Source organism: Borostomias antarcticus, assembly GCF_949987555.1.
Source record: "Borostomias antarcticus genome assembly, chromosome: 1".
In the NCBI taxonomy this organism is placed as follows: domain Eukaryota; kingdom Metazoa; phylum Chordata; class Actinopteri; order Stomiiformes; family Stomiidae; genus Borostomias; species Borostomias antarcticus.
This window is the reverse complement of record NC_140234.1, coordinates 42050710-42121980: the sequence shown is the minus strand read 5'-3', so window position 1 is coordinate 42121980 and position 71271 is coordinate 42050710. Positions and strand designations below refer to the sequence as shown.

At 47.6% G+C, this 71271-nt stretch overlaps 4 protein-coding genes across 8 annotated transcripts in view; 1 reads left to right on the top strand and 3 right to left on the bottom strand.

Moving 5' to 3' along the window:
• Positions 1–763: 763 nt before the first annotated feature.
• On the top strand, positions 764–11511 carry LOC311310301 (protein FAM124A-like; the record flags this gene model as incomplete). Its single annotated transcript, XM_084439734.1, has 4 exons — positions 764–834; positions 1745–1776; positions 2812–3575; positions 9622–11511. 4 exons carry the CDS (start codon positions 764–766, stop codon positions 10297–10299), a joined length of 1545 nt encoding a protein of 514 aa, XP_084295860.1. The 3' UTR covers positions 10300–11511.
• A 1568-nt stretch (positions 11512–13079) lies between these two features.
• Positions 13080–50745, bottom strand: mmp28 (matrix metallopeptidase 28; the record flags this gene model as incomplete). The annotated part of the gene is made up of 8 exons (XM_084462042.1): positions 13080–13483; positions 15736–15903; positions 16201–16344; positions 33408–33653; positions 34218–34439; positions 48952–49151; positions 49910–49986; positions 50713–50745. 8 exons carry the CDS (start codon positions 50743–50745, stop codon positions 13080–13082), a joined length of 1494 nt encoding a protein of 497 aa, XP_084318168.1.
• A 1580-nt stretch (positions 50746–52325) lies between these two features.
• Positions 52326–64049, bottom strand: taf15 (TAF15 RNA polymerase II, TATA box binding protein (TBP)-associated factor). Of its 4 annotated transcripts, none has more exons than XM_084447556.1 (16): positions 63927–64049; positions 62997–63030; positions 62692–62725; positions 62515–62584; positions 62240–62339; positions 62005–62099; positions 60646–60829; positions 57470–57504; positions 56900–56932; positions 56330–56439; positions 55901–56030; positions 55678–55812; positions 54756–54837; positions 54584–54663; positions 53496–53649; positions 52326–52404 (listed from the first exon to the last, which is right to left on the bottom strand). In XM_084447556.1, exons 1-16 carry the CDS (start codon positions 63934–63936, stop codon positions 52365–52367), a joined length of 1326 nt encoding a protein of 441 aa, XP_084303682.1. In that variant the 5' UTR covers positions 63937–64049; the 3' UTR covers positions 52326–52364. The 4 variants fall into 4 exon arrangements, with proteins under 4 accessions (XP_084303682.1, XP_084303683.1, XP_084303684.1 ...); XM_084447557.1 differs by having other exon boundaries at positions 62035–62099; XM_084447558.1 differs by lacking the exon at positions 57470–57504.
• Positions 64050–65891: 1842 nt separating this feature from the next.
• Positions 65892–71271, bottom strand: part of tyw1 (tRNA-yW synthesizing protein 1 homolog) — a 31275-nt gene continuing 25895 nt past the window's right edge. For both annotated transcript variants that reach the window (XM_084447533.1, XM_084447534.1), the window contains exons 12-16: positions 71053–71202; positions 70474–70741; positions 69255–69400; positions 69031–69116; positions 65892–67475 (exon numbers count right to left, since the gene is read on the bottom strand). In XM_084447533.1, coding sequence (XP_084303659.1) covers positions 67331–67475; positions 69031–69116; positions 69255–69400; positions 70474–70741; positions 71053–71202 — 795 coding nt within the window. In that variant the 3' untranslated portion in view covers positions 65892–67330. The remainder of the gene's footprint in view (positions 67476–69030; positions 69117–69254; positions 69401–70473; positions 70742–71052; positions 71203–71271) is intronic.

The following is a 71271-nucleotide window of genomic DNA, read 5'->3' as shown; positions in this document are numbered from 1 at the left end:
GCGAGAGCAATAACTTGCCAGAACTAATTTTAAAGGAGCAACAGAAGTGAACGTCTGAAATGTGTATCACCATTCTTTCTCATATCTTGGGCTAAATAGTACATAAGACCAAATATACTGACTTTATTAATTGTCAGTGTGAGTCAAGTATACTTCAGTGTACAGTAAAAGTACAGGCAAGTATAGGCCAAATATACTTGCACTTTTCTAAAGTATACTTTTGTTTAGTATATCTCTGATTAGTACATAAAAAGTAAACTGAAAATATACTTGGCTCATTTCAAGTATTAAGAAGTATACTAACAGTATACTTGAATAAACTTATTTTTGGTAAGGGAAGTTAACAGTTCCACCTAAAGTGAAGTTTATTCATTATTCTTAATAAAATGATTACCACATGAGAGTAATACAAATGTATTGATGTAATACAGTATAAAAAATATACTACAGTCTCCTACGTCTGAGACGATAGGAGTGCCATCTGCTGTTATTGTCTATCCGTCCTTATCTTCTAGCTGACTTTCAAAAGTTTTAACTGTCAGAAATAGAGAGTAGTTTTATTATGGATTTCAGGACATAACGGTACCCGTTTGCCAATGACGTCACTGTCCCGGAAGAAAAGTTCTCTAGCTAACGTTTGTTGGCAGAAAGGAGCTTTTCTCTTTAGCCAGGGATCGGTGCAATAAAATGGAAATATCTGCCTGACTGCCTAACTAACTGATGTCGATGGGACTCAAGTAAAGTCTGGTTATATTATCCGACAATGCTACGAAGATCGACTCTGCTCAACGGAACGAATGATGAAAACGTGGATTCGGGAGCTGAGACTGCCGAGTAAGTTTAGCTAGTGCTTGGACTAGCTAGCTAGCTAACGTTAGAGCGAAAACATTGCTGGAGTATCGTCTTGTGTTGGCTAGCCATTGGCTAACGTTATCACAACATTTCAGGGGCAAGCTATAACGTCAGCTTGCACTAACTAAAGTTTCCATGTCTGGTGAGTGTAGCGTTAGCTAGCTAACATGAGTTTGCTAAATGCGTCTAGGCAACTTGTTCTGCCCAGACTTATAATTGTTAGCTAGCATAGCTGAACTGACGTTAAGCCAAAGCTAGCCAGCTAGCCGAGCTCCAACCAAGGGGTAACGTTATTGCTAACGGTAGGTCAGCTAACGTAGTTATTCTGGGGGTGAGCTGTCTTGGCTGTTAGCTTCAAAACCAAGAACTTTGTGTCTGTATTAATCAATTATGATCTGAAACACATTTTAAGTATAGCTTTATTGTATCAGTTTATTCGGTTATTCATGGCATAGCCTTAGCTAGCCAGGTATTAAGTAGTGCTAGCTAAATTAGCCGATTCGTTGTTGTTGCTGACACACAGCTTTCTGGATAGCCGTTGTCATGGTAACCGGGGGAAGGGGGCGGGGGGACGCTCTCACCGCGGGACGCAGCTGCTCGTCCGCACACTGCCCCGACCGGCACCGGCATTGGACTGGTGTGCCACGTTTACTGGTGACTGTGTTGGCATTGGTTGTATGGAATTTTTGTTGTTGGTGAATAAACAGAATTTTAAACTTCCAAACATTCTAACAACAACAACAATGTTATAATGTTGAGGGCGTTGGTTTGGGCAGTGGGCAGCAGCTTGGAGGACTATGTTCAGTGGTCACTATGGACAGCTTGGAGGACTATGTTCAGGGTGTAGAATCATGCCATACCCCTTTCTTCCATTGTTTTTCTTCCATTCCAGATCTGATTGCAGCAAAATGTCTTCACCAAGCAGTAAGTCTTATATTTCACCCCAACATGTTTACATGTACATCTTTATTTTGGTGTCTCTTATTTTGGTACTCCTCTAAAATCTATCCAGTGCAGTGCCACCTCCCTAAACGTCTGTCTGTGTGGTGTGTAATAGGCCTCCCTCTATCCTTGTGGTGTGTTCTAGTGTAGTAGGGCTCCCTAGCCATCTGTGTGGTGTTTGTATGTTTTTTGACCTCCCTAAGTGTGTGTGTTTTTGTCAGGTGAAGTTGTGACCTACCTGTAGGCCAATTCATAGTCCATAAGTACAGGGAGCATCCGTTATCCTTTTAGACAGACAGTCTGTAGTCGTTTATCTTTTCCGGTGCTGTCATGCCAAAACAAACGTTGGCCAGGTGGAAGCTTGTCTAACCGGTAGCCGGCTAACTAGTTACCAGCTCCCAACTAGCTAATGTTCGTGGATGGTAGACGCATTTTTCATTCAAATTAATTACAGACATCAATATTATATATTTACTGACATCAGTGACAAGTTAGCTAGTGAGCTAGCAACAAAAAAAAGGTAAAGAAATAGACAATTAGACTTCTTACCCGGACACATCTTGCCATGACAGTGCCATACGCACGGGTCACTAAATTGGAGCTTCGTGCAGACATGCCAGATTGGACCCCATTTTAGCATGCGCGGACCCCAGTGGAGTCCGGTCCGTGTACGCTACGTCTGGACTATGAACTGGCCTTAACTAAGCATGTAACGTGACCTCGCTAAGCGTCTGTGTTGTTAGGTGAGGTCGTGACCTCGCTAAGCGTCTGTGTTGTTAGGTGAGGTCGTGACCTCGCTAAGCGTCTGTGTTTTTGTCAGGTCAGGTCGTGACCTCGCTAAGCGTCTGTGTTTTTTTCAGGTGAGGTCGTGACTTCGCTAAGCGTCTGTTTTTGTCAGGTGAGGTCGTGACCTCCCTAAGCGTCTGTGTTTTGTCAGGTGAGGTCGTGACCTCGCTAAGCGTCTGTGTTTTTGTCAGGTGAGGTCGTGACCTCGCTAAGCGTCTGTGTTGTTGTCAGGTGAGGTCGTGACCTCGCGCCTCCAGCAGCCCCTGCTGATCAACATGCACCTGCTGGCCAACCCCGGAGACTCGCTGCTGCTGCAGCACACCCTGGACCGGCTGCTCCGCTGGCTCTGCCCCAGCCTGCACATCTTCCACGTGTCGGAGCGGGCCTGCCCACTCCGGGACCACGCCCGCCCGGGCCCCGCGGTCTCGGTGTGCCCCTCCCTGGCCGTCAGCATCTTCCTGCACGAGGCCTACGGGGAGGAGCGCATCCTGCGCGCGCTGGACTTCCTGCAGCGCCCGCCGTGGCGCTACCACCACACCGAGGGGCCGGCGGGCGTCCACATCACCTCCGGCGCCCTGCTGCGGCCCTACCTGCTGCCCAGCCGCGACTTCTACAGCCTGGGCGCCGGCATGCCGCTGTGGGCCGTGCGCCCGGTGCACTGCGGGGGCGAGGCGCTGCGGGTGACCCTCTACAGCTGCCACCACAACTTCGAGGATGCGGTGCGCCTGTACGAGACGGTGCTGCAGAGGCACGCCGAGGAGCAGAAGGCGGGGTTCTGCTGGTTCACCCTCCACGCCGAGCCCGGCCTGAGCCTGCAGCTGGCGCTGAAGCAGCTGGCGCCCGGCGTGAGGGCGGAGCCCTGCGGCTCGGCCGTGCTGCAGTTCAGGGTGGAGGAGATCGGACAGCTGGTCCCGCTGCTGCCCAACCCCTGCACGCCCATCAGCGCCACCCGCTGGCAGACCGAGGACCTGGACGGCAACAAGATCCTCTTCCAGGTACGTACAGTATACTCTCGCTGCTGGGGCGAGTACCCCCCCACACTTTTTATATGAGAAGTAACATTATAAAAAGCACATTTCGACCCATATCCACTCAGCTATCATGGTATCCACTACCCTGGCTTCACGACCCGAATTATGTGATCTCACAGGCTGTCTATTGTGGAGAGATCACATGATCAGGGTCGCGAAGCCAGGCTAGTGGACATCGGTGGATATGTGCTATTTAAGTGCAACCAGGCCAGGTCCAGCCTGGCTTAGGTGCGAGGCTGACTTGTTTCGGTTCAGGACTGGTAGGACGGAAGCTAGTCATGCCACTGAAATAGCTGTGAATTGAAATGACATGAAATAATGTCTGATAAATTAAGATAGGTCTTGTTGCTTGGACACATCAGTTCCAATGCTTCCAATGCTAATCCAGCACAATAAGAGCGGAATAGCCAGTTAGCGCATGGGCTCACAACAACTAGCAGCAGCTTCCATAACATTAATGGTAGCGGTCAGTGGCTAAAGCAGTTACACTGATGATAACATAAAGTCATCCCCACCGGGAACCCTGGTCTCCTGGGTGGGAGTCCAATGCTCTCACCACTAGGGATGTGCACGGTTAACCGATTTCTCGAGTACCCGAGTAGGCAATCTGCTAGTCGGAAAATAAATACTACTCGGTTAATCTAAAGGCTATACAATATGGCATGTTTGGCCGTGAAAGCGCGCATTTCTGAGCGCCTGTGCCCTTTTTCAATTGTTACCAAAGAGGATAGAGCATTGGCGGCTGCCTGGAGAAAAGCGCTGTATACAGAGTCTTATATAATATGTACTTATATACTATACTATATAATATACTTAATATTTTCTTTTTGAAAACATTGCCATCTCAACTTTTCAGAAAGGTGCTGCCAACGTCACTGCGGCTCTTTCAGGCAACCAATGATCAGATATTAGATAGGGCATGACTTGTCAGCTGTCTGGGGATCCCGGGGGAACCCCCTGATCAGATATTAGGTAGGGCATGACTGGTCAGCTGTCTGGGAATCCCGGGGGAACCCCTGCCTGGCTATTAAACGGAATATCTGAAAGTGCACCGATCGTAAAAATAATAAATGCAGCCAGTTGTCAGGGGCAGTGATGACTGATTACTAGTTGATTACTGTCTAGCCAGCTAACTGGTTACGTTTTAAAAGCTATATTTATTTACATGGACACAGTTCTTGGGTGCAAAGTTACGTGGTCACAAAAACTAGCAATAATTAGCCCATGGGCTTGCTAATGCTCGCTCTCCATGGTTCGGTTTTCCATACTGTTAAGCATTTTCGGATCAAACTACACCGTGGTTTTGCATAGTGTTAAAGCATTTTATGGATCGAGCCTCGGACTTTCAAACCTGTTACAGCGTAGGTAGCCTATGAGAGAACTATAGACTTAAGCCTATATACAGTATATGCCACTTCATTTGTTTTGTTTTGACAATTAAACGCTGGTACCGGGTCTCTGGTTTTGTTTATCTGCATACTGTGCATAGTAGGCAGTGGTGTGAGTGAACTTTGTACTCTGGCTCCAGGCAGCACTCCCATCATTTAGTGGTAGGCTAATCATGTTGGTAATGAGCCCTGAGGTGGTGCTGAAAAAGACAGCGAGTACCAGCACAGGTCCATGTGCGTATAGCCTACTCCTATAGTTTTCCAGCCTGCTATACATACATATTGAATGAATAGGCCTGTTGTTCAATAAATCTATTTAGTTTTGCATGGACATTTCTCTAATGAAGGCTTGACGCCAAAACATCCATTATTGTCCAATAAATTGGAAATAGGCAGTGAGTGCCGCGGTGCTTTTTAGATAACGCTAAAAATGAATTCACTTGTTATCCGGCATCGGCAGTAAAGGCTTGGTTTAATACTTAATTTATATTAGTAAATTGGTTGCATATTGTAGGCTTAGAGTTTTCAGAGTAGCCTAACGATAGGCTTAATAGGCTATGAGCTGGGCAGTGCATCCACATTAAAAGGCTGCGTTTTTCGATTCCGATAGCTTCATGAAAACCTATGGGTTATTCAATCTGATGATAAGTAGGCTAATGCATCCAACCACACATCAGCTTTTAAATATGTTTATTTGCAAGGGCATGGACGAGACATGAAAGCACCGCCACGGTAATAACGGCGGAAAAAAGCCTATTCCCCTCCGAGGGGGCCGGGGTTAAATGCGCTCTGTCTGGACGGTATCTTTTTTTGAGTAATCTTTTTTTTGAGTAATCGGTTACTCGAGTAGGATCAGGTTAGGTTACTTGGTTTTAAAATTAGTCGAAATTCCCATCCCTACTCACCACTACTCTACTTGTGCAGTGGAGATCGGCGGGTGGGTTTTGGTGTCCTTCTTCCAGTCCCTAGTGTGGGTTGGGGTTAGAATATGGGTTGGGGTTTGGGACTGGATCTGATCTATAAGGCAAGGGGTAAAGGTTGGAGTGAAAGGATGAACATGTGGAGGTTTGGGGTATAGTCCCATAAAGTCATCCCCACCGGGTCTTCAACCCCAGTCTCCAGGGTGGGAGTCCAATGCTCTCACCACTACTCTACTTGTGCAGTGGAGATCGGTGGGTTGATTTTGGTGTCCATCTTGATTTTGGTGTGCTGGGACTACTGCCTCTTGTAGTGCCAACAGAGAAATGCAGGCCAACATTGTCCGCAGTAACGGAGGGAGGGAGTGATAACCGGACGAACGCTATACTAGGTGCCCTGGCTTACAGCCATGCACAAAAAAGCATCAATACTTTAAGCTCATTCCTCCATCACCAACTAAAGCTGTGCCAGTCAACAGTCAGTCTAATCACCGAAAATAAACCACATGTAGGCGTAGAGCGACTGGTGTATCACATCCCATACAAAAATGAATTACTATAGGATTTGAAGTGTCCTACTCCTATTGTAATGAGGACTGTCTGCCTATAATGCAGTAGCGTACCGCTGGGTCTTGCACAGGGTCTTCTCTGACATTGTTATTACTCCCAATGCCTCCCAACCCCCCCCCCCCCCAGCGCGCACAATTTTTTGGGGGGTGCGCTTTCAAAGCATGCCCTGATGGGTTTCACAGCACCAGAAGGGCGCTGAGCATTGGCATTTATATGTAAAAACATACAGGAAAACTATAGTAGCCTAGGCTACTGATGTTTTTTTATTTTTATTTTTTTTACACATCAACAAAGGCCAATAATTTGAGAGCGAGCAAATAAGAGGGCAATATTTAGGCCGAAACAACCAAGCTTTAGGGAGACACTAAATAAACTACAGAGCCATTATATAAACACAATGGCCAAGCACCACTAAGAGGAATGACAGGACGATAAAATACACCCCCTTAGGGCACAGCACTCAATAGCCTACTCCCCTACTTCACTAATCAGTGTTTAGGCTACTAGGCATATTAGCCCACCGCTCCAGGTCTTGATTTGGTCTTGATTTGATTTGGTCTTGACTTCCGTAAGCTAGAATCATTTTACCTGGCCTACAATGTTAAGTGAATAACGAGCTAGTAAGACCGGTGTCAACTGACCGTAACGTGGACTGTATTTTCATGAGGACTGTAGGGGGCGACGGAGCACTACCAAAATGCTAAACACGGATGAAAATGAAGCGATATGGCAGAATACAAGACGCATTTACGTCAAAAACGAAAGTCGATTTTTGTGCCTGCTTTCACTGAAAGAAGGCGCAAAAATCAAGTTTTATTTGGATTTGTATGGGTAAGCCAGGCTTACCCTGGCTTATAGGAGCAATCGCCACTGGTAGGGGTACCAATAATTTGCAACATTTGGGACAATATAATTGTTCCTACCAAAACATAAACAACTATAATTCCACACCAAAACAAAGTCCATCACAAGAGTACGACAACTCGTGCTCAAACACCACAATGCCTTTTATCAAACTGAAAATAGCCCTGCCAGTGCTAACCATCTCTGGGCTACTTAAGCAATTGACCACGAGAGGCAGTGGGTTACAGGGGATTTTACCACGGCAGAATCAAGTATCCAAACTCTCCGTTGTAGAATGTATAACATTGCATTCATAAGCCATCGTTCTGACACCACAAGGGGAAGCTTTTGTCAACGACATGCAAGAACAGATCCTTATCTCTCACATTGCAGCAAATTCACACACATTGCCAAAATGATCAATCTGAAATGCATAAAGCTGCAAAGCAGGACTCACCATTTCATTAGGTTTTGCTAGCCGTTAGCCATCTCCGACTCCCCGGGCCTTGAGTTAACTAGCTAACACTAGCTAGCATGTTAGCTAGCACTAGCTATCATTAGGCTTCAATTCCTGAACTTAACTTTAGCTTAGCGTGCAGCCAGGTTATGGGTTACTGTTTAATTCAGATATTACTCTACATTTCAACCAGACATTCCAGTGAAACCAGGTAGTCAAAAGCTAGCGTGTTAGCACCGCAAACGCGTGCATTTCTGATGATGTCCTCAGTCCAGTCTGAATCCACTAGAGTGCCAATTTTTACACCCGTAGATGCAACAGCCAGACATCTTGATGGTATATACAATACTAGTCTTTGCACTAAAAGCTCCTTGCTCTGAATTCATCTGTCTCCCCCTGCTACTGTTTCAAGAATGCGCGCACATATTTGGGCTGACAAAGGCTGTAAAAGGGTCTAAACAAATATGACCCACGCTCATTTATTTATGGGCGGTGGCTCTACCACATAAATTCAATAACTGACATGGCACCATCCATCTATCCATCCATCCATTGATGGACCTGGTGGCATCCGTAGTTCATTCTTTTGTTGCCAAAATGCACACTTAATTGTGTACCAACAGTAAAAGGGTCTATATATAATGGATAATTACTGAGACACATATTGTAGGTATAATTTCAAAACAGGAGTATTTCAAATGTTCAATTACTGCACATAAATTCAATAACTGACATACAACCAACAGGTAACCGCATTTTTACGGTTTTTTTGAGCCCACGAGTTTTGTGGTTTTGTGGGAATTGAACTCGCAAGTTCAGCATGGGAGACGAGCTCCTTAACCACTAGAGCTCTTGAAAATCAATGGTGTAATAATCTTTTGTTTTGATGTTCTGGGACCACTGCCTCTTGTGGTAGCAACATAGAACTGCAGGTCAACAACAGAAGGGACGGAGAGGGACAACCCGGCATTCCCTTTTCATGGTGCGACGGCTTACGCCTTGCACAAAAAGTGCTTTTTATATAAAAGGTAGGGGGCAATGGTAGCCTCCTCGGAGAAAAGGCTTCCATCTTTCTAAACCTGTCTTCACTTTGGTGAGTAACTAAATAATATTGTCTGTAGATGCGGTAATGTAGACCGAGTGGAAAAAGTCTGGTGCAGTGATTGGTCCCTAGCAGGGCGGTGTACCGGGGTAGAGCCCCGAATAGTATGCCGACCTGGTCCAGGGCTAGGAATGACCACGTTGCAGCTGGACTTCATTGTCTCTCCTTCTACTGCTCATCCATACCAGCAAACGCCAGCTGCTGAGTTGGAGGAATTCAGTCTCATCTGATTGGGGTTTTTGTGGTAAATAATGATGGGAAATGATGTGAAACCTCCGTGGTTTGTACCTCCCAGAACGAGGCCACAGGCAGTCCTCCTCCTCCTCCTCCCGCGACGATAAAAACACATCTCTCTGTGATTATCTCCCTGCCACAGCCTCGTACACATCTGAGGCTCACGCCACGCTCTCTCAGAAGCAGCTGGCTCGTCACCCACGGTGGAACCTCAACGCTGTAGTCTGGGCCAGCACTGAAAGATATACAGCTCACTGCACATGTGCAGGTTTCCCCATCCTGTAAATGCTTTGTCATTCAGCTTCGCCTCAGGGTGTCTCAGGCTAAATACAGAGTGAGGCACTCGTAAACCTTTTCCTTGTTGAGAAGGAAATATCGTCCAATAAAAGAGAAATCCCCCACATATTATGATAAGGTATGTGCTTGTTGCTGTCCTATATAGTTACACGAACTTCCTTTTCCTATGATAAAGTACTGGTCTGTGTCCCTGTATGTCTAGGTGAAAGCTCCAGTCCAGCCCCCGCGCCCCCTGACCTGCGCGTTTCCGCTGGCCGGCCCCGGGGCCTCCCCCAGGGGACCGCTGAGGAGCCCGGGCGTCTCCCCCAGGGGACCGCTGAGGAGCGCCGGGTCCGGGCCGGGGGACAGGCTGCCCGGGGGCCGGAGGGGGGGCGGGGCGGAGAGCGCCGGCTCCGACAGCTGCTGCAGCACGCCCCCCGGCAGCTCCTGCTACTCCTCCCAGCGCAGTAGCCCCGCCCTTCCACTGCCGCCGCCGCCCCCCCAGGCCCCCACACGGACGCCCCCCGCCCCCCCCTTGTCCCGCCGCTCTCTGCCGGGCCACGAGCCCGAGACCAACGTGGACACGGGCGCGCCGGTGGCGCCTCTCCCACGGACGGACGCCGTCACGGCCAACGGCTCGGACGCGCGGGTCTCGGCGACCCCCCGCTGTGAGAGGCCGGCGGCTGTGGGGGCCTCGGCCCTGGAGACCCTGACCAGAGAACTGAGCCACTGCCTACCAGGAACAGCGCCCACTGGGGGCCCCAGTACGAGGGGCAGCCCTGGGCACCAGGCCGGAGGGACCGGGGGTAAAGGCCTCCTCACAGGGCCGGGGGACAGGACTACTGCTGACCCCACAGCACAAACACACCACACAGAGCCGCTAGAGGAGTTCTTCATCTGACCCCACAGCACAAAAACACCACACAGAGCCGCTAGAGGAGTTCTTCATCTGACCTCCCCAGGCAGCGCGCTGTTACATTCTACTGGACACAGTCAAAATCATACGAGTCCCTTCGATAGAAAAGCAAGTGCCCTTAAAGGTCCCCTGTTATGCTCCTTTTCAACAAGTTAGTAGATCTCTGGGTTTCCCAGAACCTGTCTGTGAATATTTTTGCTGAAGATACCACTCAGATTAATAATTCTTCTCATCTTTTGTTTTCAGATGAGAGGGCGGTTTGAATCTCCTGTTCTGACTTCAGAACAGGAGGCAAATCTGAACGGCTTGTTGAATGGCATGTTTTCTGAATTTGGCTGTCCACAAAAAAACTGACTGGGTCTTCTTATTTCAGTGTGTGTTAGTGGGCCCGTCAGAGACCCACATATATGTGCACAAGCACCGAAAAAGTGACTTCATAATAGGGGACCTTTAAGGCACAGAGACAATGGACCTGACCTTGTGGTGGTTTTGTGACTTATGCTTGGCTAGAACAATAAGATAGGGCTGTATGAGAAGACAGTCCCTGTGACATACTAGCGTCATGTCCAGGGGGTGTACTTGTACATCAAGCTGCCTCACGCTACAGAAACAGGAGAGATGCCCTATGGGCCACTAGGCCCGAGAAACATTGTTTCTCAACAAAAAAAAAAGTATGAGAAGACATGCAGCTCTAAATATATGTAGGAATGCTAACTTGCTAAGCCCCATCCTTTTATACACAGTGTGTAATTACAGTGGAAGAAATGGAAGTGTGTGTGGTTGTTTTGTGGGCAGCTCAGTGAAAGCTGGTCTGTGTTGTGTAAACCCCTCACCCCGGCCATGAGTGAATGAGGTGTGACTGTGTACAGCTAGCCTGGCAGCTAGCCTGCTTCTCAATCCACACTGGGGATCCCAACAACAGTGACTGATAATGGAGTTTACCTCACATTTGATACAAAAAATTGTTCTGTTGACTAGACCATGCCAAAATGAGCATATTACGTATTGATTTAACTCCACATTTCTGATGGCATAAAAGACAAATGCTACGGGGTATGGGAACTCATGTATTTTTTCTCCGTTAACGATTTCTATAGGTTTGTTGTTTTATTAACTGTGCTGTACGTGTTGTAATCAGTGTTTTTCTATGGAGTATCTAAATTAAAACCTTGAATGTATTCGTTGGACTAGAATAAGAAAAGGGATCACAGAGCTGCACTTAGACTGTTTGAAATGTTGCTCTATTAATAATATAAGTATTAACTGGAGTTAGTATTGTCTTCCATGTGTATTGGGTGGGGTGTGAACTCATCCTCTCCCAGGTCCCTGTCACTGATAGCTAGAATAGGAACTGACATTTTGAGTTTGGCCTTTTCTTTAAGTCATGTGTTGTCTAAAATGAAAGGAAACTTGTATGTAACATTAGAAACATGTATTTGTATAATAAATAAATTATTTTCATGACTATTTTGATCTACAATTTACTACAATGGCAATTTTATGCATGCCTGATAACCAGCAGCTAACACATTACTTATTTATTCATTATTATATTACATTAGTCCTTAAGCAGACACTTTTATTAAGTTAAGTATCTTAGTTATTAAGACGCTTAAGTTAACAGTCACAGATGTTGGAATCATTTCCAACAGCTGTCCAACTTTGACAACATGAGACTAATTTTACCACTAGGGGGCAGCAATGCATCCATTCAACACGCAAGGAACATTCACCATGATATAAAATCACCGTTTATATCAGTCTTTATACAGTCTAAACAGAGAATGGATTACACACCCCTGTTTACAGTTTGTAACACGTGCTCATCCATCTGACAGTAACAGGCAGGACGTACTCATCCATCTGACAGTAACAGGCAGGACGTACTCATCCATCTGACAGTAACAGGCAGGACGTACTCATCCATCTGTGCAAAAATCAGAAGACAAAGCCTAAACACTCCATAGAGTTTTCCTGACGTCTCCATGTGCTTAGTTGAATCATATAACATTTCTACAAAATATATACTCTTAATATTGTAAATGAAGCAATGTTTCGAAGAGTTACGCATCATACATAAACACAGGCATCAGCCCGTTATAATATCTGAACAATGACATGTTCACGTGCTTTATTGACACCGTAGTCCTGACTAGCCGAGAGCAGGTCCTACTGCAGCTGTGTGGACCGCAGTGTGAGCGCCTCGTTCCAGGCCAAGGCTGCGTTCCGAATCGCATACTACCCTACTATATAGTATGCCAAAACAGGATGTAGTATGTCCCAATACATAGTGTGTCCCAATACATAGTATGCCACATGCAGTATGGCAAAAATACCAGGATGTCCTACTACTTCCGGTCGTATTTTGCAGTATGCAAGCCAGCAGGCTTTTCTGGCTATTCTGACCCACAATTCTGTGCGCAGCAGAAATGTGCGTCACATGTGCGAGTCGTGACAGCTGTAGACGAATGTCGCATTATGGACAGCGACGGATGTGGGCAAATTTCAAGGCGCAATGTTATGACAAGGTAGTATGTCCCAATTGGACGCCTACGTACGTACTTTCTAAGGGCAGCTGTAGTAGGTACTGGTAGTAACAAGTAGAAGTATGCGATTTGGAACGCAGCCCAGCTCTGTTGTTGAGAGCGCACGGTCGGTGGGATACCGCGACTTCTCAAGACCTCCACCTCCAGGCCAGGTTGAGCGCAGTGTTCAGAGACTGACTGGCGAGTCCAGCGGTGCCTCAGTCCGGCTCCCCCTGCTGGTCAGAGGATGTCGTTGCCCTGCGGAGCCGCCTGAGTCCTCCTGCAGCCGGTCCAGGCTAGGTCCTGAGCCCACTGGCCCTCCCTGGACACCCGCACCTTCACCGGGTCAAACCTCCAGTATCGCTGCTCTCTGAACAGGTAGAGGCGTCCGTCGGGCCGGGTTAGGGCGCCGTTGGTTCCCTGGGGGACGCCGGTCCAGTCGGTCAGCCTGCGCGGGTAGTAGGGCTCAGAGCGCAGCGTGCGTAGGTTGAGGACGGAGTAGCGGGAGCCCTTGAGCAGAACCAGGTGGCCAAGGGGGCCGTAGTAGAAGGCGGAGTCAGGGTGGTGGGGCAGGCCCAGGTCACTGCTCCGCCTGGGGAACCCGGGGTCCAGCGTCTGGCCGGAGTAGCGCCACACACGCTTCCCTGGGAGAGAGGGAGGTCACACACCAGCAGGGTTCACACACACACACCCACACAGACATATACACACACACCCACACAGACACACACACACACACACATTCACACACACACACTCACACACACTCACACACATCATCATCGGCGATCACTCCAGACGAGTATGACTGTCCTGTCGTGGGTCTGGTGGTTTGTGGGTCTTCAGGCTGTAGAGGCCGATCCTTGATCCACAGGTTCTGCTGCAGCAGGGTCATGTGTGAATGGTGGTCCTGGTAGTGGTGCTTTGAGGAGACATTTTGTTGGTGGATCTCTCCTCTCTTTTCTTCAGCGGCATGGTGGAGGTTTTCTAGTTGTTCTGTCATGGTTCTCCTGGTCCCCACGTCTCTATCGAGAGCAGCCTCCTCCCAGTAGTTGAGGTTGAAGCAGCACTTTCTCAGGTGTCTTCATGTCGTCTTTGTGCCGCTTTTTCTGCCCCCCCCCCCCCCCCCCTGGGTGAGTTGCCCTCCCTTCAGCCATAAAGTGTTTGTTTTGGAAGGCAGTTGTTTGGCAGACTGTACGTACGAATGTGGCCTGTCCATCACAGCTGGTGTTGAGTGATGGTTGTGGTGATGCTGGAGATGTCGGCTTCCTTCAAGACACTGATGTCAGTTCGCCCGTCTTCACAGCTGATCTGAAGGATCTTGGGAGGACAGGGCTGCTGGTTCTGATAGGGACACAGGGCTGGTGGTTCTGGTTCTGGTGGGAGGACAGGGCTGCTGGTTCTGATAGGGACACAGGGCTGGTGGTTCTGGTGGGAGGACAGGGCTGCTGGTTCTGATAGGGAGACAGGGCTGCTGGTTCTGATAGGGAGACAGGGCTGGTGGTTCTGGTGGGAGGACAGGGCTGGTGGTTCTGATAGGGACACAGGGCTGGTAGTTCTGGGAGGACAGGGCTGGTGGTTCTGATAGGGATACAGGGCTGGTGGTTCTGGTTCTGGTGGGAGGACAGGGCTGGTGGTTCTGATAGGGAGACAGGGCTGGTGGTTCTGGGAGGACAGGGCTGGTGGTTCTGATAGGGACACAGGGCTGGTGGTTCTGGTTCTGGTGGGGGGACAGGGCTGGTGGTTCTGGTGGGAGGACAGGGCTGGTGGTTCTGGTGGGGAGACAGGGCTGGTGGTTCTGGTGGGGAGACAGGGCTGGTGGTTCTGATGGGGAGACAGGGCTGGTGGTTCTGATAGGGAGACAGGGCTGGTGGTTCTGATGGGAGGACAGGGCTGGTGGTTCTGATAGGGACACAGGGCTGGTGGTTCTGGTTCTGGTGGGAGGACAGGGCTAGTGGTTCTGATAGTGACACAGGGTTGTTGGTTCTGGGAGGACAGGGCTGGTGGTTCTGCTTTAGGGCTCTCAGATGTCTGCTGTGGGTTCTCCAGCTATCGGCCCCATAGAGCAGGGAGGGCAGAAGTTGGTTCTTGATCTGGATCTCCCGGTTCTCAAACCCTCTTTCTCAGCCTGATGAAAGCCCCACTGGCACCCCCCCCCCCCCCACATAGATTGTGGGGGCTTGGAAGGTGTGTCAGGTGCTGGCTGGTAAAGGATCTGGGTTTTTCTGATGTGAATATCAAGTCCCAGGAGTCAGGAAGCTCTGGAGGTCTAGGGCCTTGTCATCTGCACACTGGAGCTCCATGATGGAGGAGGAGAGATACTTGCTTTTTGCCGTAAACCTGTTGAGGTTGAAGATCCGCTGTTGATCCTGTATATGAGCTTGACTCCCTCAGGTGGGGTTGGGCTGGTGAGGTGGAGGATTACACACACACACACACACACACACACACACACACAGTATATAGACACACACACACAGTACATAGACACACACACACAGTACATACACACACACAGTACATACACACACGCACACACACAGTACATAGACACACACACACACACACACACACAGTATATAGACACACACACACAGTACATACACACACACGTGCACACACACACACACACAGTACAAACACACACACACAGTACATACACACACACGCACACACACACACGCACACACACAGTACATAAACACACACACACACACACACACACGCACGCACACACAGTACATACACACACGTGCACACACACACACACACACATACAGTACATACACACACACAGACGCTTTCCTGCAGCCAGACACAGTCACACACCTGCAGGGTTCCATCTGAAGCGTTAGTGTGGTTAGCGGTGTGTTTGATGGGACTCGCCGGACCGTACCTTTGAAGAAGAACCACTTGCTGTCGGGCGGGGAGAAGGCGGCGGCCTGGATGGCGAGCGGGAGGCGGGGCCAGCGCTGTTGTAGCGGGATGGGAGCGCTCACCTCCCCCTCAGGAGACACGGTCCAGAACACACCCCCCTGGAACACCAGCACCATGTTGCTCTGATCTGGACACACACGCGCACGCAGAAACGCACGTATACACACACACGCACACGCAGAAACGCACGTATACACACACGCACGCAGAAACGCACGTATACACACACGCACACGCAGAAACGCACGTATACACACACGCACGCACGCACGAACGCACGTATACACACACACGCACGCACGCACACACATACACGCACAAACGCACATATTATACTGTATATTGCAATAGTGTCTACCATATATCGCTGAATAAGGTGTTTTGTTGTGAAGGGTATTTGAAGGCGTCATGAGTTCAGACGTACCCATGGTGATGGCGTCAAAGACCCCCTGGCAGTAGAGGGGCTGGACAGGAGAGCCCCTGGCCGCCTCCGCCAGCTTCCAGCCCAGCAGTGCCGAGCTGACCGCCTGGCCGGGGAACCGGACCACCCGGCCCTGCGCCGGCTCACCTGGGGACACACACGGTCAACGTGGGAACACACACACCACCGCGGTCACCGTGGGAACACACACACCACCACGGTCATCGCCTCACACCGACGACGGCCAGACTGAAAACACGCACAGCTGTAATGTTTCTTTCTTGAAACAAAGAAGCTTGGGTTCTGGTATAATACTTTCAGTTTATTGTGACACTGGGCAGAGGTTCACATGCAGTCTAGGCATCTCCAGGTGACACTCATTAGCAGGTAAATATACACACCCATGTAATCACTGTTACGGCCACTAGGTAGTGCCATGTGGAAAGTGCACGCATTAATAGCTATCACCACATCCCCCTATCATTAAATGTGAACTATACCAGTGGTAAAACACATACACACAAAGGACAAGTCAGTGACATTATTTTTCTTCTTCTTTTGCAGCAGGCATGTGTGCCCATATTGTGCATGTCTGTGTGTCTATCATGTATGTGTGTATGTCAATCTGTCAGGGGGCTTGCTCACACGTGTGGATCTTCTCAACATGGGTGAGTGTACAGGTAGGTGTATAGGCACGTGTGTAGGTGAGTGTATAGGCGAGTGTGCCCCCTCTGTTGGTGGTTCAGTTGACGGCTCAACTGATGGTTCAGCTGACGGTTCAGCTGATGCAGTGCAGGCCGGTGAGGCGGTGCAGGATGGAACTGATGAAACTGATGTTTTCAGCAAGCTCTTCCTATTCCTTCTCAGCAGCTGGCCATCTTCCGTCCTGACCCTGTAGGATCTTGGACCTACTTCCTCAAGGACTGTGGCCCTCCTGTTCCAACCATAGGAACCTTCCAGCCGCACCTTCCAGCCACACATCGAATTTACCCACTCGGTGGGCTCTTCCACCTTCTTTATAACTCCCAGTGACGACATCCTCTCAAGTTCCTTTTTCAGCTTGTCTCTGAGTGGCGTCGGGTCCCGCCTGGGAGCGTGGATTACTGGCTGTGCATCCTCTCTGAGCTGTATCTTGTAGGTGAATGGGAGGACCCCAAATCCCTTGAAGACATCTGGAAACTGATTCACTATAGACTCTGTGCTACTCTGTACACTGACATTAATGCGGTATACTCTCTGCACTAGGTCTAGGTTCTCACATGCCTGTGCCCCTAACAATGAATCATGTCCCTCTGGAACTATCACAAACAAAAGGCTATGTTCTTTATCCTTGACACTAACCTTGAGTCTGCATGTGCCGCTAGTGTCTATGCGCTGACCATTGTAGGCTCTTAGTGGAATAGAGTGGGAGTGTATGCGTGGCTTTGTCTTCATACTCTTAAGATCTAGCTCACTTATCAAGTTAGCCTTGGCACCCGTGTCCAGCTTAACTGAAATGACAGCTCCGTTTATGTGTAATGGCACTGTCCACTTGTCCTGCTCCACTCTATTCACACTAGACTGCTCAGTCCCTGTAGACTTATTAGTAATATCCTCTCCCTGCAATACCATGCCTACAAACCACGGATCACTGCAATCAGTCTCGTCTACTGTACACGCTCACTGCGCTCTCTCTGCCCCTTTGCAAAACATTGTTTAAAGAAGTGGTTCTGTCCCTTACACTTATGACATACCTTTCCGTAGGCTGGACATTGTCTGGCTGCATGACGTGTTCCACATCTCTTGCACTCATATGCCTCTGCACCTTTCTTATGCCCAGCCCGCCAGGTGGATACCTGTTTCTGGGGGCGGCTAGTTGGCACAGCGGCTACGGCTGCAATGTCCTTGTCATTACTTGACTTTTCGCCAAATGTTCTGGCGTGTTGAAGAGCCACTTCGCTTGCTTGGCATATCCTCACAGGTCACAGCCCCAGCCAAGGTGAGTTCAGTCTCTCGAAGAAGCCGCTCCCTCACTCTTTTGTCATTGACGCCGTACACCAGCTGATCCCGGATCATCGAATCACAAAGTTCCCCGAAATTACAGGTCTTCGATTTAAGCTTCAAGTCCGTTAAATAGCCTAAACATCCACGCCTTCTCTCGGCTGCTGAGTGCGCGTACGGAACACGTACCGTTCAAAGGTTTCATTCTTCTTTGGCGAACAATGTCCATCAAACTTCCCCACAACGTCATCAAACTTTTCTGCGTCCTCATCTCCACCAAAAACAAACGTGTTGAATACCTCCACAGCTTGCGGTCCAGCAATCGTCAGAAGCAGTGCAATCTTCCGGGCATCCGGCTTGTCATCCAGTCCGAGGGCTTGCATATACAACATGAAACGCTGCTTGAATGTCCTCCATTCGTAGTCAACGTTCCCAGTCCAGTTGACTGCATCGGATGGCTTCACCCCCTTCATCAGCGCAAAAACGCAAAAAAGCTCCCTCCGCCCGGACCACTCCTGGTAGGCTACCATGTAATGTTTCTTTCTTGAAACAAAGAAGCTTGGGTTCTGGTATAATACTTTAAGTTTATTGTGACACTGGGCAGAGGTTCACATCTCAAGTTGCAGTCTAGGCATCCCCAGGTGACACTCATTAGCAGGTAAATATACACACCCATGTAATCACTGTTACGGCCACTAGGTAGTGCCATGTGGAAAGTGCACGCATTAATAGCTATCACCACACACAGCAAGGCCCACACCGCTGACTGGATTAAATTTGAATCAGGGAAATCGTTATAAACTACAGTGTCTCCTCAATGGGAGACAACCAAGCTGGTGAGGAAAGCTGGCTCTGTTGTGGGGCAACAGCTGGACAGTCTGGAGACTGTGGTGGAGAGGAGGATGAGGGACAAACTGAAGTCTATCCTAGACAACCCCTCCCATCTCCTCTATGGCGAGCTGTGGCAGATGGGGAGCACCTTCAACCACAGGCTCATCCCACCCAGGTGCACTACGGAGCAGTTCAGACGGTCCTTTGAGCCAGCAGCCATCAGACTGTCCTACAGTGCCTCAGTGTTCCTGTGTATTCCTGAGTGTTGTGGATGTATGTATATTTGAGTACTATTATACATATTATACAGACTGTAGGCTATGTATGTATGTATGTATGTATGTATTCTATATTTAATGCATACTATATTTATTTATTGTAATTTAATTTAATCTATTATGTATATTTTCTATGTATATTCTTTATTCTGCTGTACTTTTCCACTGCTGAAACACCCAATATCCTCCACAGGGATTATTTTATTGATTGATTGATTTACTTACTTACTTACTTACTTACTTATATAAGTAAGTAAGTAAGTAGGTATCAGCCTCCAGAGTGCAAAGACAAATGGGACGTTTCTCCTACTGTACAGAAGTGATGTCAACATTCAAGTGGCCCTAAAAAAGAAATGGCTGACTTGCTCGATGCCAGACAAGAAACCCCTACAGTACTGAGAGTAAGCCAGGGAATAGGGGGAAGTACAGTATATCTGAGCAGATATTTGTCTAGGAGTGGATAACATCAGCATCCGCAAGCTGTGCTATCTATGTATACACAAACACAGGCCCCTCACTTCACACACAGCAGCCCTGTTCATAACATATAACTGGATAAGAATATTCAATAAAACCAATATCCAACATCAAAACTATAACATCAAGACTATAAAACAATACAAGTATGTATAAGAATTACAGCAGTCATAAGGCTCCCACACACTGCATCCTGGGGAGAGAACTGTCTGTGGTCATTGGTCAGATCTAGTGGTGTTCTAGAGACCAGGTCAGTGCTAGTGGTGTTCTAGAGACCAGGTCAGATCTAGTGGTGTTCTAGAGACCAGGTCAGATCTAGTGTTCTAGAGACCAGATCAGATCTAGTGGTGTTCTAGAGACCAGGTCAGTTCTAGTGGTGTTCTAGAGACCAGGTCAGTTCTAGTGGTGTTCTAGAGACCAGGTCAGATCTAGTGATGTTCTAGAGACCAGGTCAGATCTAGTGATGTTCTAGAGACCAGGTCAGATCTAGTGGTGTTCTAGAGACCAGGTCAGTTCTAGTGGTGTTCTAGAGACCAGGTCAGATCTAGTGATGTTCTAGAGACCAGGTCAGATCTAGTGCTTCTAGAGACCAGGTCAGATCTAGTAGTGTTCTAGAGACCAGGTCAGATCTAGTGTTCTAGAGACCAGGTCAGATCTAGTGGTGTTCTAGAGACCAGGTCAGATCTAGTGTTCTAGAGACCAGGTCAGATCTAGTGGTGTTCTAGAGACCAGGTCAGATCTAGTGTTCTAGAGACCAGGTCAGATCTAGTGTTATAGAGACCAGGTCAGATCTAGTGGTGTTCTAGAGACCAGGTCAGATCTAGTGGTGTTCTAGAGACCAGGTCAGATCTAGTGTTCTAGAGACCAGGTCAGATCTAGTGGTGTTCTAGAGACCAGGTCAGATCTATTGATGTTCTAGAGACCAGGTCAGATCTAGTGGTGTTCTAGAGACCAGGTCAGATCTAGTGGTGTTCTAGAGACCAGGTCAGATCTAGTGGTGTTCTAGAGACCAGGTCAGTTCTAGTGGTGTTCTAGAGACCAGGTCAGATCTAGTGCTTCTAGAGACCAGGTCAGATCTAGTGGTGTTCTAGAGACCAGGTCAGATCTAGTGGTGTTCTAGAGACCAGGTCAGACCTAATGATGTTCTAGAGACCAGGTCAGATCTAGTTTTCTAGAGACCAGGTCAGATCTAGTGTTATAGAGACCAGGTCAGATCTAGTGGTGTTCTAGAGACCAGGTCAGATCTAGTGGTGTTCTAGAGACCAGGTCAGATCTAGTGTTCTAGAGACCAGGTCAGATCTAGTGGTGTTCTAGAGACCAGGTCAGATCTATTGATGTTCTAGAGACCAGGTCAGATCTAGTGTTCTAGAGACCAGGTCAGATCTAGTGGTGTTCTAGAGACCAGGTCAGATCTAGTGGTGTTCTAGAGACCAGATCAGATCTAGTGGTGTTCTAGATACCAGGTCAGATCTAGTGTTCTAGAGACCAGGTCAGATATAGTGGTGTTCTAGAGACCAGGTCAGATCTGGTGGTGTTCTAGAGACCAGGTCAGATCTATTGATGTTCTAGAGACCAGGTCAGATCTAGTGTTCTAGAGACCAGGTCAGATCTAGTGGTGTTCTAGAGATCAGGTCAGATCTAGTGGTGTTCTAGAGACCAGGTCAGATCTAGTGTTCTAGAGACCAGGTCAGATCTAGTGGTGTTCTAGAGACCAGGTCAGATCTATTGATGTTCTAGAGACCAGGTCAGATCTAGTGTTCTAGAGACCAGGTCAGATCTAGTAGTATTCTAGAGACCAGGTCAGATCTAGTGTTCTAGAGACCAGGTCAGATCTAGTGGTGTTCTAGAGACCAGGTCAGATCTAGTGGTGTTCTAGAGACCAGGTCAGATCTAGTGGTGTTCTAGAGACCAGGTCAGATCTAGTGGTGTTCTAGAGACCAGGTCAGTTCTAGTGGTGTTCTAGAGACCAGGTCAGATCTAGTGATGTTCTAGAGACCAGGTCAGATCTAGTGCTTCTAGAGACCAGGTCAGATCTAGTGGTGTTCTAGAGACCAGGTCAGTTCTAGTGGTGTTCTAGAGACCAGGTCAGTTCTAGTGGTGTTCTAGAGACCAGGTCAGATCTAGTGATGTTCTAGAGACCAGGTCAGATCTAGTGTTCTAGAGACCAGGTCAGATCTAGTGTTCTAGAGACCAGGTCAGATCTAGTGGTGTTCTAGAGACCAGGTCAGATCTAGTGGTGTTCTAGAGACCAGGTCAGATCTAGTGGTGTTCTAGAGACCAGGTCAGATCTAGTGGTGTTCTAGAGACCAGGTCAGTTCTAGTGGTGTTCTAGAGACCAGGTCAGTTCTAGTGGTGTTCTAGAGACCAGGTCAGATCTAGTGATGTTCTAGAGACCAGGTCAGATCTAGTGCTTCTAGAGACCAGGTCAGATCTAGTGGTGTTCTAGAGACCAGGTCAGATCTAGTGGTGTTCTAGAGACCAGGTCAGACCTAATGATGTTCTAGAGACCAGGTCAGATCTAGTTTTCTAGAGACCAGGTCAGATCTAGTGTTATAGAGACCAGGTCAGATCTAGTGGTGTTCTAGAGACCAGGTCAGATCTAGTGGTGTTCCAGAGACCAGGTCAGATCTAGTGTTCTAGAAACCAGGTCAGATCTAGTGGTGTTCTAGAGACCAGGTCAGATCTATTGATGTTCTAGAGACCAGGTCAGATCTAGTGGTGTTCTAGAGACCAGGTCAGATCTAGTGGTGTTCTAGAGACCAGGTCAGATCTAGTGGTGTTCTAGAGACCAGATCAGATCTAGAGGTGTTCTAGAGACCAGGTCAGATCTAGTGTTCTAGAGACCAGGTCAGATCTAGTGGTGTTCTAGAGACCAGGTCAGATCTAGTGGTGTTCTAGAGACCAGGTCAGATCTATTGATGTTCTAGAGACCAGGTCAGATCTAGTGTTCTAGAGACCAGGTCAGATCTAGTGGTGTTCTAGAGACCAGGTCAGATCTAGTGGTGTTCTAGAGACCAGGTCAGATCTAGTGTTCTAGAGACCAGGTCAGATCTAGTGGTGTTCTAGAGACCAGGTCAGATCTATTGATGTTCTAGAGACCAGGTCAGATCTAGTGTTCTAGAGACCAGGTCAGATATAGTGGTGTTCTAGAGACCAGGTCAGATCTAGTGGTGTTCTAGAGACCAGGTCAGATCTAGTGTTCTAGAGACCAGGTCGGATCTAGTGTTCTATAGACCAGGTCAGTTCTAATGCTTCTAGAGACCAGGTCAGATCTAGTAGTGTTCTAGAGACCAGGTCAGATCTAGTGTTCTAGAGACAAGGTCAGATCTAGTGGTGTTCTAGAGACCAGGTCAGATCTAGTGTTCTATAGACCAGGTCAGTTCTAATGCTTCTATAGACCAGGTCAGATCTAGTGGTGTTCTAGAGACCAGGTCAGTTCTAGTGGTGTTCTAGAGACCAGGTCAGTTCTAGTGGTGTTCTAGAGACCAGGTCAGATCTAGTGGTGTTCTAGAGACCAGGTCAGTTCTAGTGGTGTTCTAGAGACCAGGTCAGATCTAGTGGTGTTCTAGAGACCAGGTCAGATCTAGTGATGTTCTAGAGACCAGGTCAGATCTAGTGCTTCTAGAGACCAGGTCAGATCTAGTGGTGTTCTAGAGACCAGGTCAGTTCTAGTGGTGTTCTAGAGACCAGGTCAGTTCTAGTGGTGTTCTAGAGACCAGGTCAGATCTAGTGATGTTCTAGAGACCAGGTCAGATCTAGTGTTCTAGAGACCAGGTCAGATCTAGTGTTCTAGAGACCAGGTCAGATCTAGTGGTGTTCTAGAGACCAGGTCAGATCTAGTGGTGTTCTAGAGACCAGGTCAGATCTAGTGGTGTTCTAGAGACCAGGTCAGATCTAGTGGTGTTCTAGAGACCAGGTCAGTTCTAGTGGTGTTCTAGAGACCAGGTCAGTTCTAGTGGTGTTCTAGAGACCAGGTCAGATCTAGTGATGTTCTAGAGACCAGGTCAGATCTAGTGCTTCTAGAGACCAGGTCAGATCTAGTGGTGTTCTAGAGACCAGGTCAGATCTAGTGGTGTTCTAGAGACCAGGTCAGATCTAGTGATGTTCTAGAGACCAGGTCAGATCTAGTGGTGTTCTAGAGACCAGGTCAGTTCTAGTGGTGTTCTAGAGACCAGGTCAGATCTAGTGATGTTCTAGAGACCAGGTCAGATCTAGTGCTTCTAGAGACCAGGTCAGATCTAGTAGTGTTCTAGAGACCAGGTCAGATCTAGTGTTCTAGAGACCAGGTCAGATCTAGTGGTGTTCTAGAGACCAGGTCAGATCTAGTGTTCTAGAGACCAGGTCAGATCTAGTGGTGTTCTAGAGACCAGGTCAGATCTAGTGTTCTAGAGACCAGGTCAGATCTAGTGTTATAGAGACCAGGTCAGATCTAGTGGTGTTCTAGAGACCAGGTCAGATCTAGTGGTGTTCTAGAGACCAGGTCAGATCTAGTGTTCTAGAGACCAGGTCAGATCTAGTGGTGTTCTAGAGACCAGGTCAGATCTATTGATGTTCTAGAGACCAGGTCAGATCTAGTGGTGTTCTAGAGACCAGGTCAGATCTAGTGGTGTTCTAGAGACCAGGTCAGATCTAGTGGTGTTCTAGAGACCAGGTCAGTTCTAGTGGTGTTCTAGAGACCAGGTCAGATCTAGTGCTTCTAGAGACCAGGTCAGATCTAGTGGTGTTCTAGAGACCAGGTCAGATCTAGTGGTGTTCTAGAGACCAGGTCAGACCTAATGATGTTCTAGAGACCAGGTCAGATCTAGTTTTCTAGAGACCAGGTCAGATCTAGTGTTATAGAGACCAGGTCAGATCTAGTGGTGTTCTAGAGACCAGGTCAGATCTAGTGGTGTTCTAGAGACCAGGTCAGATCTAGTGTTCTAGAGACCAGGTCAGATCTAGTGGTGTTCTAGAGACCAGGTCAGATCTATTGATGTTCTAGAGACCAGGTCAGATCTAGTGTTCTAGAGACCAGGTCAGATCTAGTGGTGTTCTAGAGACCAGGTCAGATCTAGTGGTGTTCTAGAGACCAGATCAGATCTAGTGGTGTTCTAGATACCAGGTCAGATCTAGTGTTCTAGAGACCAGGTCAGATATAGTGGTGTTCTAGAGACCAGGTCAGATCTGGTGGTGTTCTAGAGACCAGGTCAGATCTATTGATGTTCTAGAGACCAGGTCAGATCTAGTGTTCTAGAGACCAGGTCAGATCTAGTGGTGTTCTAGAGATCAGGTCAGATCTAGTGGTGTTCTAGAGACCAGGTCAGATCTAGTGTTCTAGAGACCAGGTCAGATCTAGTGGTGTTCTAGAGACCAGGTCAGATCTATTGATGTTCTAGAGACCAGGTCAGATCTAGTGTTCTAGAGACCAGGTCAGATCTAGTAGTATTCTAGAGACCAGGTCAGATCTAGTGTTCTAGAGACCAGGTCAGATCTAGTGGTGTTCTAGAGACCAGGTCAGATCTAGTGGTGTTCTAGAGACCAGGTCAGATCTAGTGGTGTTCTAGAGACCAGGTCAGATCTAGTGGTGTTCTAGAGACCAGGTCAGTTCTAGTGGTGTTCTAGAGACCAGGTCAGATCTAGTGATGTTCTAGAGACCAGGTCAGATCTAGTGCTTCTAGAGACCAGGTCAGATCTAGTGGTGTTCTAGAGACCAGGTCAGTTCTAGTGGTGTTCTAGAGACCAGGTCAGTTCTAGTGGTGTTCTAGAGACCAGGTCAGATCTAGTGATGTTCTAGAGACCAGGTCAGATCTAGTGTTCTAGAGACCAGGTCAGATCTAGTGTTCTAGAGACCAGGTCAGATCTAGTGGTGTTCTAGAGACCAGGTCAGATCTAGTGGTGTTCTAGAGACCAGGTCAGATCTAGTGGTGTTCTAGAGACCAGGTCAGATCTAGTGGTGTTCTAGAGACCAGGTCAGTTCTAGTGGTGTTCTAGAGACCAGGTCAGTTCTAGTGGTGTTCTAGAGACCAGGTCAGATCTAGTGATGTTCTAGAGACCAGGTCAGATCTAGTGCTTCTAGAGACCAGGTCAGATCTAGTGGTGTTCTAGAGACCAGGTCAGATCTAGTGGTGTTCTAGAGACCAGGTCAGACCTAATGATGTTCTAGAGACCAGGTCAGATCTAGTTTTCTAGAGACCAGGTCAGATCTAGTGTTATAGAGACCAGGTCAGATCTAGTGGTGTTCTAGAGACCAGGTCAGATCTAGTGGTGTTCCAGAGACCAGGTCAGATCTAGTGTTCTAGAAACCAGGTCAGATCTAGTGGTGTTCTAGAGACCAGGTCAGATCTATTGATGTTCTAGAGACCAGGTCAGATCTAGTGGTGTTCTAGAGACCAGGTCAGATCTAGTGGTGTTCTAGAGACCAGGTCAGATCTAGTGGTGTTCTAGAGACCAGATCAGATCTAGAGGTGTTCTAGAGACCAGGTCAGATCTAGTGTTCTAGAGACCAGGTCAGATCTAGTGGTGTTCTAGAGACCAGGTCAGATCTAGTGGTGTTCTAGAGACCAGGTCAGATCTATTGATGTTCTAGAGACCAGGTCAGATCTAGTGTTCTAGAGACCAGGTCAGATCTAGTGGTGTTCTAGAGACCAGGTCAGATCTAGTGGTGTTCTAGAGACCAGGTCAGATCTAGTGTTCTAGAGACCAGGTCAGATCTAGTGGTGTTCTAGAGACCAGGTCAGATCTATTGATGTTCTAGAGACCAGGTCAGATCTAGTGTTCTAGAGACCAGGTCAGATATAGTGGTGTTCTAGAGACCAGGTCAGATCTAGTGGTGTTCTAGAGACCAGGTCAGATCTAGTGTTCTAGAGACCAGGTCGGATCTAGTGTTCTATAGACCAGGTCAGTTCTAATGCTTCTAGAGACCAGGTCAGATCTAGTAGTGTTCTAGAGACCAGGTCAGATCTAGTGTTCTAGAGACAAGGTCAGATCTAGTGGTGTTCTAGAGACCAGGTCAGATCTAGTGTTCTATAGACCAGGTCAGTTCTAATGCTTCTATAGACCAGGTCAGATCTAGTGGTGTTCTAGAGACCAGGTCAGTTCTAGTGGTGTTCTAGAGACCAGGTCAGTTCTAGTGGTGTTCTAGAGACCAGGTCAGATCTAGTGGTGTTCTAGAGACCAGGTCAGTTCTAGTGGTGTTCTAGAGACCAGGTCAGATCTAGTGGTGTTCTAGAGACCAGGTCAGATCTAGTGATGTTCTAGAGACCAGGTCAGATCTAGTGCTTCTAGAGACCAGGTCAGATCTAGTGGTGTTCTAGAGACCAGGTCAGTTCTAGTGGTGTTCTAGAGACCAGGTCAGTTCTAGTGGTGTTCTAGAGACCAGGTCAGATCTAGTGATGTTCTAGAGACCAGGTCAGATCTAGTGTTCTAGAGACCAGGTCAGATCTAGTGTTCTAGAGACCAGGTCAGATCTAGTGGTGTTCTAGAGACCAGGTCAGATCTAGTGGTGTTCTAGAGACCAGGTCAGATCTAGTGGTGTTCTAGAGACCAGGTCAGATCTAGTGGTGTTCTAGAGACCAGGTCAGTTCTAGTGGTGTTCTAGAGACCAGGTCAGTTCTAGTGGTGTTCTAGAGACCAGGTCAGATCTAGTGATGTTCTAGAGACCAGGTCAGATCTAGTGCTTCTAGAGACCAGGTCAGATCTAGTGGTGTTCTAGAGACCAGGTCAGATCTAGTGGTGTTCTAGAGACCAGGTCAGACCTAATGATGTTCTAGAGACCAGGTCAGATCTAGTTTTCTAGAGACCAGGTCAGATCTAGTGTTATAGAGACCAGGTCAGATCTAGTGGTGTTCTAGAGACCAGGTCAGATCTAGTGGTGTTCCAGAGACCAGGTCAGATCTAGTGTTCTAGAAACCAGGTCAGATCTAGTGGTGTTCTAGAGACCAGGTCAGATCTATTGATGTTCTAGAGACCAGGTCAGATCTAGTGGTGTTCTAGAGACCAGGTCAGATCTAGTGGTGTTCTAGAGACCAGGTCAGATCTAGTGGTGTTCTAGAGACCAGATCAGATCTAGAGGTGTTCTAGAGACCAGGTCAGATCTAGTGTTCTAGAGACCAGGTCAGATCTAGTGGTGTTCTAGAGACCAGGTCAGATCTAGTGGTGTTCTAGAGACCAGGTCAGATCTATTGATGTTCTAGAGACCAGGTCAGATCTAGTGTTCTAGAGACCAGGTCAGATCTAGTGGTGTTCTAGAGACCAGGTCAGATCTAGTGGTGTTCTAGAGACCAGGTCAGATCTAGTGTTCTAGAGACCAGGTCAGATCTAGTGGTGTTCTAGAGACCAGGTCAGATCTATTGATGTTCTAGAGACCAGGTCAGATCTAGTGTTCTAGAGACCAGGTCAGATATAGTGGTGTTCTAGAGACCAGGTCAGATCTAGTGGTGTTCTAGAGACCAGGTCAGATCTAGTGTTCTAGAGACCAGGTCGGATCTAGTGTTCTATAGACCAGGTCAGTTCTAATGCTTCTAGAGACCAGGTCAGATCTAGTAGTGTTCTAGAGACCAGGTCAGATCTAGTGTTCTAGAGACAAGGTCAGATCTAGTGGTGTTCTAGAGACCAGGTCAGATCTAGTGTTCTATAGACCAGGTCAGTTCTAATGCTTCTATAGACCAGGTCAGATCTAGTGGTGTTCTAGAGACCAGGTCAGTTCTAGTGGTGTTCTAGAGACCAGGTCAGTTCTAGTGGTGTTCTAGAGACCAGGTCAGATCTAGTGGTGTTCTAGAGACCAGGTCAGTTCTAGTGGTGTTCTAGAGACCAGGTCAGTTCTAGTGGTGTTCTAGAGACCAGGTCAGATCTAGTGATGTTCTAGAGACCAGGTCAGATCTAGTGCTTCTAGAGACCAGGTCAGATCTAGTGGTGTTCTAGAGACCAGGTCAGATCTAATGATGTTCTAGAGACCAGGTCAGATCTAGTTTTCTAGAGACCAGGTCAGATCTAGTGTTATAGAGACCAGGTCAGATCTAGTGGTGTTCTAGAGACCAGGTCAGATCTAGTGGTGTTCTAGAGACCAGGTCAGATCTATTGATGTTCTAGAGACCAGGTCAGATCTAGTGGTGTTCTAGAGACCAGGTCAGATCTAGTGGTGTTCTAGAGCCCAGGTCAGATCTAGTGGTGTTCTAGAGACCAGGTCAGATCTAGTGGTGTTCTAGAGCCCAGGTCAGATCTATTGATGTTCGCTCTGTACTCTTACTCACACATGACTTTCTCTTTCACACGCAGAGTGTACAGAACGCACCACTGTAAACAGGGAGTCGTAATGCCACAGTCATCCACATGGGGAGCAGTACTCCTTTAGAGTTCAGAAAACATCTGGGACTTGGTACAGCTACAAGATTCAATTTAGTTGGATTCCACGTTCCAAGAGGAATCCAGGTAGGACTGTTCCATCGCCACACAGACATTCCTGCATAAACGCCTGAGGAGGATTAATGTAGAGAGACACCTCGCTACACAGCATGTGGAAACCTGCCTTCCACGTGCCAGGAGGGAGAGGAAAACCACCAGCATTATATACTCCATGTTTTACCTTATAAAGACAGTATTATTCCATGTTTTTTATTATAAAGACAGTATTACTCCATGTTTACCTTAAAAACATGGAGTAATACTGTCTTTATAATAAAAAACATGGAGTAATACTGTCTTTATATTATAAAGACAGTATTACTCCATGTGTTACCTTACAAAGACAGTATTACTTCATGTCTACCTTATAAAGACATATTACTCCATGTGTTACCTTATAAAGACAGTATTACTCCATGTGTTACCTTATAAAGACAGTATTACTTCATGTTTACCTTATGACGACAGTATTACTCCCATGTATTACCTTATAAAGACAGTATTACTCCATGTTTTACCTCATAAAGACAGTGTTACTCATCATTAGGTCATCCACAGACAGGCCTCCCATCTTTGTCTCCTATTATCCCAGTCCACCATACACCTGGCAATCTCATCGGTGGTCCATCTTGATTATATCCAATAATGTTTTAATAGGACTTCCTTGCGACTTGTGTCCGTGCCATGGAGATGGCTACCATAACACCAGCTTGCTGACCAGAAGCTCACGGTGTCTATAGCAGTGCCCAGCCAGCCTCTTTTTCCTTGCTGCTCTCTTCCCACTCACCCGTGGCCTCTCTCCGTACAGATCTTCAATACTGACATGCGCGTTATGACTTATGTCCAGTGCTGCATGTAGCATTCTGGTGTAGCATCCGCCCAGCGACCTCTGCAGGGAGTGGCTCAGGGTCCAGCACTCACAGCCATACAGGAGAACGGTCTCCACAGTGGCGTCGAAGAAGTGGAGCTTAGTTTCACAGGGGAGTTTGGATTTCCACACGTTTCTCATGCCGTTTACAGCTCTCCACGTGAGCGCCTTCCTCACTTTGAGGTCCTGTTCTGTTGAGTTGACCCAAGAGCCTGGGTATTTGAGGTCCTCAACCTCCTTCAGAGCAGTACCTTCAGCTGTCACTAGGGGCAGATGTTCCAGGGTGTTATAGGTGATGACCTCAGTTTTCTTGGCGTTCTGTCCAAGACCCACCTTGGCACTTTATTTTTCCCCTCTGGTCAGGAGCTCTTGTGCTTTCCTCACGTGGTTAGATATCAAGCTGATGTCGTCGGCGTAGTCCAGGTCTGTTAGGACTACAGCAGGATACCTTCTCAACCTGCTAGGTGTTATAGTGAAGCTGAGATCCTCCTCTCTTCCTTGGACTCTTCCTCTACTCCACGTGTAACCTTAAGACAGTATTACTCATTACATTACATTAGTCATTTAGCTGACACTTTTATCCAAAGCAACTTACAATAATTGCATTTAACGTAGGAAAAGCCAATGTAATACTACTAGCCAGAACTGACAAGTGCATCTCTTTTCTAAAATAAGTGACTAAGAGCATAATCTAGTGCTGAAGGCAAAGTGCAAGAATAGCAATCTAAAATACAATAGGTGCTTAAGAGGGAGGATGTTAGTTGTACTTCTTGAAGAGGTGAGTTTTGAGCCTGCAACGAAAGATGGGCAGCGACTCTGCTGTCCTGATGTCAGCGGGCAGTTCGTTCCACCACTGCGGGGCCAGGACAGAGAAGAGCCGTGACCGTGTCGATCGACCGCAGGGGCCTCGGAGTGAAGGTGCAACCCGAGGTAGCAGAGCGTAGCGATCAGGAGGGTGTATAGGTTATGACCATGGCCTGGAGATAGGAGGGGGCTATTCCTTTAATTTCCCTGTAGCCTAGTGCCAGAGTTTTCAACTGGATGCGAGCCGCTACAGGGAGACAGTGTAGGGAACGGAGAAAGGAAGTTGTGTGGGAGAACTTGGGGTGGTTGAACACCAGGCGAGCGGCGGTTTTCCGAACAAGTTCCAGGGGTTTAATGGCTCATGCCAGGGCCCCAGCAAGGAGGGAGTTGCAGTAGTCCAGGCGGGAGATGACCAGGGCCTGGATGAGCACCTGTGCCGTTTCGTCAGTGAGGAAAGGGTGAATCCTCCTGATGTTGTAGAGCAGGAATCGGCAGGAGCATGTGAAGGATGTGATTTGTGCGGAGAATGACAGTTGGTCATCCAGGGTCACACCCAGATTCCTTGCAGTCCGGGTCAGTGTCACCACTGGTCAATGGTGATGGCCAGGTCCTGGTGCGGGAAGCCCTTCCCCGGGAGGAACAGCAGCTCAGAGTATTACTCCATGTTTTACGTTATAAAGACAGTATTACTCCATGTTTTACGTTATAAAGACAGTATTACTCCATGTGTTAAAGTAGTTTAGCTCAAATGTCGCTTTGTCCTCAATGAAACCGATCGGTACACACCAACATTTAACCGATCCGTGCAGTAGTAAGCTAGCTCCTTTTTCCTCTGTGCGCGCACCCCCTTTATAATGGAGGTCTATGGGCCTCTGCTAAAAACTATGATAAACATGCATTTTCAAGGCAGGAAGCGCAGGGTGTGATCTTGCTATGACAGCGGTGTTCCCCTTTATCTCATAAAGACAGCATTACTCCATGTGTTCCCTTATAAAGACAGTATTACTCAATGTGTTCCCTTATAAAGACAGTATTACTCAATGTGTTCCCTTATAAAGACAGTATTACTCAATGTGTTACCTTATAAAGACAGTATTACTCCATGTTTACCTTATCAAGAAAGTACTACTCCATGTGTTATCTTATAAAGACAGTATTACTCCATGTGTTACCTTATAAAGACAGTATAACTCCATGTGTTACCTTATAAAGACAGTATTACTCCATGTGTTACCTTATAAAGACAGTATTACTCCATGTGTTACCTTATAAAGACAGTATTACCCCATGTGTTACCTTATAAAGACAGTATTACTCCATGTTTTACCTAATAAAGACAGTATTACTCCATGTTTTACCTTACAAAGACAGTATTACTCCATGTTTTACCTTATAAAGACCCTACAGCCTCTCAGGCTCCACCCTACAGCCTCTCAGGCTCCACCCTACAGCCTCTCAGGCTCCACCCTACAGCCTCTCAGGCTCCACCCTGCAGATACAGGCCCCCAGGCTCCACCCTACAGCCTCTCAGGCGCCACCCTACAGCCCCCCAGGCTCCACCCTACAGCCCCCCAGGCTCCACCCTGCAGCCTCTCAGGCTCCACCCTACAGCCTCTCAGGCTCCACCCTACAGCCCCCCAGGCTCCACCCTGCAGCCTCTCAGGCTCCACCCTACAGCCCCCCAGGCTCCACCCTACAGCCCCCCAGGCTCCACCCTGGCCCCCCTCTCTCTAACCAGTAGAGGAGGAGGAATGGAGTGAAGCCTGTTCCTCTCAAGATAACATTCGCACACAAAAAAAACTGTTTTTTTTTTTTTTAACTTAATATGGTGGACAATGATTTCACGCTCAAACAACTTGAGATTCGACGGCCAAATCATCACCATGTTTTTATGTCGAGCAAAGTCAAGACATGGTGTGTTCCACCTCTTCTACCATTCTTTTTTATTTAATATTAAATAGGAATGGGACGGTTTACGATTTAAACTGGGCATGTTTTTTTGTTTTTTTTACTAAAACGGGTTCAGAGTACAGTAGTACAGTTTGAGTATGCCACAACAAAGTCGTCGTAACACAACATACAAAGTATTTCACTTTATTATGTTTTTAGGCAAGAAAGTAACCATGTAGATTTCCAATATGTGGTCAGTTTCACAGCCGTGCTCTAGGCTGGCTACTCCAGCTCACACAGACCACAGACGCACCAGGCTGTTCTGCCCAAGCTGCTTTGCTGAAGATGGTTTTGAAGCGGCGTCTCTATCAATGCGTCTGGGTGTGATCAGCCCCTCAGGCTGTCTGTGGTAGATTCATCACCATGTAGGCAACATCTGTGTAACTATTTATATACATTAATCTCCTTTTAATCATGTATCTCTTATGAAGTATTTAGCCCATGTTTACTGCTCTGTATATGTTCTTAGCCAATAGACAAACATTTTCCAGGAGCTTCCAGTTTTTTTCTTCCCTCTGGAATATGTAGGGCTGGGACCTATGCCCCCCTCCCCATTGCTCTCTGTAAAGTGCATTGTGTTGCCTCTGTGTATGAAATGCGCTGTACAAATAAAATTTGTTTTGATTTGATCCCCGGGGACTCACCGTAGAGCAGCTGCACGGCCGCCACGTCGTCCCAGCTGGGGAGCAGCGCCCGGCCCAGCCGCCGGTAGTACGGAGACATGAGGGCGTGGCGCACCGGGGAGTGCTCCAGCCCCAGGGTGTGGCCGATCTCGTGGGCCAGCACCATGAACAGGTTGTGGCCCTTGTGACCGTCCAGGGTCCACCTCTCGGCCATGTCGAAGTGGGCCTCCCCGCGGCAGGGGAAGAAGGCGTGGGCTAGAGCGCCCCCTGCAGGCCGGCGGGAGGTCAGAGAGAGAGAGAGAGACAGGAGAGAGAGAGAGAGAGAGAGACAGGAGAGAGAGAGAGAGAGAGAGAGAACTGGTGAGCCGTCATGCTGTATGGACACTGTTCAGTTTTGTCAGGATTTCATTTTCACTTCAAAGCCTGCGGTATATTTGTGTTTAGTTACTGCGTTACTGCGTTACTGCGTTACTGCGTACTGCGGTACAAAAGATGGCCACATTCCATGTAGAGACAGATATTGAGTAGTAGAGCCAGATATGGAGTAGTAGAGCCAGATATGGAGTAGTAGAGAGACAAATATGGAGTAGTAGAGCCAGATATAGAGTAGTAGAGAGACAGATATGGACTAGTAGAGACAGATATGGACTAGTAGAGAGAGAGATATGGACTAGTGGAAACAGATATGGAGTAGTAGAGACAGATATGGACTAGTAGAGATAGAGATATGGACTAGTAGAGACAGATATGGAGTAGTAGAGACAGATAGGGAGTAGTAGAGACAGATATGGAGTACTGGAGATGCGTAATGTGCTGGTACTGGGTCCTGACCAGGGCCGTCGAAGGCATTGTTGGCCCCGTCGTTGTGCTCTCCCTCGTAGAAGGCCAGGCGGATGTCCGTGGGGCCCTCAGGGACCTCCTGGAAGACAAGGCCCGACACGTTGCTCCACAACTGGAAGGCAGCGCGCACCGCCAGCCCAACGGGCCCCGGCGACAGGTGGCGAGGCCAGTTCAACATCCGGTACGTCAGGTGCCGCTTGTACCACTTCTCCCCTGCTGGGAGGGAGGGAGAGAGAGAGAGAGAGAGAGAGGAGGGGGGGGGAGGGATAGAGAGAGGGAGAGAGAGGACAGAGGGAGAGAGAAAGAGAGAGAGAGCGCAGTCTGACTCAACAGATGTAGGTTTTGGGGATAAGCCATGTCATTTGTTTATTACTGCCCAATCAGTGGGGACGGAAGATTTTCCTGGCCCAATCAGATTCAATTCAGACTACGCGAAACAACAACAACCTAGCAACCACTCCGCCCAAAACTGATTGGTTTAAAGAAATACAGAATTGTGTTCAAGTATCTCCGAGTGGTAATGAGTCCAGCCAGACCTTTCCCAACGCTGGCACAGCGTAAATGAACTGTGGAGATAGTTCTGGTTATGTAGAAGTGTGGAGGTAGGTCTGGCTATGTAGAAGTGTGGAGGTAGGTCTGGTTATGTAGGAGTGTGGAGATAGGTCTGGCTATGTAGAAGTGTGGAGGTAGGTCTGGTTATTTAGAAGTATGGAGATAGTTCTGATTATGTAGAAGTGTTGAGATAGTTCTGGCTATGTAGAAGTGTGGAGGTAGGTCTGGCTATGTAGAAGTGTGGAGGAGGTAGGTCTGGTTATGCAAGACTAGATAGAGAGAGAGAGAGAGAGAGAGAGAGAGAGAGAGAGAGAGAGAGAGAGAGAGAGAGAGAGAGAAGAAACAGCTAGGAGCAGCAAAAACATGTCAATGTCCACTGAATTTCACTTCAGGCATACATACATCTTTCAATGCACATGTTCAAGCTTGTCCAGTGAGGCTACACAGTGAGACGACAGCACAGGGGCCTCCTAAAGAGCGTCTGTAAAAATGCCAGGATGTGAACCGTGCAAGCTCACACTGCTGTGTTTACATGGTGCACTAAACAATTTGCTTTAACACATGTCCGTGGTTCGACATAATAACATACTGTAGGCGCCCCGAACATCAAACTCACACTTTGTTGGGAACACGCTCTTTTTAATTTCTTCTTTACAGAACTATAATCCCTCCTTCCATAGGATTACACACAGTAACGCAGCAGTCTATAAAACACTAAAGAAAACCAAACCACGCCACAGCATGTGCACCAACAACCAACCAGACCACAGCATGCGCACCAACAACCAACCAGACGCTAAGATCCTGGCAGCCCTTCTTCTAAGCCCTTCTTTTTGCTCGTATCGCCGCACTCACGGCCACAGGAAGCTCAGGGGCTCGAAAGACAAACAGCAATATTTAAGAAAGAAACGTTTCTGCACGCTTAGGTCACATGTCAGTTTGGGCTGCCCCTGATGAAGGTCACATGTCAGTTTGGGCTGCTCCTGATGAGGGTCACATGTCAGTTTGGGCTGCCCCTGATGAAGGCCGTGTGGCCGAAAGATTGGCATGACAATTAAAACCTGAAACTGTGAAAAGCTCTTTTAAGGGGGGGTTGATTGAGCGGAGCCAGATGGACTGAGCTGCTCTGAGACCCAGAGGCCCAACGTGGAGGTGAGACCCAGAGGCCCAGCGTGGAGGTGAGACCCAGAGGCCCAGCGTGGAGGTGAGACCCAGAGGCCCAGCGTGGAGGTGAGACCTTGAAGCCCAGCGTGGAGATGAGACCCAAAGGCCCAGCGTGGAGGTGAGACCCAGAGCAGGGTGGCGGAGAGACGTGACCAGCAGGCCTCCGCAGACGCCTGGACGTGGCCAGAGGACCAGCGGCCCCCTCAACCCTCTCCATCCTGGACCAGCTCCCCCTCAACCCTCTCCATCCTGGACCAGCTCCACCCTCAACCCTCTCCATCCTGGTCCAGCTCCCCCTCAACCCTCTCCATCCTGGACCAGCTCCACCCTCAACCCTCTCCATCCTGGACCAGCTCCCTCTCAACCCTCTCCAGCCTGGACCAGCTCCACCCTCAACCCTCTCCATCCTGGACCAGCTCCCTCTCAACCCTCTCCATCCTGGACCAGCGCCCCCTCAACCCTCTCCATCCTGGACCAGCTCCCTCTCAACCCTCTCCATCCTGGACCAGCGCCCCCTCAACCCTCTCCATCCTGGACCAGCTCCCTCTCAACCCTCTCCATCCTGGACCAGCGCCCCCTCAACCCTCTCCATCCTGGACCAGCGCCCCCTCAACCCTCTCCATCCTGGACCAGCGCCCCCTCAACCCTCTCCATCCTGGACCTCAACCCTCTCCATCCTGGAGATCCTGGAGATAGGGAGGCAGACGAGACGCGGGGCAGGAGGTCGTGGAACTGTACCCTCGGGATGTCTGCAGCAAGCACACACACCGTGCGCAGTGTGGATACGGTGTGTGTGTGAGTGTGAGAGTGTGTGTGTGTGTGTGTGTGTGAATGTGTGTGTGCGTGTGTGTGCGTGTGTGTGTGTGTGTTTATGCATGCGTGCATGTTTGTGTGTGTATGTGTATATGTGTGAGTGTGTGTGTGTACATGTGTGTAGGTGTGTGTACGTGTGTTAGTGGGTGTGCATGTGTTAGTATGTGTACGTGTGTTAGTGTGTGTGTGTGTATATGTGTGTACGTGTGTGTGTGTGTACATGTGTGTACGTGTGTTAGTGTGTGTGTGTATGGGGGGTGAAATGTGCCATTTCTTACCGCACGGAGCGAACTGAGCTGCATACGGAGCTGACAAACGTACGCACGTACGTGAGTGAAATCCATTCGACTCCCATTGTATTTGATAGGAGGACTGACGTGACTCACGACATTTTGTCCTAGCGACGGCGGCGGCCTGAAGTAAGTCAGCAATGTGTGCATGGGTCGCGGCATTCGCGTGGCTCTCGTTAGCTCCCGTAATTATGGCCCGTGTGGATTTGCTAACTGAGAAGACAAACCTGACGAACGTCGCTACTTGACCACGAGTGGTATTGCGAACGTAGCTGACGTCGCTACTTGACCACGAGTGGTATTGCGAACGTAGCTGACGTCGCTACTTGACCACGAGTGGTATTGAGGAACGTCGCCTTCACCATCAGGTTACTTAAGCTGCTAGTTGTCTTGTTAGCTCTGATATGGCTAGCCAGCCTCCGTCCAGTGAGATCAGTGATATGACAACTTAACGTTAGATTATTGAGCCTAAATAATAGCAGGCTACTAACAGATAACCTGGTTAATATATGTTATTATTCCTACTATTGTGCTTACTGTGTGTTGCTGACAAGATAAATTATGTTATATTATTATTGCCACCGTCATTTGGCTTAGCTTATGTTCTCCAGCCACGCCAAGTGCTGTGGTAGTAGCTAACTCACTGGTGTTATATTTATTTACATTGTCCCTGAATCCTGTCTAATATCTCTCCATCTGTGTTATGCACCATGGGCCGAAAGAAAATTCGTAGTATATTGTGAAGTAGGCTCCTTGGCAAAATAAATGTTTTTTGATCCTGATAGCCCAGTAGGCTTTCTGTCAGCCTCTTATGTCATAACCTGCTGTTTTTATTATTATTTCGTTTTACACTACATTTTATCTATATCCTATGTGTGTAGCCTAGTTGTGGCCTATATTATTCGTTTTTATGTAACGAAATACATTAAATAAATGATGGTGCAGGAATGCAATGGTGCGGCGCAGCACACAAACAGGCAAATCATTCGACATAGTAAAATAATAACAACAACAATAACAATTAGGCTACAGATATAAAGGGACCTAAAGGGCAAAGGCAATGTTTTCTGTGCACTAAAGTAAGCTTAGGCTAGGCCTAACACGTTATACATACTGTATATAGCCTACCAGAAGTTTAGTGCCGTGCATTTATTAATCGGATAGCCTTTGTCTATAGGCGTATTTGACAGTCCTGGAAAAAGCCCTGATAGCCTACCAAAATGAAAAGAAAATCATTAGTGGCCGCTGTTGTCTGTATTTTGTTATTGTATTTTGTGGCCTGTGTGTAGTTGTAGCCATACTTATTATTCCTACAATGAAGTAGGCTACACCACCACCATTTAAGATTCAATCTCTGGTCTGAATGGGTAGGCTATGTATGGAAACATACTTTTTGGCGCGATCAGCTACAGCTCTCTAATCCAACTTGAACTTGTCTTTTTACAGTTTACTGAGTCTTTGTACAATAAAGCAATGGTTGCTATGGTTATGAAAAAGCGCACTTATGCCAGGGTATATGGTGCGTTCGTTTAGGCTATAACTGGGAGGTGCAGGGTATATGGTGCGTTCGTTTATAACTGGGAGGTGGCAAATTGAACTCGCACTTCCTCGTCGCAAATTCGGATATGTTTCTCAGCCCCCAGTTGCCGGCTGATGTCAATATCATATCATATCATCATCATATCATTCGCTATAGCTGGAATGCACACAGGTCGGAGGGAGGTATTTTGCCACTTGCGACTTGCCACGTCCGACCACAAACGAACGTAGCCTACCATTAAACAGCAACTACAGAAATGTAGGTTAGCCTACATGGATGCAAAGCATTAACGAGCAAAAAAGGAACTACTGGTCTCGCCGTCTCACTTGTAAAGTCGGGATAGCCACGTTAACTGACGGCGACGACGTGTTTACTCAGCTACTTTAGGGAATACAGTAGGACCCCACTCATCCGAACATAAGAGATCCGAACCTCCCGGTCTACCGGTAGAAAAGCCCACCAGCTATCTGGTTACTGGTGGGCTTTTCATTACAGTACTGTACCCTACTGTGAATAAAAACAGAACTGTATGTAGACCTACATTTTGCTTGTAGGCTGTAGTCTACTGTCACGTTTCATTTCTTCTAATGTCGAGCGCAAAACGCAAACGAGTCTGCTGCGCGAGAGCTGCATTCCTTGGTAGCCAGAAAGCTGACAACTAGCGCGTCAGCAACCTGAAGCAGAGGAGCATCGAGTCATTTTTCGTTCCCAGTTAATGGACTTCAGGAACACAGACGTGTTGTAAGCATGTAGATTAGCCTACTAGACCTACTGTATTTGTTAAATAATAGTCTACAGCCTAGGCCACGTTAGTCTACATCTGTTGTTTTAGAGACTTTCTTTTAGGCTACAATAGCCTAAGACGCGACAACTTGTCTGTCATTTCATTTATTTATTTATTGATTACCATTTGCTCTAATTGTTCTAATGTTGGGTTGTTTTAGGCTATACCATGTTGTTCTGCGAATACAGTAGCCTATCGATACAGCGTAAGCCTCATTTGAGAATAAAGTACTGTATTTGATCAAAGCACGCACTCAAGTGGAAATTCGGTTATTTTATTATAGGCTACCGGCCTATATGAGTTTCGTTGGCTATTTGATTGCAATTTTGATGCATTTTCACAAGTAATTAAGGGTATTTATTGGTCTATTATGAGTCTATATGAAACAAGTATACCACTTATTGAATTTGGTGCATTTTAACATATGTTCCAGTCATCCGGACATTTCAGAGATACAAACGACCTGCGGTCCCGTTGGGTTCGGATGAGTGGGGTCCTACTGTAGCACAAGTGCTCACGTAGCGACGTTAGCTACGTATGCGAATAGCACACGTGCTCAAGTAGCGACGTTAGCTACGTATGCGAATAGCACACGTGCTCAAGTACCCCCGGCCCTGACGAGCGTTTGCTGGGTTAGCTACGTTAGTGAATAGCACACGTGGTCACGTGGGGACGTTCGTCACGTGTGTCTGCTCAGTTAGCAAATAAGTGGCACTTTCCACCCCCCATATGTGTGTACGTGTGTTAGTGTGTGTGTGTACATGTGTGTACGTGTGTGTTAGTGTGTGTGCGTGTGTTTGTGTGTGTGTGTGTGTGTACATGTGTGTACGTGTGTTAGTGTGTGTGCGTGTGTGTGTGTACATGTGTGTACGTGTGTGTTAGTGTGTGTGCGTGTGTATGGGGGGTGAAATGTGCCATTTCTTACCGCACGGAGCGAACTGAGCTGCATACGGAGCTGACAAACGTACGCCACGTACGTGAGTGAAATCCATTCGACTCCCATTGTATTTGATAGGAGGACTGACGTGACTCACGACGTTTTGTCCTAGCGACGGCGGCGGCCTTAAGTAAGTCAGCAATGTGTGCATTGGTCGCGGCATTCGCGTGGCTCACGTTAGCTCACGTAATTATGGCCCGTGTGGATTTGCTAACTGAGAAGACAAACCTGACGAACGTCGCTACTTGCCCACGCGTGGTATTGCAAACGTAGCTAACGTCGCTACTTGCCCACGCGTGGTATTGCGAACGTAGCTAACGTCGCTACTTGCCCACGCGTGGTATTGAGGAACGTCGCCGTCACCATCATTAGGTTACTTAAGCTGCTAGTTCTCTTGTTAGCTCTGATATGGCTAGCCAGCCTCTGTCCAGTGAGATCACTGATATGACAACTTAACGTTAGATTATTGAGCCTAAATAATAGCAGGCTACTAACAGATAACCTGGTTAATATATGTTATTATTCCTACTATTGTGCTTACTGTGTGTTGCTGACAAGATAAATTATGTTATATTATTATTGCCACCGTCATTTGGCTTAGCTTATGTTCTCCAGCCACGCCAAGTGCTGTGGTAGTAGCTAACTCACTGGTGTTATATTTATTTACATTGTCCCTGCATCCTGACTAATATGTCTCCATCTGTGTTATGCACCATGGGCCGAAAGAAAATTCGTAGTATATTGTGAAGTAGGCTCATTGGCAAAATAAATGTTTTTTGAAAACATTTTTTTTTGCCTGCTATCTGGTTACTGGTGGGCTTTTCATTACAGTACTGTACCCTACTGTGAAAAAAACAGAACTGTATGTAGACCTACATGTTGCGTGTAGGCTGTAGCCTACTGTCACTTTTCATTTCTTTGTTACTCTAATGTCGAGCGCAAAACGCAAACGAGTCTGCTGCGCGAGAGCTGCATTCCTTGGTAGCCAGAAAGCGCGTCAGCAACCTGAAGCAGAGGAGCATCGAGTCATTTTTCGTTCCCAGTTAATGGACTTCAGGAACACAGACGTGTTGTGAGCATGTAGATTAGCCTACTAGGCCTACTGTATTTGTTAAATTATAGCCTACAGCCTAGGCCACGTTAGCCTACATCTGTTGTTTTAGAGACTTTCTTTTAGACTACAATAGCCTAAGACACGACAACTTGTCTGTCATTTCATTTATTTATTTATTGATTATCATTTGCTCTAATTGTTCTAATGTTGGGTTGTTTTTAGGCTATACCATGTTGTTCTGCGAATACAGTAGCCTATCGATGCAGCGTAAGCCTCATTTGAGAATAAAGTACTGTATTTGATCAAAGCACGCACTCAAGTGGAAATTCGGTTATTTTATTATAGGCTACTGTAGGTCTATTATAGGCTAGGCTATATGAGTTTAGTTGGCTATTTGATTGCAATTTTGATGCATTTTCACAAGTAATTAAGGGTATTTATTGGTCTATTATGAGTCTATATGAAACAAGTATACCACTTATTGAATTTGGTGCATTTTAACATATGTTCCAGTCATCCGGACATTTCAGAGATACGAACGACCTGCGGTCCCGTTGGGTTCGGATGAGTGGGGTTCTACTGTAGCACAAGTGCTCACGTAGCGACGTTAGCTACGTACGCGAATAGCACACGTGCTCAAGTAGCGACGTTAGCTACGTACGCGAATAGCACATGTGCTCAAGTACCCCCGGCCCTGACGAGCGTTTGCTGGGTTAGCTACGTTAGTGAATAGCACACGTGGTCATGTGGGGACGTTCGTCACGTGTGTCTGCTCAGTTAGCAAATAAGTGGCACTTTCCACCCCCCATACGTGTGTACGTGTGTGTGCGTGTGTTAGTGTGTGTACGTGTGTACGTGTGTGTGCGTGTGTACATGTGTGTACGTGTGTGTTAGTGTGTGTGCGTGTGTCCGTGTGTGTGCGTGTGTTAGTGTGTGTACGTGTGTACGTGTGTGTGCGTGTGTACATGTGTGTACGTGTGTGTACGTGTGTGTTAGTGTGTGTGCGCGTGTTAGTGTGTGTGTGTGTTAGTGTGTGTGTGTGTGTACGTGTATGGGGGGTGAAATGTGCCATTTCTTACCGCACGGAGCGAACTGAGCTGCATACGGAGCTGACAAACGTACGTGTTTACGTGAGTGAAATCCATTCGACTCCCATTGTATTTGATAGGAGGACTGACATGACTCAAGACATTTTGTCCTAGCGACGGCGGCGGCCTGAAGTAAGTCAGCAATGTGTGCATTGGTCGCGGCATTCGCGTGGCTCACGTTAGCTCACGTAATTATGGCCCGTGTGGATTTGCTAACTGAGAAGACAAACCTGACGAACGTCGCTACTTGCCCACGCGTGGTATTGCGAACGTAGCTAACGTCGCTACTTGCCCACGGGTGGTATTGAGGAACGTCGCCGTCACCATCATTAGGTTACTTAAGCTGCTAGTTCTCTTGTTAGCTCTGATATGGCTAGCCAGCCTCTGTCCAGTGAGATCAGTGATATGACAACTTAACGTTAGATTATTGAGCCTAAATAATAGCAGGCTACTATCAGATAACCTGGTTAATATATGTTATTATTCCTACTATTGTGCTTACTGTGTGTTGCTGACAAGATAAATTATGTTATATTATTATTGCCACCGTCATTTGGCTTAGCTTATGTTCTCCAGCCACGCCAAGTGCTGTGGTAGTAGCTAACTCACTGGTGTTATATTTATTTACATTGTCCCTGCATCCTGTCTAATATGTCTCCATCTGTGTTATGCACCATGGGCCGAAAGAAAATTCGTAGTATATTGTGAAGTAGGCTCCTTGGCAAAATAAATGTTTTTCGATCCTGATAGCCCAGTAGGCTTTCTGTCAGCCTCTTATGTCATAATCTGGCTCATAGGGAATAATATGGTATAAAAGTCTTTGATTCAAGTTAAGAATCAGATTTTTTTAACTAAAGAGTAACCTATACAAAATAAACAATAAGTAAAAATATCAAAAATGCCGCCACAAAACCAAAGGCCAAAAAGTGTATTGTTCAGTATGACTACTTGTCAACCATAGGGCTGTCACGGTTAGGAATTATCCTGAGCTTCAAATTGATAGATTTCAACCGCGGTCTGCGTTTTACGCTGTTTTTTTTATTATTTCGTTTTACACTACATTTTATCTATATCCTATGTGTGTAGCCTAGTTGTGGCCTATATTATTCGTTTTTATCTAACGAAATACATTAAATAAATGATGGTGCAGGGATGCAATGGTGCGCGCAGCACACAAACAGGCAAATCATTCGACATAGTAAAATAATAACAACAACAATAACAATTAGGCTACAGATATAAAGGGACCTAAAGGGCAAAGGCAATGTTTTCTGTGCACTAAAGTAAGCTTAGGCTAGGCCTAACACGTTATACATACTGTATATACCAGAAGTTTAGTGCCGTGCATTTATTAATCGGATAGCCTTTGTCTATAGGCGTATTTGACAGTCCTGGAAAAAGCCCTGATAGCCTACCAAAATGAAAAGAAAATCATTAGTGGCCGCTGTTGTCTGTATTTTGTTATTGTATTTTGTGGCCTGTGTGTAGTTGTAGCCATACTTATTATTCCTACAATGAAGTAGGCTACACCGCAAAACGCAAACGAGTCTGCTGCGCGAGAGCTGCATTCCTTGGTAGCCAAAAAGCGCATCAGCAACCTGAAGCAGAGGAGCATCGAGTCATTTTTCGTTCCCAGTTAATGGACTTCAGGAACACAGACGTGTTGTGAGCATGTAGATTAGCCTAGACCTACTGTATTTGTTAAATAATAGCCTACAGCCTAGGCCACGTTAGCCTACATCTGTTGTTTTAGAGACTTTCTTTTAGGCTACAATAGCCTAAGACACGACAACTTGTCTGTCATTTCATTTATTTATTTATTGATTATCATTTGCTCTAATTGTTCTAATGTTGGGTTGTTTTTAGGCTATACCATGTTGTTCTGCGAATACAGTAGCCTATCGATGCAGCGTAAGCCTCATTTGAGAATAAAGTACTGTATTTGATCAAAGCATGCACTCAAGTGGAAATTCGGTTATTTTATTATAGGCTACTGTAGGTCTATTATAGGCTAGGCTATATGAGTTTAGTTGGCTATTTGATTGCAATTTTGATGCATTTTCACAAGTAACTAAGGGTATTTATTGGTATATTATGAGTCTATATGAAACAAGTATACCACTTATTGAATTTGGTGCATTTTAACATATGTTCCAGTCATCCGGACATTTCAGAGATACGAACGACCTGCGGTCCCGTTGGGTTCGGATGAGTGGGGTCCTACTGTAGCACAAGTGCTCACGTAGCGACGTTAGCTACGTACGCGAATAGCACACGTGCTCAAGTAGCGACGCTACGTACGCGAATAGCACATGTGCTCAAGTACCCCTGGCCCTGACGAGCGTTTGCTGGGTTAGCTACGTTAGTGAATAGCACACATGGTCACGTGGGGACGTTCGTCACGTGTGTCTGCTCAGTTAGCAAATAAGTGGCACTTTCCACCCCCCATACGTGTGTGTGTTAGTGTGTGTGCGTGTGTACGTGTGTGTGCGTGTGTTAGTGTGTGTGTGTGTGTGGGCAGATTACATCTCATCAGACCTCCACAGAGCCAGAGGTCCCAAAGGACACCGGGGACGGCAGGAAGTGGGATACTGAAGACATTCCATCACTTCCTCTATGGAAGTCATTATATCTGCAGCTTTAGGAGGTGACCCAGATCCTCCTGATAGGCCGAGGAGGAGGAGGCGCTGGGGGGGCAGAGGGGAGTCTGGGGGGCAGAGAGGACGAGGAGGCGCTGGGGGGGCAGAGGGGACGAGGAGGCGCTGGGGGGGCAGAGGGGAGTCTGGGGGGGCAGAGGGGACGAGGAGGCGCTGGGGGGGCAGAGGGGAGTCTGGGGGGGCAGAGGGGACGAGGAGGCGCTGGGGGGGCAGAGAGGAGGAGGAGGCGCTGGGGGGGCAGAGGGGACGAGGAGGTGCTGGGGGGGCAGAGGGGAGTCTGGGGGGGCAGAGAGGACTCTGGGGGGGCAGAGGGGAGTCTGGGGGGGGCAGAGGGGAGTCTGGGGGGGCAGAGGGGAGTCTGGGGGGGCAGAGGGGAGTCTGGGCTTTCCTGTCTGATGTGGTCTTTAACGGTGGTGTGATGCGTGGTTGGCGTGTTTGTGTGATAAGAGGTTTGAACAGATCCTTACGAGCGACTGCGCGTGTAATCGCGGCTCGTTTTCCCCGTTCAGAAACGTAGTCATGGACATCGGCGCTGGTGTAACCCAGGCCTTGGTAGCTCCTGATTCACACCTCCACCAGGAAGGTTCAGCATGTGGTTATTTAGTCAATAGTGGCCCACCTCTCACATAAACACGGAGCAATCACAGCCCACGCTGCTTATCTTGGACCAATCACAGCCCACGCTGCTTATCTTGGACCAATCACAGCCCACGCTGCTTATCTTGGACCAGGGTAGAGGAATGTACCTTCTGTAAATATGAGTTGGAGCGTTTGACAGATTCCACAAGCTGCTGTCAAGCCAGCGCTCTGCTCTGCTCGGGACTGAGTGTGTCCCGTCCTCCTAAGGAGTGAGATCAACAGCACACTTAAGCTTTAAGACCACAAACCAGCACACAGGGGTTACAGGAACCATAAAACACAACATGTCCAAAAGCATTTATCTAGCTGTTTACTCATATATATATGGTGCGTTCGTTTGTGGTCGGAGGTGGCAAGTCGCAAGTGGCAAAATACCTACCTCCGACCTGTGTGCATTCGAGCTATATACCATTATATCACAGTTACCTAGTTATATCTAGTGCATTCGAGCAACTGGGGGCTGAGAAACATATCCAAATTTGCGACGAGGAAGTGTGAGTTCATGCGGGTTTTTTATTTAATAATTCCTAGTAGCAAGTCGCAATTTGCCACCTCCCAGTTATAAACGAACGCACCAATAATAAACCTGAAGTCTCTAACTGGCAGGATAGAGGGTTCAGAGCAGAACGGTGATGAACCTCCAGCAGCAGCGTCACAGTGGGGGAGCTTGTGTTGCTGTGGAGGCTCTGCTACCATCACATGAGTCAGGTCTGGGCCGGGGATGACCGACCGGGGCCCCAACAACACACACAGGTCTGGGCTGGGGATGATAGACCGGGGCCCCAACAACACACACACGTCTGGGCCGGGGATGACCGACCGGGGCCCCAACAACACACACACGTCTGGGCCGGGGATGACCGACCGGGGCCCCAACAACACACACAGGTCTGGGCTGGGGATGATAGACCGGGGCCCCAACAACACACACAGGTCTGGGCCGGGGATGACAGACCCAACAACACACACAGGTCTGGGCAGGGAATGACAGAGCGCAACAACACACACACGTCTGGGCCGGGGATGACAGACCCAACAACACACACACGTCTGGGCCGGGGATGACAGACCGGGGCCCCCAACAACACACACACGCTGTTTACCCCAGCCAGCCAGGGGCAGATGGCTGACATCAGGTACAGACTTGAAGAGAGAGGGAGAGAGAGGGAGGGAGGGAGAAAGAGAGTGAGAAAGAGGGGTAGGGATAGATAGAGACAGAGAGGAGAGAGGGAGAGAGAGAGGGAGGGATAGAGAGAGACAGAGAGGAGAGAGTGAGAGAGAGAGGGAGAGAGAGAGGGAGAGAGAGAGAGAGAGGGGGGGAGAGAGAGAGAGAGAGCTAGTGTCCACCACCGCTACATTCCCAGAGTCTTACCCAGCCCTGCAGTGACAGGGTGGAATGTGGAGTTTTCAGAGCTCCAGGCTGGAGGAGGGGGAGGCGGCTAGCGCTGGCCACGCCCCTCCGCAACCTCTGGCACACCACCGGGAGTTACTGAGGATTTCATCTAACTAGGCACGAATCTGTCTGTCTGTCTGCCTGTCTGTCTGTCTGTCTGTATGTCTGTCTGACTGCCTGTCTGCCTGTCTGTCTGTCTGTCCGTCTGTCTGTCTGTCTGTCTGTCTGTCTGTCCGTCTGCCTGTCTGTCTGCCTGTCCGTCTGCCTGTCTGTTGGTCTGTCTGTCTCATGATTATGTCCATAACCGGGCCCTGTGTGAGGCCATGCTGGTCAGAGCCCAGGGAAGTGCTGTGTGGAGGTCGTGAGTTTGTTTGGGTCAGCGGTTCTGGAGGACGCTGCTGATCGGTCAGTTCAGAGCCGCACAGGCGCGTGTTCTAGGACCCTGTGCCTGATCACCAGGCCTGACTACCATGCCTGAACACCAGGCCTGAACACCACACCTGACCACCACGCCTGAACACCAGGCCTGAACACCACACCTGACCACCACGCCTGAACACCAGGCCTGAACACCAGGCCTGAACACCAGGCCTGAACACCAGGCCTGACCACCACGCCTGACCACCACGCCTGAACACCAGGCCTGAACACCAGGCCTGAACACCAGGCCTGAACACCAGGCCTGACCACCACACCTGAGCACCACGCCTGAACACCAGGCCTGAACACCAGGCCTGACCACCACACCTGACCACCACGCCTGAACACCAGGCCTGAACACCACGCCTGACCACCACGCCTGAACACCACGCCTGAACACCACGCCTGAACCCCACGCCACCTCACCCATAACAGACGTGGTTGGAGGAGCCGCTACCAAAACCACACTGACCGCGGAACAGAAACGGCTCAGTTGGGGAAGGCAAGAGCTCGACTACTGGAGGAAGAACGTGGAACGAATACTGTAGTCTCTTCTAGCGGGCCTAGCGCATCTGGCTCTGGTCCAGGTCCTAGCGCATCTGGCTCTGGTCCAGGTCCTAGCGCGTCTGGTTCTGGTCCAGGTCCTAGCGCGTCTGGCTCTGGTCCAGGTCCTAGCGCGTCTGGTTCTGGTCCAGGTCTGAGCGTGTCTGGCTCTGGTCCAGGTCCTAGCGTGTCTGGCTCTGGTCCAGGTTCTAGCGTGTCTGGCTCTGGTCCAGGTCCGAGCGCGTCTGATTCTGGTCCAGGTCCTAGCGCGTCTGGCTCTGGTCCAGGGCTTGAGTGAGGCAGCTCTCACACCCTGTCATAAGGCCCTAACCTAATCCAAACAAGCCACAGCACTTCCAACAGCGCCAGAGATAACGCACAAACAGTCGAGCCAACGTTCTGTAAACACTCTTGTTGAAAACAAAATGCTAATTTTGTGTGAGTGGTAATAGAACCAGCCAGCATGGTACACGGGTTCTGTACACGGGTCACGACGCGTAGCATAGTTGCGGGTCGTCATGGTCCTGAGGGAGAGCCCTCGGGGGTCAGGGGAGGTGAGGGGGTCAGCACGGGGACCTGCCCAGGGCCTCTGACCGGCGTGTGGGCCATCGGATGCTCCCAGAGCCTTAATTACACCCCTCGCTGCTATTAGTCTCGTTTTATGACAGGAGACACGCCCACAACACAGTCTGGTGCTTTATGAGGTCCCGACCACTCCCGAACACACACACACGCACACAAACTAACACACACGCACGCAAACACACACACACACACAAACAAACAAACAAACACGCACACACAAACACGAACACACACATATGCACACGCACACGAACCCTCGCCCTCACCTGGAGCAGCGTAGCGCCTCTTGCGGGGGCGTGTCTTGGAGGGCGGTGCCCTGTTCCCGGTAAAGATGGCGTTGACCCTGCGGGCCCAGACCTGGCGGCTGCCTTCGTCCCGCACCCCGCAGCGCGGCGCGCCCATCTGCCTGAGGGTGGCGCCGTCCAGCTCCCCTGTCACCGGCAGGTGGGACAGCCACTGGAACTCCCTGAGCGTAGGGACACGCACCCAACGTCACTCACGCGCCCAACGTCACTCACAAGCTCCCTGGTTCACAGACTCAACGCAGAGCGCTTCTGACTAATGAGCTGGTCTGTCCTGCATAGGATGGACATCCTGCTCCATCACCTAGATAGATTAGACAGGCAGGCAGACAGACAGGCAGGCAGACAAACAGGCAGGTAGACAGGCAGACAGAGAGACAGACAGACAGACAGACAGACAGACAGACAGACAGACAGACAGACAGACAGACAGACAGACAGATAGATAGATAGATAGATAGACAGACACAGATAGATAGATAGATAGATAGATAGACAGACAGACAGACAGACAGACAGACAGACAGACAGACAGACAGACAGACAGACAGACAGACAGACAGACAGATAGATAGATAGATAGATAGATAGATAGATAGATAGATAGATAGATAGATAGATAGATAGATAGACACAGACAGACAGACAGGAGAAATAGAGTTTGAGTTCTCATTGCAGGGGGGCTCAGAGGATGTTTCTCAGTCCAGTAGAGACTAGTGAGGCAGTGATCTACTGCCTGACCTCCAGCCCTGGGACCTGGACCCAGCCGGTCCACCCCGACGCTAACAGATACCACCAGGGACCTGTGGTATTGCTATCTAGCTGCTCTTGCTCCTTGGCGTGAGCGGGTGGGGGGGGGGTAGGGGGGCAGAGGACGACACAGACCTGGGGACACAGAGAGAGCTGGACAGCAGCCCCGTACCTGACTGCTGACTGGACCTCCGTGGTGCGGTGGATGTGGTTGTCCTGGTGCAGATAGCCATATTTCTCCAGAAACCCCTGCAGTCAATGGAAACACTGAAGAACATCACCTCCATGCCACTGCGCCTGAAAACACCAACGCTGCCCTGAAGAACATGATGGAAAATATATGGCACACCGATCTAAAACACATCTGGATTCATTTCCCTTCTCCGTTTCCTGAGATGAGAGTGATTGTCACAATCAGGTATAGCGGCGTGCTAGAGTTCCCTGTAGGCGTGTGATGGTATGCTGGGTTCTAGACCGCCTGTCTCCACCAGAGGAACACAGGAGAACCCGTCAGGCAGCGGGTTCTAAGTGCCGGGCTCCGCGTTCACACGCACCGACAGGAACAGACTCGGGACTTGGGAGTTATCTTAATACATCACGGATTAGGGCCGTGAGCTCGTGTTCCAGCCTACAGGCTATTACAAAGTGCCCACCTTTAATAAACAGAAAATATTAGTCTCTCATTTGGAAGTTCTTGCACCAGGAAGTTTCATATTCTTACTAGACCTTAGATGGGACAGTTAGCCCCCGGTTATAACCCCTTGACATGTTTGTCCAACAGAAAATCAAACTATCTCACTTAAAGCAGTGAGTGCATGCTAGTGTGAAATTAATGACTAGGTTAAAAAAAATATATATACTGTATATATATTACTTTAAAAAAAACTACCTGCGAAATGACAACGGTTAAATCATATTGGCTCAAAACTATGAGCCTCTCCAGGTGCGGTTCGTGTCCAGGACGTTACCTCGTACCTCGGCGTCGCTCTGCCGCACCTCCGGCGGCATCGGCGTGCAGTCCGCTGATCGGATGAGAAGTAACGCTGCAATTGTGAACCATTCCCAGGTATCCCGACCCAGACAAGTCCGTCCGCTCATTGTATGACAACTGAAATACCATTAGCCTACCCACTGACAATCATGTATGTGCACTTGAGTGGCGCATTTTCCCCACCTGTCCCGAGCGCAGGAGCAGCAACGAGTCACCGCCGCGCCGAACCCAACTCGAGACCCTAGTTCCGCCCTCAGACGCCCGGCTGGAGAGCTCAAGGCAAAATACCATCAGATCAGCGGCCAGACTCCTCAACTTCACTACCTCGCCTTCAGCACTACAGGTGAATAAAACCATACATATATATGCTAGAGGACTTGTTTGAAGGGCGAGGGGTGTAGTGGTGACTACTGGAGAGAAGGGGGAGGCTATACTACAAAGGCAAATATTCTGCAGTTGTTCCGTTTTAAATCGTTGGGCACACTGTGCGTCTGTGGATCAAAAAGTGGGCATATACCCTTGACTACTATACTGGATGAGGCTAGATATGTGATAACTGTGAAGGTAGGCTAGAGTCTAGAGATGTGTTATTACTGTGAAGGTAGGCTGTAGATATGTTATTACTGTGAAGGTAGGCTGAACAGATGTTTTATTACTGTGAAGGTAGGCCTATAAGTGCTGCAGCTGCTACTGACACACAGCTAATAAGGATTAACAAAGGTTCAGTTCTGACCACAAAACCTACTTTGAAAGACCCACATGCATCCAATCCAAGTACCTGTCATGGCATGTATTAAATGACTCCTCACATGTTCTAATGACTCCTCACATGTTCCGACTCCTCACATGTTCTAATGACTACTCATGTTCTGACTCATGACTCCTCACGTTCTAATGACTCCTCACATGTTCTGACTCTCACACGTTCTGACTCTCACATGGGTTAATCACCCTTTGTTCAGACCTTATTAATAGGCCTACCTGTATGCGATAAGGACACATTTAAGTCCATCAACCAACTGAAATCACTGTAATATTAATCCACAAAGCACTAACTTAGATGCCATCTCTTGCCAAGTATTCAACTACAGATTCTAGGACTTTCATGGTGTCTTAATTTGCAAAAACTACAAAGGACTTTTTTTCTTCAAAATTCAAACTTTTGAAAGGCCAGAGGGAAATCTGTGAAATGTTAACTTGACTTAACTCAAATCAAACTAGACATGAGAACACTTAAGATCAGAACAGTTTAATATCATCATTTGGAAAAAAGAGAAAACCCAAGTAAAACATTTCAATCTTACAAAACAACGACATGACGTCTTGTGAGGATGACTGGACCTAGAATGGGGAAAAATTAAGATACAAAAAAAAAAAAAACTAAAACAAAAAAAACAAACACAAAAAGACATTTGACCCCGCCTCCTTCACCAACACTGCCCATGAGCCCAAAGTCCTTTCACAGTAGTCGCACCTTCCCTAACCAACAGACTGATCAGAAGCAGAACGCGGGACGCTATATGGCAATGAAAGGTATGCAAATCAGAGTGTGGATCGAGTCCTCCCCTTGCCCCTCTCCCCCGCCCTCCCCACCCCCCCCCCAACCGCTGGCTTGGAATGGCATCCATGTGAGTCCTCAGTATGGCCGGTCTCTCCTGTCCTCCCGGTTCTCCCCTCTGGAACACAAAAGGGGAAAAGGTCAAGGGTCAAGGAGCTAAAACATCTGTCTCAACACTGAGTGAAGAGAACACAAGTAAAACTAACATTTCACACTGAAAATCCCAAAATATTACCATTATATTTTAGACCACAAATTTAAATCCCTTAAATCTGATAGATTTGAGCGAGTGACATCACTGGCTCTGCTCCCTCCTCTAGGTCTAGGGTTAGGACAGGTCGGGTTAGGTTTAGGACAGATCGGGTTAGGACAGGTCGGGTTAGGTTTAGGACAGGTCGGGTCAGGACAGGTCGGGTCAGGTTTAGGACAGGTAGCGTTAGGACAGGTCGGGTTAGGTTTAGGTCGGGTTAGGTTTAGGACAGGTAGTGTAGGACAGGTCGGGTTAGGTTTAGGACAGGTAGCATTAGGACAGGTCGGGTTAGGTTTAGGACAGGTAGCATTAGGACAGGTCGAGTTAGGTTTAGGACAGGTCGGGTTAGGACAGGTAGTGTTAGGACAGGTAGTGTTAGGACAGGTAGTGTTAGGACAGGTAGTGTTAGGACAGGTAGTGTTAGGACAGGTAGTGTTAGGACAGGTAGTGTTAGGACAGGTAGTGTTAGGACAGGTCGGGTTAGGTTTAGGACAGGTAGTGTTAGGACAGGTCTGGTTAGGTTTAGGACAGGTCGGGTTAGGTTTAGGACAGGTCGGGTTAAATAACACTACCCGTGTCATGTCACCATCAGGTTTGCGTCAACGTCACGTTCAACCTGCTCCACATAGATGTTACTTAAAGAACTTATAAACAGAACGTTCTCTGGGGGAAACGGCACAGTATAGAAAGAGATGTGAGAACTTGTGTACTTTATAACTGCAAAACTTATATAACCGCAAAACTTATATAACCAGAACTTTGTTGTTACAACATGATACTTCCTTGTTAGAACTTGAAGATCTCTAATAATGTGTTGTGTGTGTTGGGCAGACCTCAGGGTTGGTGTGCCTCTCCCCACTTCCACATTGAACTACCAGGCTGTTGACACCAGGCTGTGACAAGTACGCCCTCTTCTGGTGTGAGGTGAGATTGCACAGGGGACATTCAGACAAACTCACCTTCCCATCTTGTAGCCGCCGCCGCCGCCACCGCCACCGCATCCGCTGCCTCCGTAGCCCCCGCGGTCTCCCCCGCGGTCTCCTCCGCGGTAGCCCCCGCGGCCTCCTCGGTAGCCACCCCGGTCGCCGCCGTAGCCGCCTCTGCTGCCGCGATCTGCCCACACAACACGAGCCATGACAGAGCCACCTCTGACAGAGCACTGGGCCCCTGGCCCCCCAAGAGCACCCTGACCTGGCCAGCTCACACTCAACCACCCTGACCTCTGACCTCACCAGCTCACACTCACAACCACCCTGACCTCGCCAGCTCACTCACAACCACCCTGACCTCGCCAGCTCACACTCACAACCACCCTGAGCCACCCCCCCCCTCCCCCGAGTAGAACGTAACCTGTGATTGGTTCCTGTGGTAAAGTCTCTCATAGCAACGAGCGGTAACGTTAGATAAATAGATGTAAGTGCAGGTATAGTAGAGCTTCTCGGAGGAAAAGACGTTCTCCCGAGTGGAGTTTCAAATTGATTGACTGGTGTCACTACTGATCATGTTGATGTGTATTCTCATGACCTAAGCACCATGCGCAGAGGGCTCGTGAGACGCACTGGTGTCTGTTTTTAACATCTGCCGGCCAAGGAGCATTAAAGGCTCTTTAACAGTGTGCCTTGGACTTCAAGTTGCCCTGAAGGACTCATTCTACACATTGAGCTACATCACAAAGGGGACAAACTAACATTGTTGCTCTAGTCCATCCCAAACAGCACCTGGTTCTTGTTTTCATGATGGTGGGACAACGCAGCACTCCTACCCAAACCATTTCATTGGATTTGGATGGGATGTAAAGTTTTGTAACTTATTGGCTGAACGAGTTAGTCTATCAAGGCAAGTACTCCCGCCCACAATAATGGTTGCAGGCGAGGGGGGGGGGGGGGGTCAGACTGATCTGCGGAGTGAGACTGAATGTGAGCTGCTAGATCAGGATGCTCTCACCAGGCTAGAGGTCCTCATCATGGCAGCTTTAAAGCCAGCCAGCCAATCAGAATACTGAGTTTCATCCATACCAGCCAATCAGAATACTGCATTTCATCCATACCTCCTCCGCCGTCTCCTGGCTTCGGTGTGCCACACTTGTTGCATTCGTATCGTCGGGCGAAGTTCATGTTGCCACAAGAGCTGTCAGAACGAGACACAGGTTAGCGTCTCTAGGCGATACAAGTGGCTCGGTCGCTAGAGCACGTTGTCCACACAGTGGTGCTGTGTCCTACCTGTTGGGACAAGGCCAGTCTCCTCCCTTGATGTCAAAGTTGGGCCCGCCCCCGCCGCCGCCAAAGCCACGCCCTCTGAAACCTATGACAGAGCGGTCAGAGAACGAGCCTTAAAACTGCAACGTCGTTACGAAGAGATATGAGAGCTCACTGCACACCTGACTGTGCTGCACATAGGCTCACACATCACAACGGCACACACTGTATATTAAAAACACCACACATTAACACTCTGTAGCACACATACTATATATATATACACTCATTGCACACACAACACTGTACAGTCAGTGTATATATATGTACACATTAACACTGTACAGTGTATATACGTACACACATTAACACTGTACATAGTAGGGATGCACCGATTGCTAAATTCTGGGCTGATGCCGATGCAATCCGGCCGATGTTTATTTTATTTGTATTCCCCCTTTTGTGCCAGGGAAACAAAGAAATGATGCCTGCTTTTCAAATGGCCAGTTAGATTTTATGTGTTAAAATCCTTGGCTGTAGTACCTCCTCTTGAAATGTAACTTGAACAAGTTTTACAAATATTCACACACGGCCGCCATTTTTATTTCACTTAAATTTGAAAGCAAACGGATCTTCTCCGAATCTGCAGCTGGGTAGGCTACATTTTGCAACAAAAAAAGCCGTAATTGTTGCGACATAACATCGGCCACTACCATCGGTAAATGTCATTTTATTTGCCGATGGCAGTCAACAAGGCCGACATCGGCCGATGCCGATGTTCGGCCGATGCCTCTGTGCATCCCTAGTACATAGTGTATATAGGTACACACATCGCACATCACTTTGTATTGCACCGTTCATTTGCCCTGTCCCGTCTAGTCCTGCACCCTGATCGTGAGAAGGCCTGTTCTGCTACATACAATTAAAACCACGGAGCTGAGCATACCTCCTCTCCCTCCTCCTCCTCCTCCTCCTCCTCCTCCTGCTCCTCCTGCTCCTCCTCGGCCGCCACCCCTCTGTGTGAACTCCGCCCTCCGGGTGGCGAACGACACTTTCAGAGTCTTTCCATTCCACTCTTTGCCTGTTGGGGGAGACACTCGTGAGAACACTCGTCAGCTCGTCAGATGTGTTTTTGGGGGGGGTTTGTTAAGAGCAGAACGGCGTCGTACCGTCAAACCACTCGATGGCTGCTTTGGCAGAGGGAGGGTCGTCAAACGAGACGGTGGCTTCGCCCTTCAGTCTGCCGGTGGCCTTGTCAGAGTACAGGTTGATCATGGGCTGGGCGGTCTTCTTGTTCACCTACAACCACAGGATTCACATTCACCATCTCTGTCACGTGTGAGCGTACAGCGTACAATCACAGTGAAACGTTACGACCGGCTCCGTGATGGGCTCAGTTACAGATAAATACAATCTATACAAGTTACAATCTATACAAGTTACCAATTACACAAGAAAATACAATCTATACAAGTTACCAATTACACAAGAAAATATAATATATGTAATGTAAGCTAAAGAACAAGGAAACTAGGACTGGAAGAAAGACGGCTCCCCAAACAAATATCTGGATTATAGACCGTGTTCCCACACAATACCTTGATTATGCCAATCTGTTTGAAGTAGTCGCCCACTTCCTGGGTCGTGACCTCTTCTCCCAGTCCCTGGACAAAGATAGTGTTGTTGTCAGAGTTGTCCTCCTGGGGGTCTGTGGGCCAGAAGGGAAATCAAATCAGCATGGACACACTCAGGAAAAGACACACCAACTACACACACACACACAAAGACCACACACGATCATATCTTCACAACCCCCCCCCCCCCTTTCCCTCCCCTCCCACACAGAAACATACACGCACTCAGAGACCCATGTGATGTAATTATTGTATGATCATGCATGTCAGTACTGTCTGTGCTCCCTGTGTTTTGGGATGATGTGAGCGTTTGAGTAGAACAGCCTGACCAGGGACAGATGAGCCCTCAGCCATATATATATATATATAGAAGCCTACAGCCCCCTAAATGAAACCCTACATGCAGCACATCAGGTTCACACTACTGTAGCCTGTTACTGTGTGTGTATTGACCCTTGACCCTGACTAACTGATTTGAATAAATGAATGAATCATCAGATGAGTCTGTCCGTCCAGAGCAGCTGATCAGCTCACCTGAGTCGTCTCTGGAGCCGTAGTCTCGGGGGCCTGGAACACAGGAGAGAGGAGAGGGGGGGAGACATCAGCAACCTACCCACACTTCTCTCTCTCACACACAATCAGCCTTCCTATCAAAGCATGGCGCTGCTGCTAAGTTTAACATCTGAAGAGTTTTCCAGCTGTCTGCTGCAGTGTTTTTGAGACAGCTGCATTACAAACCAACACCTTGCAAACATGAGCAGATTTGTCTTTTTTTTTTTAGTAGTTTAGAGAAGTAAACTCTTTCCAGGTCTAGGAGGTATGGTTCTTCACTGGGCACCTCTCTCTCTCAGCCTCTGGTATCTACATTCACACCATGTCTTCATGCAAACAAGTACCACTATGTTACAACTCTGGCTCTGTGTGCTTTTAAAGATCTCAAGAGCGAGTTATGAGAAATCCCTGTTAACAACACTGGGGCGGAGTCTCCTGGGATTTGGACAAGAAAATGGTGGCATTCACAGTTTGTCTGTTTCTCTTTTCTGCTTTTCTACTCATGTTTCTCCTCCTCCCCCACCGACATAGGTCTGATGCTCTTTCACTTACCACCGAAATTTTTGTAGCCACCACGGTCACCACCTCTGCAGAGGAAACATTGGAGAATTGATGCCTTTTCCTTTGTCTGTCTGTCTCCCACCTGAGAGCTCAAAGCTCCCCTACATCCCCCATCATCAGTATGCACTCCTGCCAGGGGGGTGCGACTACGGTGGGGAATATCTCACACGAGGGAATGTTGTTAGTCTTGGACAGTGTAGAGAGATCAATGGACAGACCAAGGCACAACTCGCACTAACACAAGAGCTGATGAGCCAAGAGGCTCTCAATAGTTCAGATGGACTGGGATTTGGGATTGTTTAGAAACCAGATTGGCTAGAAAAGTTGGTTGGACAACTTTATTTTTTGTTTTGGATAAAGGTCAAAACGATGATGTGAATAGCTCTCTGGCACTCAAGTGGAGTGCTCTTCCATGGTTTTATTTCACTCTCTCTGAAACCTGCAGTGTAAAATGTAGATCCATGTTAACACAACGTTGCCATGATGTCAAATACACAACACTTAGAATAAAACCTGTGGATGCAAAGCAGCTGAAACGGTGCTCCGGTTGTAAGTGACTCGGACGTTTCCCCAAGAACAGACCCCACGCCGTTAAACACTGTTCCTGAGGGTCTCCCGTTCCACCAACCACTCATCCTTCATCCCCCTCGGTGATTAGTTAGACTATTCTTAACTAAGCACAGAGGCAGCCAATGGTACACTAGCATAATTGACAGCCACCAGGGGGCTCATCCGGAGACGGAGGTAGAGGTCGCGAGCTCCAACAGGTCACCCTGCCTCAGACGCCCCCCTCCCGCCAGGGACCATGAGAGCCGTGAGGGTCGGAGGTCACAGCTGCACCTCCTCCACAGCACCCTGCACGTCCCAGTCAGCTGCTCTTTAAAGGGGCGGTGCGCTATTTTGGACATGTAGCCCTATTTGTGGTCTGTCTACCATGAACCTGAAACATAAAGAGAATTTCCCTGATGGTTCCAGTATTGAGCTAGCTGCATCGTTTCTGCAGACAAAGCACATTTATCATAGTTTTTCCGATGGATGTACATATACCAGGGAAGGCCCGAGTAATTAGAGTATTCCACTATTCGTTCAGTAGGTTGGTATTCGGAGCTCAATTCAGTATTCAGAGTATTTGTTTTTTTGTCCCTATACATATAACATTATACTGAGTGACTCCCTCAAAATGCTCTCTGTGGGTCTCTGCACTGTCCACACACCCAGCACCGGAGGACAGACGGAGACTAAAATGCTTCTTAAATTGACAGCCATAACCTAGCTAGTAGCTTGCCCTTTAGCTAGCATATATTTTTCCTTTGTAAATGCAATACAAGCAGCATGACGTAGCCTGTTGGTGGCAAAAAGCCATATCGCGTGATGATTGATTTTGGTAGGCTACCATCAGCCTCTAGTTTATTGTGGTACAAAATAGATTTTTATAAAACCGAATTGGAAGTGCTTTTCAAGAGTTTATGGATCTATCCAGAATGCGAAAATGAAGCCTACTTGAAACCTACACAGGCCATGATAAAATAAACCCAAGCGTGATTAAATCATGAACAAATACTCAGCTAGCAAGCTTAATCTAGAAATTTTATAAACTACAAGTAGCAGGAGGCAAAAGTTGCACAAGGAAATTACTGTCTGGCACTTCGCTCTGCTTGTCACCAGTAGATATAGACCAGGGGTGTCAAACTCAAATACACAGTGGGCCAAAATGTAAAACTTGAACAAAGTCGCGGGCCAACATTGAACAAATGAAAATTTTAATATGGACCCAAACAAGTTTTGCTTTGAATATGGAACAAGCAATGCTTATTACCATACAATATATAACATAATAGTGCAGACATGCAAAATCGAATACTGGCGGGCCAGCTCTAGTAGTCATTTGGTATTGCCTCACGGGCCAAATATAATTACACTGCGGGCCAAATTTGGCCCGCGGGCCAGAGTTTGACACCCCTGATATAGACTATGCAATGCTGCCACCTAGTGGTTGAGAACTAAATTATTCTAGTATTTGAAGCCTGTAAAATGTTATTCAGGACAGCCCTAACATATGCCCCATTGAATTCTATTGCAGCCCAATGAGCCTACAGAAAAAACACAGCTAGCTCAATACTGGAACTATCAGTGAAATTCTGGTCTCTGTTTCAGGTTCTTGGCCCACAGACCACTAATAAAGCAAAATGTCCAAAATAGCAGACTACCCCTTTAAGACGTCGTCATACTTACAGGTTTTAGTGCCAAACACTTCTGTTGGTAGTGTTGCATCACACAGCCCCCGAAAAGCATGCTCTCTCAACAAGCAGTCGACTTGAAACCTGCCAGGATGTTGCAGAGAGGCCACAGCCATAACCCGACCGTCAGGGGACTCGGGGCCAAGGATTACATTACCCATACGGCTCCCTGACCCAGACTGGACCTCCTGTTCATTTATAAAGGCCCAGGAATAACTCCGGCTTGATGTAGAAGTCAACAAGTCCATGGCCATCAAGCACATGAGCTGATGGTCATGTTCTACTACAGCACTGTTACTCGGTGAACAGACTGCTCTATATGATTTTGATGCTAAAGACTGCTCTATACACTATGATAAAGACTTCTCTATACACTACTTTGACGTTAAAGACTGCTCTTTATACTACTTTGATGATATAGACTGCTCTACACTCTACTTTGACGATAAAGACTGCTTAACACTACTTTGATGATAAAGACTTCTCTATACACTACTTTGATGATAAAGACTGCTCTATACACTACTTTGATGAGAAAGTGTAATCAGTGCTCGAAGACGGAATTAATTCAAATGTGCAGTGTTCACTTCACTCCTTGAGGGGCTATAGATGTCAGTGGCAGATTGCCCGGCATTTCATGACGTCACTCAAGCTCTTAAGATTTTTTTTTTACATTAATTACCTTCTGATAGTGAGACCATGACTGAAATATTCTGCATGCAAGTCTGAGATGGAAGAGCGATTCTAAGCCTTCAGGTGGGCGAAACGTTTAGGGACATCCACTATGGAGTTAGGGGGTGTGGAGTGGGGTGGAGGGGATTAGTCACTATGTGGACGGGGTATGGGTGATGGTTATCATGCATTGCGTGAGGACATCTACCTGGTGTGAGCAGTACCTTGTTGGGCGGGCGGTGGCGCTCTGGGACTTACCCCATACCAGAAGGAGGGCCACCTCTTCCACCCCGGTCATATCCTCCTCCTCCCCCACGCTCGTAGCCGCCGCGGTCGTAACCACCGCGGTCATAGCCGCCGCGCCCGCGGCCCCCTCTATAGCCCTCGGACCTGTCTGAGCTGCCGTCGTCTCCTCCGTACCTCCGGCCCTGGCCGCTGTCGCCTGGGGAGACGGCACATAGACACGTGTCACCACAACGTCTGGAGCCACAGCCAGCTACTCTACACACCACAGTCCAGAGCTACAGCTAGCTACTCTACACACCACAGTCCAGAGCTACAGCTAGCTACTCTACACACCACAGTCCAGAGCTACAGCTAGCTACTCTACACACCACAGTCCAGAGCTACAGCTAGCTACTCTACACACCACAGTCCAGTGCTACAGCTAGCTACTCTACACACCACAGTCCAGAGCTACAGCTAGCTACTCTACACACCACACAGTCCAGAGCTACAGCTAGCTACTCTACACACCACAGTCCAGTGCTACAGCTAGCTACTCTACACACCACAGTCCAGAGCTACAGCTAGCTACTCTACACACCACACAGTCCAGAGCTACAGCTAGCTACTCTACACACCACACTGGAGAGGGATAAATCACTTAGCATCCCAGTCAAACAGATCTTTGCATCAAAATACACTAAATCATATTAAAGCCCCACTTTGCCATTGAAAACTATTTTGCGTGGTTATTTACCATACAACAGCACCCCCTATGGTTTGGCCGTTTGGTGGGTGATGCGCACACAATTTGGGGGGGAAATCTTTGTTTCATGCCGTGTAGCCTGCCAGCATATATAGGCCTTTATTATTTGCTGTCGTTCTGACTGAGCTCACTTCACAATTGCAGGAAACCTCCCGAGATGTTTAAGATACCGATAACCTGTCTTGATTATCTTGATTACTAGTGGTCCAAACCATGGACCATGCAAGAAAGAGGGATGGGCTGCACTTGAAACAAGCTATCAAACACATTTGGAGAGGATTTTAATAGCTATTTTTAATCAAAAAATTTTTTTAAGCATTTTGGCACTGGTGATTTTCCTTTGGCTCTGGCTAAAATCTCTTTGGGGGGGGGTGCCAAAAATTCCTCTATGCAGGAAAAACCCTGGTATCAACTTCTCAATGACATCCTGGGGCTGTAAGATGGGACAACTGAACCGAAATGCTAATGCTAAAAGCTAATTTGAAAACAGACTCTCAAACGTTAAGTTGCCTCTATAGTTTATCCCTTCATCCCAGGTAAGTGAAAGAGCTGCAGGTAATTCTGCTGACCAAACCGTAGAGGCGACTCTAGGTTAGTAAATATCAACTACTGATACATATTCTAACCATAACGGTCATCCTGTCCTCCGTAACCACCTCCTTGGGATTGTCCGTAGGATCCTTGCTGACCAAATGATGCTGATGAAGTCTTGTCCGTATACCTTAAAAGAAGAAGATAACCCAAATACTTACAAGGAGTTGTATCAACAATTGATGATTTGATTGAGCTTGATTTAAGCAATGAGATCCGAGCCCTTAACAGGACTGTTCCTCCCTAATGAGACGTGGTTCGTGTTCTCACCCAGACGAGGCGTCGGACCCCTGCTGTCCGTAGGCGTCGTAGCTGGGCTGCTGCGCCTGGCCGTACCCTCCCTGTGTGGATGACTGGTCATAACCCTCCGCTGGAACCAACATCAGGAAGACCATTAGGAACATGGCGAAAACCACAAAGGGATAACTCAAAATGCTCTTGTACGGGATACACTTTTACCCTCTGCTTTGTAGCAGTACTGCAAAAACAAAACAATAAGTCCTACCACAGTAAGTAAGGCCTTCCACGGAAATGAGTGATCCTACCTGACTGCCCATAGCCGCCGTAACTCTGTGCGCCTCCAAAAGAGCCGCCGCCATTCCCTTGACCGTAGCCCTGTAACGCAACAAACTCTTTAACAACACCGTAAAGTCGTCCATCTGATTTTCCATCATGTTTTCAGTAGATGTACTTGCAACAACAGTGCCGGGGACCACACATACCTGGGCGCTCTGCTGGCTGCCGTAAGCCCCATAGCTAATGAGGCCAGAGAGAACATGGTAAGTCAGACAACTTTGACTTGTATATTATAAAAGCTAGCAATTTTAGTCCAATATTAGACAAGCAATTACAATCATACTCGACCTCCTGCCCAGAATCATTTTATAGCTCGCAATACTGATCGTGGACAAAATAGACTTCACTCTCTGGTCAGTAAATAATAATAGTAATAATATTGCATCCGTGAGTTTGGATGGTGGAAGCTGACGTTAGTCATTTAGCAAACACTGCTTTGTTGTGTACCTACCTTTGTGCGGCGCCATGCTGACCGTAGCCCGAATCTGTGGACACAGGGGAAAGAACAGACATTATTTTAGCTAGACCTAACTTACCTAGATGCTGTGTCGCTACGAGATTCAGATGACAGTTGATGGGTGAAAAACACATTGAATATGATCCAACCTAGCCTAGCTAACCGTATGTGGATGGGCAGCTGGCTAGCTTTGTTTGGACATGAACGTGAGCTAATCGGGCGGTAACTTAATTCGTAACAAACATGCGTCGCCATTGTTTGCACGTTTGTTGGCATTATTCTGCAAAACGAGCTGACGGGGGCACCATCGGTAAATGTTAAATTAGCCCTAGTGGCGTGATAATCAAAATATTAGCTAGTTGGCTAGCTGCAACTACAATATCGGAAATAGCAACAAAATGCCAACGTTAGCTTGCAGCACGCACAGGCCTGCCCATCGCCGCTCTTGCAGACAGCCTAACAGACATTAGCCCAACCTAGCTACTACCAACTAGCCTCGCCAATGCCAGCTAGCCCAGCTACTACCAACTAGCCTAGCCGCTATCAGCTAGCGTGTTAGCATGAGACCACGCTGTGCGACACGACAGAAATGGCGGTCCGCTTTCATTTCGTGCCAAACAAAACATGGTCAAGTAAAGAAAATACGCAAGAGTAAATGTATTAGTTCAGTCCACGAGATAAAGGATAATCATAAATTACTTATAGAAGGGACCCGTTTCTTCTAGCAAAAAAGGAACCGACACTAGATAAAAGGACTAGTTAAGCTAATGTTAGCTAGCTAGCCTGGCCCCGCCTGGAAGTGACTAGGCTAACTAGCTAGCTAGTTTGCTAGCTAATTGAACTAGTCTCAGTTCTTCGACACCTTTCAACAGTAAAAATATATTTAGCTTATTGGATATCCGTTAAAGACAGATCGTATCTTACCCGAGGCCATTCTGCTCTTCTCGTTACTTAAAAAATATCAGATGAATCACTTTTCCACAAATTAAAACCCCGGTAAGCTAAGCGCAGCTCGCGCACACTGCGGTAACGTTACTGGTGAACTCTGACCCTCTGGCGGAACAGACCAACTCAGCTTCCTGTGTGGGATTTATAAAATGCATGAATGATAACGGTACCAAAATATAAGTTGTTGATATACGACGGCTCGTGTTTTTCCACATCCCCGTATATGATATAACATCACAGCCGTAATTGTTACAAATTACCAAATGTTTTTCTACAATGGTGCCATCCACAGTGCCGTCGCAGCGGGATCTATCATACATAGTATGCCCAGCATTTCCTGAAATTTTATCAAGAGAGCCTTATTGGTAAAGGCTACTTCCCATAAATGCAGAGCCCAAATTAAGGGTTAGGTTTAATGGTTGGGTTGCAGTTAGGTTTAGGGTTTCGGCTTTGGCCTGTGTGTTTAGGGTTTCCGCGGATCCATAAAAGGCATTGAATTCGCCTAATTTATGTTAAATAAGGCTTTAATTGGTCAAATATCATAAATCGAAAGACTTAAAAATGCTTAGACGTGGAAAGTCACGATTTCGATTCAAAATCGTAATGAGCGTTCGACCTTCGAAATCATCAGGTTCCCGATTCTCCCATCAGCCCTATTTTCTCCCCTCCCCAGGCCCCCAGGATTCTAAATCTAAAGTGAAGCCCTATAGTATGGTCAAGGGACATTAAAGGGCAAGGCAGGAAAGCAGAACGCAAGTGGAAAAGGGATAAGCTTGTGGTTTCACCAAACATCCTGAAAGGGTTGATATCCACATACCAGAGCGCTGTGAAAGATGCCAAGATTTCCAATCAGCATCACAATCAGGGTGGTTTTTCAGACCATTTACTCAGTGATCAATCCCCCTTCAGTCATCCACCAGTGTTAAATGTGATAAGTTCCTAAATCATTTTATTAACAAAATAGAGGGATTAGGCAGCAAATCTCATGAATCCAGGGATCTACAGTATGTATCTCTTCTGATCCCCCTGCCATGCTAACCCATTTTGAGAGCATCTCCTTGGCAATCTTAGAGGATACCACACACAACATGAGACCCTCTGCATGCCCCTTAGATATCATCCCTACTAGGTTCCTGACTTAAATACTTGAGACAGTTGGACCTAACATTCTAGCTGTCGTCAATCGCTGTCTACAGAATTGTGTCCCTCCAGCAAGCAATTGTCTAAGCAGATTTACCCAGAAAACACGCCTTATCACCAAAGGGGGCGGGCTTGCTGCCTGAGAGTTTCAGAGAAGCTAAATCTGTCTTATCTTTAGCTCTCTTCTCAAACTTAGTTTTTGTGTTGTTTTGTTTGTGAAACACTAAAATTGTTTTTAAAAGTGCTATAGGCTATAAAACGTATGTATTATTATTATAATTACAAAAATGTTATTATTATTATTAATAATAATAACAATAATTATTATTATACAGCATCTACAGACAAAACAGGCATTCAGTAGCTAGAATAAAGTTAGCTGGCTATCTAGTAAATAGTAAATTACCAGTTTGGGAACCTTTAAATGTCTAGCTGAGTAGCCCAACTAGGACTGGAATGAGGAGCTGATTAGCACTGATCTGCTGCTGCTGACTTGGGAAGGTATCCTTTGTAAAACACATGCAAAAAAAGAAAAATCACTAATTTCATGCTTACTTTTTATTTGTTTTTTAAAAAGACATGCCTAGATGATACAAATTCAGTTGAAACACTATATTACAATATAAAATGGAATGATGTAGACCAATGTTAACAGGGATGGAACAAGTGTCTTGAATTTCTTCCCCCCAAACCTGAAGAAAAAGGCATAGGAAGAGCAAGACAACCAAAAGCAGGTAGGCCACCACACAGGCTGCACTCTGACAGGTAGGCTACCACACAGGCTGCACTCTGACAGGCTTTAAGACAGGTAGGCTACCACACAGGCTGCATTCTGACAGGCTTTAAGACAGGCAGGCTACCACACAGGCTGCACTTTGACAGGTAGGCTACCACACAGGCTGCACTCTGACAGGCTTTAAGACAGGTAGGCTACCATACAGGCTGCATTCTGAAAGGCTTTAAGACAGGTAGGCCACCCATTTAATAAGACAGGCTGCATTCTGACCAGCTGTGTTTGGCTGGTATGACTGGATTTCTTATCAGTGTGGTGATGAAAAACGCACAGGGCATTTCTTGTCCTAAAGACTTTTTTGTAAGTCAAGTGTACAAGGGACATGCCAAACTCCAACAAGAGCATCGCTCACATAACTCATAACCATCACAAAAGTGCGATGTGAGCCGATAATTAGTGATGACTGAGCGACAGTATGAATAGGAGACATGCTTAGAGAGAGCTCAGAGCGCCACAGCCCGCGGTCTGCAGTCCTGAGCGCCCACAGGCCCAGGATGGGCATGCATCACAAACCCTGTCATTTATTGTTCATTGATCATTAATTTAATGCTGTCTACCAAGCAGTGTTATTTCTCCTTTTTAAACATCAAGCGTGTTACAGTATGAGACCAGCTGCATGCTGGACTTTACAGTCTATTTTCAATAGTACACAAATAGAACTGTGGACCCCAAATTACATTTCAAAAAGGCAGTCTTGAGGAATGTTCAATCACATGGTCCATAGAGAGCTGAATTGCAACATAACTTAACTTATCATACTTTACTGCAGGCTTCTGTTGATCAGAAAACTAAAAGGAACAGCTTAATCCCTTGACAGATGCAAAAGAAAACACATATTGTAAGATTTTAAATTCCTTATGTTTATAAGAAAATACAAGATTTTCCCAAACCTTGTTTTAAAAAAAATAAAAATAAAAAAAATATTGAAGGCATTTAATATAGTCGTCTCCAGGTGAGGGTCTTCCCAGTGGATCTGCGGCTAGCTGCATACGGTTCCTCCATTTCCCCCCAACCCCTCACTCTGTACAGTTATATACAGCTACCCAGGAAGATCCCCATCGAGAACATCTGCTAATATGATCCTACATTCTGCAGAGTCAAACTTCGACAGCTGACTTGCATATATGATATGGATGAATGATCAGAACGGAAGATGGTGTTGTGTTGGTGCATGTATGTCTCTACTCTGAAGTACCTAGTATCATCTGGAGCAGAGCTACCGGCGCATCCCATGACTCACACCCTGGGTTCAGCCCAGCATCAACAAACCCCATCAACTCATCAAGATCATAGTGTTCATCTGGGTTGGAACAAAAGCCTATAACTTTGTTCTCAAACAGGGATCAGGAACAATTACTACAATTTTAACCAGGCCTGACACAAAGTGACATAAGATAACAAAGCAAGTGGGAACATAACACACAGATGTAGTTGGGTTGAAGGTTTTTTAACTCCAGACATCTTGAGAGTAGCGTCCCTTGATCATGAGCTTCTTGATGTAGTCGGTGGCCTGCGTGTGGCTCATTCCCCCCAGCTCCTCGGCGATCTCGTACAGGACTGTCTGCACGTCCCGCGCCATGTTCTTAGCGTCCCTGGAAACAACATGTCCGTCTGTTAGATCAGGTCAGGGGTTTAACATGGCTGTCTGTTAGATCAGGTCAGGGGTTTAACATGGCCGTCTGTTAGATCAGGTCAGTGGTTTAACATGGCCGTCTGTTAGATCAGGTCAGGTCAGTGGTTTAACATGGCTGTCTGTTAGATCAGGTCAGGTCAGTGGTTTAACATGGCTGTCTGTTAGATCAGGTCAGGGGTTTTCAACCTGTGGGTAGTCTCGCCACACCAGACTCTGGAGACCTCCGACCCCTGCCTCTACCTGGCCCCAGGCACATTCACACTCACGCACACACAGACATACACCAGTCCTGGGCTCAGATCCCCTTCCCCTCACCTTAACCCGGGTCCGTATCCTTTTCCTACCCCCTCCCTACCCCAACCCCTTCCTCTAGCTGGACCCAGGCACACTCACACTCACGCACACACAGACATACACTAGTGTTTGCCATACCTCTCCTATGATGTTTTTAGCCCCTTTTGCTCTGAAAATGTAATTTAATGTAATTTGTTGCTCTATAAATGTTCTTAGCCGTTAGATATACATACTCCAGGAGCTTGCTTGATCGCCTTGTTGAGAGGGGTCAGGGAAGAATTTTTACAGCTCACTTTTCTGGCCCCTGGGTGATACTGGTTTTTGCTTCCCTCTGGAATACGTAGGGGTGGGATGTATGCCCACCTCCCTTGTTCTCTGTAAAGCGCATTGGGTTGCCGCTGTGTATAAAATGCGCTATACAAATAAAGCTTTGATTGATTGATTGATTGATTGATTGACCACCGTCTGGACACATCAGCATCGATTATCTTTGTTAGAAAGCGACGAAAACCGACGTTACCAATCAGAACTACAGCCTACATCTCCAATAGGGTGAAGGGCCCGCCTGGAAATTATGGAAATGATGTCTGGAAATATTCCATGAAAATGGAACATTTTGCACTGAAATTATTTTATACAATCATCACAGGAAATGATGTCCTCCAGACAAACTGGAGCGGAGAATCAAAACAAAACATTCACCGCCCCGTTAGGAAGGACCGCCCTAAAGATGTTGGATTGGTTCTGCAATGCTGATTTTTTTCAATCTAAATTTTTTTCCACCCACTTTTAGCAACAAAACCTGGACGCAAGTCTTCAGTCTATAGTGGAGCACAGCGTTGGATAACATTTGGTTGTATAATATTTGACTATATATATTGAATGTGTGTGTGTGTGCGCGTGTATGAGCAATACAGAGAGAGAGAGAGAGAGACGGAATCAATTCTAGCTTAGTAATGTATTGTAAAGCGATGCTGTCCTTTTTTGAACGTCACTAATTGAATGTTCTAATTGAAATATAATTGCCTACATCTGTTACCCAGAAGGCTTTGCTATGTTTGATATTGCCGTTCTCACCCTGATGAAGACAGAGTCCAGAACGTGGGCTGAACTAGGTTCAGGAAATACGTCCATGCAGTGAAAGGAGACATGAGTGAGTGTGCGGCTGTCCTTCTAGGTGTGAAGGACGAGGTGTGGTTGCCAGCAGGAGCCTTGCTCACCCGCAGATGTAGATGTGTGCGTTCTCCGTGTGGATCTGCCTCCACAGGTTCTCCTTGTTGTTCTTCAGGAGGTGCTGCACGTACACCTGCTCATTTAAATCGGAGAGATGTATAAACATATAGGATAGGCATATTCAGATATCCTGCCAACTGCTCTGTTTAGCAGAACGTTCAGTCTCCCAAGTGCAGGGTGTGGGGTCAGAGGTCGTCGTAGCCAGCCGTACCTTGTGCTCCTGATCTCGGGAGAAGGCCACGTTGAGCTGCGTCAACACGCCGGCCTCCTCCGCCTCCTCCAGCTCCTCCTGGTAAAGATAGTCCTGGTTCTTGTGCCTGCAGCCGAAGTACATCACCGTTTCTCCAACCTCCTTCCCTGCAGGAGCCAATGAGAATGCAGCCTGTTCACTTGTACGCACTGTCGCCTTACCGCTGGAGGAAAGTTCATTTACAGTATTTGCGAGACGTTTGACGGACTGCTTTTCATCCACAGTAGCTGATCCACAGTAGCCTTTTGACCACAGTAACTGATAAAAACAACCCTGCTGGGGCACCCCGGTAGCTCACCGGGTAAGGCGCGCACCATATGAAGGCTAGTCCTTCGCACGGCGGACCGGGGTTCTATTCCCGGCTCGGGTCCTGTGCCACATGTCCTCCCCTCTCTCTCTCCCACATTTCCTGTCTCTCTACACTGTCCTATAACATTAAAGCTGAAAAGCCCTAAAAAATATCTTAAAAAATAAAATAAAAAAGAAACCTGCTGAGAAACAAAACAATTGTGAGGATAAAGGCGCATCCAGAGGAGGCTGTGGAGGTAGAGCGGGTGGTCCAGTGACCGGTGGGTGGGCAGGCATGTCGGTGCGTACTAGGGATGTTTTATTATATTGCACTGTACTTTAGATTGTGATTCTTGCACTTTGCCTTCAGCACTAGATTATGCTCTTAGTCACTTGTTTTAGAAAGAAGATGCACTTGTGAGTTCTGGCAAGTAGTAGTACATTGGCTCTTCCTACGTTAAATGCAATTATTGTTAGTCGCTTTGGATAAAAGCGTCTGCTAAATGACTAATGTAATGTAATGTAATGGATGTCAATAGTTCATCGACTATAAATTAATTGCCGATAATTTTCTCAAGTAAGATTTGGTTACTCGATCAATTGTTTGATAATGGAATGGAGCTTCTTTTTTTTTTTTACGAACATTATCAACGGGAGTTGCGTGAAATGTAATCATGATTTAAGGTCTGACTGCACATGAGGGCACCACGCCATGTAGTGAAGGCTAAATTGATGCTAGGAAAACACAACGGAAGAAAGAAAAACATAAAAATTAAGCGAGCAAAGCACAGTCCAGCGCGGGATGCTCTTATCAATTAATCGACTATTGTTTGTTAAGGTTAACAGTTATCGATTAATTAAATTCCTTGAAATGTGCAGCCCTAGTGCGTACCTTGCTCTTTGAGCCAGCGTCTCTCCTGGATGAAGCCCATGAAGGGGGCGATGCCGGTCCCGGGGCCGACCATGACCACCGGGTTGCTGGTCTTGAAGGGCAGGCGGAACTGGGACTTGCGGATGTACATGGGCACAGTGGACTTGTGGCCGTTGTCGGTCACCAGCTTGTTCTTCAGCCAGGTGGTGGCCACGCCCTTGTTCAGGCGCCCCGTGTTGGAGACGTACTCCACCACCACGGCGCAGATGTGGACGCTATTGGTGTGAACCTACCGGAAAATCAGAGGGGGAATCATTGTACAGGATACATCACATTACAGTCATTTAGCAGACACTTTTATCCAAAGCGATTTACAAGAATTGCATTTACTGTAGGTAGTCAGTGTACTACTACTCACCAGAACTCAAAAGTGTATCTCCTTTCGAAACAAGTGACTAAGAGCATAATCTAGTGCTAAAGCCAAAGTGCAAGAGTAGCAAAATATAAATAAAATAGGTGCTTAAGAGGGAGGATGGTGGTAGTACTTCTTGAAGAGGTGAGTTTTGAGCCTGCGGTGACAGATGGACTCAGCGTGCTCACCTTGGAGGAGGAGGCGATGGAGTAGTAGCGCGCCTGCAGGCGAGGCAGCAGCTCACACAGGTGGTCGACGGGCGGCCGCCAGGACGGAAGGTCCTCCAGGATGGCCAGGATGTTCCTGCTGGCGTCCAGCACCCAGCTCTGGTACAACGCCTGGTGAGCAAACAACGCTGGACCGTAAGAACATAGAACAAATGAATGAATGCGTTGGGGAACGTCTTT

Excerpts from the sequence above, each read along its gene's own strand:
- taf15 (XM_084447556.1), bottom strand. Across the intron at positions 62,726-62,996 it reads CAGCATGGCGCCGCACAAAG|CTATGGGGCTTACGGCAGCC; the intron begins GTAGGTACACAA and ends TGGCCTCATTAG. Across the intron at positions 55,813-55,900 it reads AGCCATCGAGTGGTTTGACG|GCAAAGAGTGGAATGGAAAG; the intron begins GTACGACGCCGT and ends CTCCCCCAACAG.